The following is a 72,089-nucleotide window of genomic DNA, read 5'->3' as shown; positions in this document are numbered from 1 at the left end:
AGTAGCATGCTACAATAAAAAAAAGTCTCATACCAACTTCTATCAGACATTAAGTATTTATCATTAACCAGGAAATAAAGCAGTCATTCAACCTATTATGTAAGCTCAATAAAGCCCAGTTCTCTGTATATGCTGATATGACAGCACATTGCATAAGAGTTTCCCCAAGACAGCTGTAAAAATAAACTAATGACAGAATTTAACTATCCCCCCCCCCCCAAGGAGTCATAAGTGGTTAAAGCAGAATGAAGGAGACCTAAACCCTGAGTGTCATTTTGAGTGGTATGTGCTACCGGGCTCTGTATTTCATACCCTATTAAAGCAAGGCCAGGAACGCCTGCACAGTCTATCCAGCCAATCTGCCTACATTCAGCACCTCCCTTTCACCAATGAGAAGTAATTTCTGGCACATCCACGCTATTCGGCAACCAGTTAGTGTTTGGGGAAGATAAAGACAGCTATAGATTTGGAGTGTGGGCTTACAGTTTTTGTTGTTATTGTTTTGTTTGTGTTTGTTGCTTACCCCCCTCCCCAAATGCTAATCCAGCACTTAAAAAAAAAAAAAGAAAAAGAAAAAAAAGAAAGCTAACTAATCACTTGGAGTTTCAAAGAGCATACCTAAATTATTAATGAACAGTTATCTAGTGAAAACTGAAGTAAATATATGTACCATACTGTCTGTGTTGAGGTATTTTAAAGTAAATTAGATTGTATAATGATTATCTTGGGTCACAAACTCTCTGAGTGTTAATTTCTTTGCCTTTAAATCTAACATTTAAAAATATCCAATGTAAATAAAATAGAGACTATACAACTATCTTAATATGAACAAACACACTCTATTGTTCTTTTTACTAAGACTTTAAGGATGATAGTAGTCAGCTTACTCCCATGAAATACCTGACGTGTTTCCAAACACATAAAGTAGATTAGGCAGAAGTAATATTTTATCATTTATTAACATGCACATGACATATTATTGAATCGTACACTTGAAACTTATATAATCTTATTAACCAATGTCACCCCAATCTATTTAATTTAAAAAGTACCTACTCTATGCCATTTCTTCTAATTCATACCACAAACTTGAAACATGGGCATTCTTACACCCCTCCTCCCCACCCGGTGCATCAGGCCAGTCCTGATCCACGGCAAAGCATTTTCTCTATAAAGATCAACATTGTTCAGTACAGAGGGCAAGAACAGGCTTTGCAAGTTAAGTACACAAACAACTGCATGAGGCAAGGACTATATCATTCATTATTAGCCAAGAACAATATAATTAGGAGGTCAGCATTGTTGCTTTTTGCTGATGTTAATATAACCAAGCACAATTAAGGAATATTCTAGAGCACGTCAGGCTAGAATTCTCACCTCTGTTGAGATATAATAAATGACTTGTTAACTGTTCTGGGTTTTTTTGTTTGTTCGTTTTTTATCATTTGGGGAATGCTGAGCTGTGATGTTAGTGGCATTTAGAAAAAATTAAAAGGCTGAGATACTGCTCAATAACTATGTTTTCTTTAATAAGTGAGATGTAATTAAAAAAAAAAGTGAAAAGCAGCCAAGTGGCCTTTAAGAGTGACTCTAAGTCACTCTAAGGAGTGATTTAGAAAACAAAACTCAGCATGTACATATTGACTAATTATTTGCAATTCCTAATTAAAAATCAGACATTTTTTTATTTTCAGATAGCCCCTACGTTAGATTTTATTTTAAAAGATCTATCTATTCTGTTGGAGACTGTGCAGTTGTCTAAAATCGGAGGAAGACTAAGTAAATCAAAGGAGACTCTGAGGAAGCATATAAAACATTTCCGTGCCAAAAAGTATCTCACACTTTTTAAAACTGCTCCTTTTACATACAAGATAATTTCACGTCTTCTTATCATCTGGGCTACATAGGAGCAGAGACAAAAAAAAAAAAAAATCAAGGCTATACAACTGGATTTGGCTTCCACAGACACACCATCTGTGTCTGTCTGCTCTTTCCATTTCTGGCAGCGTTGCGAAGGCCAGCCTCCTGGAGCTGCGGTGCCAGAGCAGCTCGTGCACATGTGGGCTCCCTGCACCCACACGTCCTCGCCCTTCCCTGTTTCAGGAGGGGACCCACCAGAGGTTAGAGTTCGAGTGCTGCCCTCAGCATGTTTGAAAACACAGGGACTGCTGTATTCCTTCTACCATTTTCTCCCCTAATAACAATATAGGCTTATATGTTTACAATAAAATCAATGATCGAGGACTGCGATAACTGCTCATTCACTGGCTGACATGCCACACTGAGGAATTCCGATCACTCACAGGGAGTGTGAAAATACACTGAGAACTCCCCAGCAGCTTGTCATCCACTACAGACCCTGAGATGATGTCAGAGAAACAACAGCGGAAAGAGTGTGTCTATGCTCCAACTGGGAGGTCACCTTAGCTTAGAATGGAAGTCTGCTTTGAACTTAACATTTTATTGGGAGCATTTTTTTCTGATGATTCATTGGGATGTAAAGTACAGCTGAAATGTTAGGTGTAAAACAGGCAGCCTTTTTTTTTTTCTTGCTTCATCTGCCTCTTAGGAAAAATCACCATTTTCATAGCCCAGATCCTTCACGGTTTGTTTTTGCCACTGTTTTTATTGGGGTGGCCCCGGACCAGGCAGCAGGACTTGGGCTAGGAGTCAGGAAACTATAGTTCCTGCCCTAGCTCTGCCCTGGGCTCTTAGCAACTTACTCATATTTCACAGTATGACTTTCTTCTCCAGCAGATGAAAATGCCCCCACCTCCCAGAAAAGTTCTGAGAGTTCATGAGATCTTTGATGTATTCTTCAGAGAGTTCAGGTTTATACTAACAAGATAAAACGTATTCCATTTGGAGAGAATCAGGAGAAAGCAATAGACTTGAACTTGGAAAACATATTAAAAGGCACAGACAGCAATAGAAAAGCACGAGACCTCTACCGCTGGCAGACCGAATGGGGGAAAAGGCATACATTCTCCAATGAAACAAAGAATTGCTTGAAGTGCTTTAGTACAATGCCTCTAGGGTCTGTCTCATATTTCACTTGCATAATAAACTATAAAGCGTTTACATTAAAAGCAGTGCCAGGTTATTGTTGGGTTTTTTCCTTTCTCCCCCGTCCCTCCCAAAATAAAACATCGGCATTCCTTTATAGGCCTATATTTAATCACACTTCCAATATTTATTCGATCATTTTTTTGAAAAAATAGTATTAGCGTGCACTCTGAGATCACTTTCATATTTAAGAATCTAACTCTATTACAAAACAGAAACTTTTTCCTCTATGTCATTTTTGATCAAATGAGGCTCATTAGATTTTATTTATAAATCATTAGATTTTATTTACTGTGCTAGTTTACTTATTTCCTGGAATCTGAATTTATAATTCTTGTTCCTTCTGGACCTCATGAAAATGCAACTTTTGACCTTCCTTCCCTAAAGCTTTTTATAAGATGGGGAGCCAACCATGTGTGATGAACGGCTTCAGTGGCAGTGAATCTCAGACACTTACACACAGGGTGGCCAAGGTAAATCTGGAAATTCAATTCACTTCTAGGATTCAAATATGTTAGGTTATAGGTATGTGTGAGAGGGCACGAATGGATGATGCTGGGGGGGGAGGTTAAGCTAGCACTATTCCATCCTGCTATTTAAAAGGAACGTAGTAAAATATAAACTGTGTTTTTAACCCAGACCGTATTGCCCTAAAAAATTAAAATAAAATACTAAGCAAGTTTCCCATTAAATTCAACTCTTTAAGATGCACTGGCAAACAAAACAAACTTCAAAGCAAAATACCATAGCTTTCTCCCAACTTTGCCAACTCACTTTACAGGCAGCCGGCGACTTTGAACTTTCAATTTCATTTGTAAAGCTTAATTGGGAGCATCGAAACCATTCCTGATTTAACATCACCAGCCTATAAATTGCAGCTGAATCCAGTGATTGGATCACAACAATGATGAAGCATCAGTCTTTGAAGACTGGCTCTTAATGCATCTCAATCAATAATACTTCAAAGGGGCAAGTTGGGCCCCTTGATCACCTTTGTCTACCTGGCCAGGTTCTTGGCACAACTCCAGAAACAGGTAGACTGGTGGGCACTTGTGTTTTTCTGCTAAAGAGTTCACATCCATGTTTTAATAGTAAAACTTTGAAACAAGTCTGCTACCTTCAGATCACTCAAAGTGAACTACAAATTTATATTTTTAAAAACGAATGTGCTCCTTTGTCATCTGTGCCCATCAAATTAGCTTGCAAATATTATCTGTCCTGCTTCTAAAACAAACATTTTTATTTGACTTAAAATTTCATAAATTGTGATTTAAAAATCTTTAGACTAGTATTTCTACCCTCAGATGCCGCACCCTTACTTTTTTCTCACATGCCCATCCCCTCACTCCCACTGGAGTACACACACACTGACAAAAACTGGGACTCTGCTCCTCTGTTATTATTTGCCCTGTCAATCTTGAAGGTTCTACTTGCATTTAAAGTATCTGATTATCCAACAAGATAACTGATTTAGTATAATTTGGTGAATAATTCAAAGAATTAAGAGTGTTAAAAATTATTCATAGCAAGCATTAAATAGCCAGAGGTTCTCCATGTAAGGCCTACCATAAAATATGAATTTCATTTTTCAAAGATATATTAAAGAGAAACTTAAACCTGAGAATAAACTCACTGGCAGTTAGGATAACTATTCAAGCGCCTGATCTAGACACTTTATAAAATGGTCTGTCCAAGAGGGTTTAGGTGAACTCTTGTCTGGAGGTTGTGGAATAAACTGAAAAATCTCTTGAAGTACTGTGGAGTCCTATGATTCTACGTTAAGCAGGCCCTAGACCACACACAGGCATTTTTATGACATCGCTTCCTTGAATATTTGTTTTCTTTATGGAGCAGATGGTCAGACAGAAGAAGAATCTTATTTGCCGTAACAGAGTCTTACAAATGAAAATGATTTTACAATAGAGATAAAATTACCACAATAAAAGATAAAATATCCATGTTTATCAACTTGACATTGAATTCAATCCAAAGTTAAGAATAAAGAATAAGAAAATGTTAAAGTTTCTGCCTCATTTTCTCTTTGAATATTTATCTTCTCCTAAGCCACTACAGCAAAAGAGAACGTTTTTCTTTTTCTGCTCAGGGTAGTGGAAGGATGTTGCTCATGTTTAGTCTGTACCATTACAGATTTTATGGTCTGGTTTTGACTCACAAGGATAATTCCAAATAAGGAATCATAAGAATTTATAAGCTCAGTGCTGTGGAACAAACACGTGTTACACTGGAGCAAAGGAAACAAAGTAGGGAATTTCCTTAAAATGATGAATTCATGGCTGTGCTATTTCTGCGGTCCAAGAATGATTTGTAAATAGATCTAGGAATGAGCATAATGAGTTTCCTTTTGTTTCTTCGTAAGGACCAAGAAGCTCACGATGTCTCATTGAGAGCCTTCTTCACAAATTTGGGAGATTCTGAGAAAGATTTCATAAGCATACAGCTTCTCAGGAGAAATTAACCCATATATTCTAGGACAAAAATAAAGAGCATTTCCATTATGATAATAAAAAATGTGTTTTTTTATCCAAATAATATTTTTGTTAAATTTGTTACAAAGACTAAAATGAAGAGAGTAAGGTTACCTTGGGTAATGCCACACCCTCTTCAGAAAACTTTATTCAGAAATATTCATGCCACTTTTCTTCCTCCACAACAATCTGGCTGTACTTTAGTTGCCCAAGGTTACAATAAGTAACATTTCCTTTTTGTCCTTATATTTCTGTGCTATAAATGAGGCACTGGCCTCTCAGTACTTGAAGTCATCTGAGAGTGATTGGTTACACAAGATATAAACTACATTACCATTGGCTAATGAATATATAAAAATAATTATTAGTTATCGATAAAAATAACAAAGAATATAATTTATTGAACCTCTATTATGTGGCAGGCATTTTGCTGAGTACTTTATTATTATGCCACTTAACTCAAAATTCAAGCCTGCAAGATAGAAATTATTGTCTGTGTTTTACATACCCTTGCCAAACACTTTTTTTACAGATTCCTATTATGCTTTTTCCTTGTCTTTTCCTCTTCATAGTAAACTCTGTTAATGTAATTATTTTGCTTATTGCCTTTTTCTTTCTTCCCTCACTTTCATTCCTTAGCTCAGTTCAAATTGGTTTCTGTGAATACTCCACTGAAACTTCTCTGGCTAGTGATACCTATAACTTACTAGTTGATTGTGTAATGACTGCTTCTCATACTTCATCTGAGCTTATTTCTAGCATTTAGCACTGTTGACCACTTTCTGTTTATTCATCTTCTTCTTTGTTCATGAGCTCCTTCTTTAAGTTCCAAAACAGCACCCTTTTTGCCTCTGTCTAAAACTCAGTCTACTATTTTATCTTAATCTTGGATCATCTTTCTCTGGCTGTTCTACAAACTTTTCCTCAGTGATTTCATCTATTGGTTTTAACTACCAAACCGATGATATCTAAATCTTTATTTCTAATCCAGTCCTTCCTCTCCAGGTCTACATCCACATATGAAAATGTCTTCTTGATTCGGCCACTTATTTTTCCATAATCACCTCAAACTCGATATATTTAAAGATAATTCATCATTATTTCTCTTTTCCTAACCCATCCATCCTGAGTTCTCTATCTTAATGAATAAGTTCAAACATATTCTGGATGCCTAATCCAAAATCTGTTTCGCTGAGATAAACTTTCCACAAGAAAACAAAGACGTGATCGCAGCTATAGAAACCAAATCGTATGTCCCACATTTAGAGAATATTCAAGGATCAAGATTCTGTTTCTCAAGATACTTGGATTTGTGGGCAAAAAGAATAGCTCTACAAGAGAAAAATTAATTTTCAAGATAGCCAACATTGAAAAACACAATAAGGAGAAAGAATCTTTAGTTTGTTAGCGTTAAAGAGAATCATATATTAGAAAAACAGAAGCAAAACTGAGAGTAAGCTAGTGTAAAATATTTTGATTAAGCAAATACTTCAACACAAATTATTTTGATTAGGTAATGTATTTGTACGTAACTGGATGGTGAATTTACTTTGTTTTCCAATGAAGAGGTTGTTTTAGAAATGCTAACGTCAGATCAGCAGCCCTGAAGTAATACTCTTGTTATACTGCTAAGAATAACATAATTTTGTTCTCAGTTGTCATTGCCAACTCAGCTGGCTTTTCCTTCATAAAGCTTACTTTTTATCAACCACCTACTTGGACCTCATCTCTCAATAACAGTGTTGAGGTTATTTTGAGCTCTGGTTTTTCACCGAACCATCTTGGTACATATACAATACTATTTATGATCTACATAACTATATACAAATTACTTAACTTTTTCTGTCTTTTTCCAGGACATAGCAGTTTAAAATCAGTGTGACAATATTTCCAGTCACATTATATTTTGGGATCACTCATGCCAATTCCATTACTTTATATAATACAATAAAATTATTTGATTGGCAAAAATTCTTTTAGGGTTCTCTATTTGAAATGATAGCAGTAAAAATCAAAATAATAAGAGCAAAGCCCCTATAGAACTTACTATATGACAAAACCCTCTCAACACTTTACAAGCGTTAGCTCATTTAAAATTCATTCACTGACTCTGAAATCTACAGAGGTAGTTACTATTATCATCCGCAAATGAGGAAATTGAACTACAGAGAATTTACTCAGCTTTCCCAAAGCCACACAGTGACAAGGCTGGGATTCAAACACAAGCAGTCTGGCTTCCGAATGTATGTATTTAAATACTACACTCTACTGGCTCTCAAGCTTTAAGTGGAATGTCTATTCTGGAGTGTGAAAGCCACTTTTCATTTTTATGGACCCTATCCACATTCAAATAATGAAGAGAACAAGAATGGATTGAAAGTTTAAGATAAATGGTTGTTATTTCACTGTCAGTGAACCAAATTCCAATTCCAACACTAGAAGCCACTGGCCTGTTTCTAATAAAAACAGAATACAAAATAAAGCATAAATCACCAAAAACTCTTATAAAGCACTTCATTAAAATCAGCATCTAAAGGAATATAGCCTCTACACTTGCAAGAGACAATAAAAGAAGTAAAATATATACTCAGATTTCCTTGGCATACAATTCTAAAACCTGATAAAATGTCTATGGTGACAAGTAATCTTTGGGAAATTGAAAAACAATTATTACCTTATCTGTTGGCAGGCAGGAAAAATGGAAGTACTGTTAAATGGTGCAAAAAAGAGATTAGTGTGTTCATTGAGAATATTCTAAATTGAATAGAAAGGTGATATACTTTTTTTGCATTAACATGCAAACAGTTCTTTGAGGAAAATTGAAAAGCTGTAGTTTGTATAGCTGAAATGAACTTTGTAGTACTCATCAGTGCTCTTCACCTAAACACGTGGTAGGATCACACTGTTATTTTTGAACTTAGGAGAGATAATGTGATATGTGTCACTTCTGGGCATAAGAGCCCCTGGATTTTGGCCACATTTCCTTCTTCTGCTACACTAACTGCCTCAGATGACACATCAAGAGACTGTCTTTGCCAGGCTGAGACCCTCCGTGCATGATGGGAAGCAGACCATGGCCAACCAGCACCTCAGGGATGAGAAATATATTCTTGTTCGTTAATCTTCTAGAATTTAGGATTTTGCTGTTGGTGACATGACTTCATTATAATCTAAACATTCTAATATGTACAAATTTACTTCCACAAAATTAAGTTGAAGGAAAAAAAGTCATTTCTTCATTTTCTTTAACTGTACCAGAATCTAGAAATTGAGTTGTAGTCTTCACCTTATTATGTTGGCAGAAAATTTAATGTTATTTTATATTGAAGTTCACTTCCTATTTAAACTTTACTAATATTCTGATATACAGCAGTATAATTCAGGAAATCTCCTTTGGTATTCTTTTCCTGATGATTGCTCTTAGAAAAGTCCATCAAGGCCTATCTGAAATTTGAATAGCAAAGACCTGATGTCTTTTCTGAATTCAGTGTCTATACAACAATCTTATTGCATGCTGAACCTCTGCTCCTCCCCAGCACACCCTGCAGAGAGCTATCACCTGGCATTCTTGCCTTCTATTTAGAGCCGATCATTTTTCATGTTCTATGCCCATAACAGGTAAGAAACCAAGTGTTATGGGGATCTGAACTTAAAAAGTTTGAAAAGATCTCTTTGAGAAAAGGAAAAATTTACGTGTAATTTCTTTATCTTGATCTGGATTGTGATTATCAGGATACATGTATAGTACTAATTCACTTAGGATTTATGTATTTTATTATGTGAATGTCATATGGCAATAGAAAGTTTGGAAGGAAAAATGATTTAGAAATTAGGCTCAGGACTTTAGATGACTTTTCTGCCTTTGAAGGGCCCAGAGGGTAAATTTCATGAACTTCAAGGTAAAGCAGTACCTCAGACCTTGAAACCTCTCTCCTGACCTCTGAGGCCCTTCTATTTGGGTAAATCCTTTCTTATCCCAGGAAAATCCTTGCCAGGAGTAGGGAAATTCAATTAGAAAGTTAGAAAGGGTTTTGTCTTTAATTTCCCTTGAAGCGAGGGAGCATGTAGTCCATCTAATGGAAATGCAAGAAAAATGATTACATCAAGAACTGTCAGAATTATCTTAATACATTATCCTGCCAAATATAGCTGTAAAAAGAGAGCTACATACATCTCGTAGAATTACATTGCAATCGATCTTATGCATTATTCACTTTAAATATTATATTTTATTTCAAATAAAAGATTATAAGACTTATTTAGCATTTATGTCAGTACTGCCACATATCACCTTGAAAAGTTTATGAAAGGAATTGAGAAAAACACAGGGAAATTGCATACTTATTTCTTTTAGAGTGCTTAAAGATAAACAATCCAAATGAGGGTAGCCCAATAATTAAAGATATTTTTGTCTTAATTCTGTAATATCATAAAGAAAACTTCTTTAAACACAAATGAAAGTTAAAGGCCCAATAGAGAGTAAAATATTTGTACTGTTCAGTAAAAAACGATCATTATTGAGGGTTCTGAAGCCATTACAAATCCTCTGTCATTTACTGTTGAGTGTCTATACATGTCAAACCTACTTTTGTTTTACACCTTACTTTCCCAGAAGAACATAATAATGAATTATACTTTTTAGTGTAACATTGCTTAAAAGGGAGTGGAAGAGCAAGATTTCCAAAGTCTCCCGTCATTGGTACTCAATGTTAGTTCAATAAATTAAAAATTATTAAAATGACTTTGCCATAATGATCAGTGATTTTAGAGACTTAGGTCTATCATGTTGATTTCTTTATTTTTGTTCTGTTTGTTTAATATGCCTCTGGCAAACTTTCCTACCATGAAAGAATTCTGTATTTGGCTAATGAATTTGATTTTATTACAAACTCTGCCACATGCTTCCTATGTTATATTAAATAGCTTTAAACCTATAAAACATCTTTTACTTCTAACATATGTAATTGGTTTTATTTTATCCTAACGATAAGGATGTCATATAACACTGCATATCCTCCCATGTAAACAGGTTTTGTACATACAAATAATTATTAGTTTAATTACTAGTCAAAATTGTTTAAGATATTACATTTCACAGAAAACACTGAAATTTAAAATAGAAATTGATAATGCCTAAGTATGTTCTGATTGATTAATCATAGAAAACCATTTCTTAAAAAATCCACTTTTAAACTGCTCTAAATTCTAATAAAACACTTGAATGCAAAAAGTAATTTTTTCACATGATTTTTATAACCAGTGGTTTTAGGAAAATACATAAATTAACACTAAAATAACAAACGGACTTATTCCAGAATACTATTATTTAATGAGTAAGACATTTTCTAAACTATGATCATTAATATCACACTTCTTAGAAGCTTGTGTGTGTGTGTGTGTGTGTGTGTGTGTGTGTGCGTAGTTTTTGTGTATATATGTATAGACAGGCAGATAGATATAACTATAGTCTCAAGTGCACTAGCAAAAAGCATTGCTTCAGCTTCCAGTACCATATTATTTGAGAATGTGAAAGCTGCTTTGCGTGTTGTCTAAAAGTTATGACTGTCTTCAATTCTCTAATAAAACAGTAAAGGAACACTAAACAAAAACACCTGGTTGGCCTACATGACTTCACTAGTTCACTAGTAGAGTTCAAAGGTCTTTGTAAACATTTTGCTACCTTACTTGTAATTAAACTACGTAAACTACTTCCTGAGTATATTGCTCACCAATGAAAGCTAATTAACTATTTCAGTGCATTGGGGTATCATTAGGGCACCATTACTTTCTGCATAACAACCGTAACTTTAGAAGTTGTATAAGCTGAACTTTGAAAATAAACACAGACCCAGGGCCTCAGAACCTAAATGGCCGTGTTGTAATGGAGTAGGAATTTCTTTGTGTAAATAAAACAAAATTAAGCATCTATTCAGGCTACTAATAATATCTATATTTCAATATATAATATTAATGTAGAAGTTATGAAGAGTTTAGCAAGATGGCAAAGTTTTAAAGTTATTTTTATGATAATATAGAATTATTTTTCTCCACAAATATACTCTTTAAATAAAATATTAATATGTCTAAGAGATCTGAAAAGAAGTAAAGTTAGTAAAGATAACCAGAGAGAAATTATAAAATTAAACAATGAAAATGTAATGTAAAAATATTAAAATTTTATTTCTTTAATATAAGTAATTATAGAAATAATATATGTTTACCATTTAAAAATCTATTTTTAAGGTAATTTTGATTATAAAATGGCTAACTGTATGTTGTTTAAAAGAAAAACAATACTTAAATGCAAATATTAATGCTGTCTGTGTAATATTTAAAGAAAAAAACGTACCTATATACAGAGTTAAAAATATAATGCTCCATTCCTTCTCTCCCAATAAATTCCCTGAATAACCTTGTTAAGTGTTTTATGGGTATAATTTCAGATATATTCTTTATTAACTCAATATATGCTTTTAAGTTTATATTTTAAGCTTATGCTTTAACACAAGTTCATATGGTATATGATATTCTGACACTAGCATATTTTTACTTGCTAATATATTATAGATATTTTTCATATTACATTTTTAATATTTTACTTCATTTTTTATATGAACTGCTCAAGTGATCCATTGTTTGAATGTAACATATTTACTTAAACAATCTTCAGGGTTTTTTTTTCTCTCTCTCTCTTAACAGTGCTGGAATAGTTAATCAGTAATGTGGCTATAATCATCAAAAAATTTCTAGAAATGAAATCGATATGTCCAGTAATTTGAAAATTTTAAATATTGATGATGATTATTGAGCTGCCTCTCCATGAATTCTATATGATAGTTTTTATTTCTTCTAAAATTGCTACACTATTGATCTGCTCTACAAATTTGATAGCTGAATATTAGTACCTCATTACTGCATATATTTATATTTATTTGATTTTGATTGGTGCTAGTCATCCTTAACCACTTGTATTTCTTTTCTGTTCTCACCTTTCATACTTTTTAAAAAAAATTACAAAAGTTGATCCTTTTTTATTTTGATTCATAAGTACTTTTTAATATAAAGGATATTGGTTTGTGTCTTTTATATAAACATTGAATAAAGTTTGTGTTTTGAAATTTTTGTTTAAATTGTTTCAATTTCATATTTTAAGTTATGAAATTATTTTTCCTATTTGTGTCTTAAAAGAAATTTTATATAAATATTTCTAGATTTTTGTTTGTTTGTTTCTGAGTTTCATGTCCCACACTAAGATCACACAAAATAAGCAAACAACTAAAAAAGTACTTCTGTTCTTAAACTTTAATGATTCATTTTTTGCTTGAAGAGTTTGTATGCACCTATATTTTGTTTGAAGGATTGATGTGAGGCTATGACTTTATTTTCAAGCTGTTAGCCACTTGGCCTAGCACAATTTATTGAATAATCTTGAATTTGTCCCCTGATTCATTGTGCTTCCCTTCTCCCATCTTTCTGATCTTTCTACTAAGACCTGGGGACTCATTCATTACCCCTGAAGTAAAGCCATGTTGTTAAACTTATTATCAGTTATAAAATATCTTCGAACTTTTGGTAGGCTGGCAAACCATTACTACCATTTTATTCTTGAGTGGCCTTCCAGAAGAACTTTATGGTCATTTTATGAAGTTCCAAAAAAAAAAAGAAAAAAAATTTTGACTAATGTTATATTAAATTTAAAGATTAATTTAGGAAGCTAGGCATGTTTAAATATCACTTACAAGAATAATAAGACATAATTTTAATTAAATAAGGCAACCATCACAGGTTTTAGTGCTCTCAATTAGTATAACCTTCTCTGTTGGCACGTTCTTATAGCTCTTCTTAAGAGAGAAATCCAAAATTGTTTCATTACGAACCCTCTTTAATCCTTGAGTTCTGGCCTAATCATTCTAATCATCAGGCTATCAATAATCTTCTAAGGACCAAATTTCAGAATTCTTTCTTGGTAACCATCTTTTCCTTAACATTTGAAAGTCTTGGTCAGCTTCAATATTTCATCTCAAGTGTAGAATGGCTGAAGCATGTGATGGACTGTCCCACACAGGTGGAAAGGCCCTTTGCCTACATCTTGGCTACTCCACTTACAGAGTAACTCTGGGTGAGAAATTTCATCTATTTCAGCTGCTGTATTCTTGCTGGTAAAATGTAGCCACTAATACTACTGAGAAGGATCAATTTAAGGATCACTACACATGAACTAGGTGCTCAATAAATGCCACTTTTATTGTTTCCAAGTGAATTGTGTGTTAATGTATATTGCATTTATTTAACATATCCCAAAACTGATAATTCTTACCCCAAATTTTCCTATATCAAAGGCTAGAAATTTTCAAGCCAGTCATTTACATTATTTTTTCCTTATTTTACTTCTTACATCTCATATTAAATCTCTGTATGGATCACTTTTACGTAACTATTATTCACTGTATTCCGAACTCCACTATATCTTAGGCCAATGATGCTTTACAGACAGATTTCACAATAAAAGCCTTTTCAACCTTCCTGATTCTAAGGCTTCACAAGTACCAAAAAACATTTTGTAAATTGAAAAATTGTTAATAAAAACAGGAATAGTGTCAATTTTAGGCAATGCACTTACACTTTCATTATATTTAATGTCTATGACTTCATAAGATCTAATCATTTAAAAGTCTTCAGGGTTGTGTGTGGTTAAAGATACAAGAATAAGAAGTATCTTGAATAAAGATGGGCACTCAGTTCTAACTCTAAATTGATGTTCTTTTTTCAAGGCTCCATAAACTATACTATCATTTTTTTTTAAATTTGGCAGGATTTAAGTAATAAATAAAGAGGAATATCTACATATAAGTCATTATTGTACCACATTAATCTTACGAGATCACTTTTATTAAGCCATTTCCAGATTTCGTAAAATAAATATTTTCTTCTTTTCTGCCACATCATATCTAAATGTAGGAGCTCACACCACCTGGCTGAATCTCAGTAATCCAACCTAATGTTCTGTTTATCCCACCACGTACTTCATTAATTATCCTGGTAGCATCACTCTACCATTGATAAACTCTGCTCATAGAAAGATACATAATCCGTGATGACAATGAGACACTTTTCAGATTGAGAATGGAAGCTACTAAAAATTATAACAAATGGTCATATTCAGGTTTATGTGTTCAAATTCACCTTACTTCTGTTGCACAGTCTTGAGAAAATCTTAATATCAGCATTTTGTTTGTTTCAAGTCCATCTTGCAGTCTCAGGTCAGGATAAATATCCATTAAGGTGATGCAAACTCTTGAAAAATGATTGAAAGTAAAGTTCTGTTTCAAAGTTGAAACAAACTCTGCCTCTTCCTGCTTTCCCTGAGCCTTGAGAATCTTTTCCTTCTCTTTTACTCATACATATGACAAGTATCCTGTAAGACCTGGCCCAGATCTGCCTTTTCTAGACATCTTTTGTCACCCAGATTTACTTTTTCTCTAAACCCCGTTAGTATCCAAACTACTAGCACATGTTTCAAGTGTATTTGTGTTGCTTTGTGGCCAAGACTGTGAGTTTTAGTGGAACATAGGGGCTAGTCATTTTCTATAGTCTTCCAGAAACTTATCTGGGGCAGGGCATGTAATGGATATTCAGTGAACTCCTGTGGAATTAACTGAATAAGTCTTTCAACCTCTAAGCCCCCACCATTAGCCAGGGGGAAGGGATTAACTAATTAATTCATAATAATTTAAGTTTATTGAATTAAGGAATATTTTAGCTGATTCCATTTTAAAGTGCCTTTAAACAAGATGAAAGCAGAGCACAGAATACATAGATTTTAATAAAATTAAACTGAAGATCAGAATGTTAAGTGCAAGTCTGGGAGGACTGAGCTGATGTGAATGTCTTTGGCTGGCTCCAGGCAAAACATCTCACTTTATGACAAAATTTTTAAAAATGGCATAGGAAAAAAGGCCTAGAATGAGCTAAAGAAAAATTTTCCTTATTTCAGAGCTTTTTCTTAGGGCTAGCACTGTCTGAACTCTTTCTATCCAGTCACAGTAATTTGTTCTTAACTTACTGTCCAGAGGCTGTTCACTGCCCTCTCTCAGTCATTCACACCCAGGCTTGTAGTGTGCAAGGCTGGCCCGAGCATATTTTTAATGCCTTCAGATGTGCTCTAAACAAAAATGTCAGTGTTAATGATCCTTTATTGGTGCTACAGATTATGGTTCACTGAAGATGCAGGTCAAACTCCCAAGGATTCTGATGGTAAAACAGTAGCTGTCTGGCAATGCTGTGCCTCCGGAACTTGAGACCAGCTGTCACCAGACACATGCATCCACCTCTTGAGAATATCTTTTCCTCAACACATTTCAACTGCATGTGTATCATCCAAACTTATTTTCAAAACTAGTGTATCAAGGTTTGGTGGAAAGCTCTGTGTTACTGACAAAAGTTCTACAGCTGCAGCTGCATGTCCCAGGCTCAGATGAGCACAACTGCAGTCTTCCTCTTTCTTTTTCCAGTTTACAGAACTACACTTAATTTGAAAAATGGTGCATTTATCTCATTCTACTCATATTCTGTGAGCAGTTTCAGGATTATTTAACTTCGCTGAAGACAGGGAATGTAATGAAAGCATTCTATCAACTGCAATATTATTGACCAGGTGTAGCTGTGTAGAATAACAATGTAATTCTCTGAGTTAGCCATCTTATTGAATAGATGCAAAAGACTAACCTTCCTATTTGATAAAGGCAGATCTGTGTATGTGTATATACATATATCCATATATCTAAATCAAAATGTATCATGCCCTTTCCGATGACTGACTGAGATGAATAAGGCTTTAGCTTCTCACTTTTAGTTAAGTGGCCTTCGTTGAGCACTCAAATTAATATACAAAATCTCTAAACTATTGATTTTATAATAAATCAAAAGAAGACTACTAAATTGCTCTTATAATTTAGAGAAAAAAAATGAATTCCTCCCTGTACGGACATTGCAATATTTTAGAACCCCTAGCCCACTGTAGATAATATTTTTTTAAAAATAAGACATTTATGCTGTTTTTCATATGTCCATATTTTTATTTTAATTATGCTCTGTGTGAACAGAGAGATCGAATATTTTAATTTGTCATGAAATGCCTATCTTTCTTACGTTATGAGAGAGCAGCACTTGGAATTTCGTGTTGAAGCATCCTGTTAGCACATAAAATTACAAGGCATCAACATCCTGCTGCTCCTTATCTCCAAGGTAAAGACCTGACATTTCAGGACGGAAATGCTATCAGCATTTTTTGTCTATGGCTACATTCAGCGAGCTGTGTAAGTTGCTTCTCTGAGGGAAAGAAAAAGTGCATGAAATGCAAGGACTGATGCTTTAATTTGGGGGTCATCAACTCTTAATATGGCTTGTAGCATGAATAATTTAGTTCTAATCCTTTTTAAAAGCTATGTTGTAGCTATTCATCAGTGTGCTTCAGTCAGCACAGACCAATACGTTAGAAATGTCACACTATGATCCGACCTTGATGAAGGAGAAATTAAAGGCATAAAGTAATTAAAGAGTTCTCTCTCCAAAATGTGCCCTCATAAATTCAGTTTATTCTTTCTTCCTTTAAGTAAGAAATATTTATTGAATTTTTGAAAGAAAAATGTAAGTAATGTTGATTATAAAAATTCAAGTTAACAAAAAAAAAGAAAATTATCTAATATTTCTATGTGTTTCCATTGTGAATTTTTTTCTAGGTTCCTCTCTATTTATACATGTAATAATGTGAAACATACATGTGAGTGTACACATATATACATCTGAGTAATATATTTTTTTTGCAAAATCAAGATTACATTGGCTATGCTGTTTTATATACTACTCTTCTACTTGTCTAATTCTTATACATATATTTTCATCCAGTCACACTGAAACTACTTGTTAAGATATCTAGGGCACTGTGAAGTTTGTACTTTCATAGAATTTTCACAGAGTCTATATCATAGTATGAGCTCAGTCAATGTTAACTACTATTTTTATCAAAGGGACTATATGAAGAAAGTTACTAGCAGACAGATTTTTAACTCAATTTGTAGAAAGATATACGGACAAAGAGAATTGTCGAAGATTGAATTTAGTTGCCTGACAAAATAATAACCTGTTGAGAACAAACACAACTGGACTAACCATAAACATTAATTTATTCATTTATATATTTAATAAATATCATTAATTGCCTAATCAATACCAGATTCTCTTCTGTGTGGTGGTATTACCTCTGTGAAGAAAAAGACAAAAAGAAACAGACAAAATTTTGGCCCTCTGAGAGCTTATATTTTAATAGAGGACAGACATACTAATAAAATATAATACATTGTAAGTGATAAGTGCTATAAAGATGAATATAGAAGAGTGAGTGATAGATAATTCCAAGGGTGCCGTTAGGTAGAAGCGGTATCAGAGAAGCATTCTCCGGTGAGATGCGAACAGACACATCTGTGAATGGCATAGGGGAGTAAGTCATATACTCGACTGGGAAAAAAGCATTCCAGTCCAAAGACCTCAAGGAATGTGCTTAATGTGTTCAAAAACAAACAAACAAACAAACAAACAAACAAACAGCGAAATGAGCTGGGGAAGTAAAGTAGGAAAGTAAGTCAATGATATTTGCTGAGCCTAGACTCTGTAGTCCACAATGAGATGGTAGATTTTTCTTTCTGTAGCTGACTGATCTCTTCAGTGAGGAACTTCAGTGACAACTTCAGTGATACAGAGGGCATGAATTCATTAAATGGCTGGGTAACTAAATCACATGATCATGAAATTCTTTCTAATTCTGATAGTCTCTGTCTAAAGGCTTCTTTATGAAGTTCTAATATGCAATTCTGTTTGTTAAGTAGAGGATTTCCTTAAATCTGCAATTTCTTTCAATAGTCAGCATCACAGCATTCAGCACAAGGTCTATAGTTCAGGGCCTATAATTTCTGGTTTACAAATCAAGGAGGTTTAGACAGAATTTGGATTATTAAAACATGCAGTTTTAAATCTCGGTTTCTCCCTCTCTCCCGCCCTCTCCCACCACTCCTTTTGTTATGTATCTCTGCATTTCTCTTGCAGCCTGTCACTATGTCCTCTTGGCAACACCTTGGTCTGTGAAGCTCCAGATACAAATTACTGTAAACAAAAAAAGGGCAGGATAGTTCTTAAAGAGAATATTCTGCAGCTGCAAAAATACCTATAGGCTTTCCTCTGACAGGATGCCACCGTTGTGTGCCCATAGCTGTCTATAGGGTCACAGCATCCAAAAGTCCTCCAGGCAAAAGTCTGCCTACAGCTTTGTTGAGGTTGCCAGTAATTAGAAAAATTCTTCTCACGCAGAAAAATCATAGCTGGGATTCTTCCTACTGAAAATGCCAAGTGCTTAAAGCCAGGTAGACTAGCTATGATAGCTAAATGATGGTGGCTCAGGTCCAGGAACAAAAGTCGATGCCCATGAAATACAGTAAGGAAAGTTTAGACTCATGGTGTTTATGGATTGTCTGGCTGTTGTGGAACTGTTCATTATGTAAACTCATAAAAGTATTTAGGTTAAAAGTCCTGGAGGGTGGTCCAAATCTGTAGTCTGGAACCTGAGTATGCATCAGAATCACTTGGGAAAATTGTTCAGCACAGAGAGCTGGGCCTTATCCCCACAGTTCCTGATCAATAGGTAAAGGAAAGGCTGGATAATTTTTATTTCTCATAAATTCCCTGATGCTGCTGCTGTGGAATCAGGAATTTGAGAATTACTAATCTAGAGACAATTACGTGAGATTTTGCAACTTTGTCTTAATAAAATATATCTGCCCATTCAGCTATCTACATTTTATTTCATAGATACCGAGGGTCTGAATTCTATAGATTACTTGCCTTAGTTCTAAGGTTTCTCTATGAAAATTTGGACCCCAGTCAATATTTTTCTTAATATTATTATTGCAGTAGCTAACATTTATAGAAACTTGGGTTTGCCAGGAAATTTATAGATATATAATTATATCTATAAATCTAAAATTTTAAGAGGTATGCACTGCTATCCCATTTCTTGATTAAAAAACAGACTATAGGACGTTAGGTAGATTGCATAAGATTATAAAGCTACTAAGTGGCGAAAACAATATCAGAGTCTTGGTCCTAGTTGTCATTTCTTCTGCTGCAGAATCTTGCTGAATTTAATGTGCATTAAAATGATCTGGGGATCTTGTTAATATACAGACTATTATTATATAATGAATACGTAATGGCAAAAATTATCAATATTATTAAAATATCTTAAATAAATTTAAGTTATGATAATAACATCATTATTTACATAATTTAAAATAATGGGACATAAGATGTAAAAATATTATTTATTGCATTAAAATAAATTACCTCATGTGACTGGAGTCTTTAAAAAACCATAATCTTTTACTTGTACGAGGCACATAGGTCTTATAAACATAAAAACACAATATGCTTCTAATTTATCTTTTGTTTAATAGAAAATTATATTTTAATTTTAGTTACAACTAAAAAATATAACCTGTCTCAATATGTGATTGAAATAAAAATGGTATAAATTTCCTCTTGAGAACTGGAATCCTCCGACGGCCCATCTTACTCTAAGTACGTTATGCTTAAGTTTAAGTTACTTCCAAGCAGGAGGATTTAGTATTATTTTCCTCCATACATTTATTTGAGAGCTGTTTATAGCCAATTTTTTAAAAATATGCATCTCTAAAATACATTTTAATTAACTTTTCAAGAACATCTTAATTTTATTTTAAACCATATCTTTCCCAATTTTCTTCCACAATATATAAAGGGTTTTTTTTCAAATAATGCAAAAAAATATACAAAACTTGAAAATCAAGAGAGTCACACTAAAGCATCACTAAAATACAGGAGAATTTATATTTCACTTTGCTATTTATTATTTTATTTTGTACCAGATACTGTGATATCATATGTGAATGTATAGATTTCTAATCAATGGTTAAGTAACCCAAAGATTACACTTTTAGTGTCTAAGGATACTATCTCATTTTTTTTGTATTAAACTAGAGTTTTTTCCCTAATATTTCTTCTTTCAAAATACTTAGAAATAGCCAGTTCTTCAAAATTATTTAAATCTTCTTTTTACCATTTTTTCAGTAACCTCATTAATCGATGAATTGAATAAAATTTTTGATGTGTTTATTCAATACTTGTATGTAAGTCATGTTTTAAACTTTTTGAAAATTATACTTTGACAGTCTGAAGGATTATTCACAAGATGCCCAAGTGGACTCATCTGCCAGAGATAATTTAAATTGTGTTGCCAGAGAAGTGAAATTTATCGCTTTTCAGGCCCAAGCACATACTTTCTTAGCTCTTGGAAACCCAGGCGGCACTAGATACCTTCGATGACCCTCTGCTTTCTAGAACTTTGTATCTTATCCCTGATTTATTGGTATTTGTTTAAGTTCTTGGCCATACATGTTAGTCTGTCTGTGCATGGCTTGAATTCTCTCTCCACGACCAGAAGAAAGGATACTGGACCAGCAGTCTAGCCTCGGTGGCATTGGCATAACCTGGGGACATCCTGTGTAGATGAGAGTGAATTGGTTTGTGCATCAGTAATTCAGACTCTCCCCAGGGTGATAAGAATCTAGTTTATCAGGTGAGACATGAGAAAATCTGGTTTGTTAACTTTCCTTTGTTCATTTTACTATAAGTGAACTCAAATTAATTAAGGAAATATTTTTGAACACTGGGAAATAGAACAGACCTCTGAAATCTGTGTTTCTTTTTTATTCTTGACCTATAGCTGAGGTTGTAGAATTAAACCTGAAAGCTTTCTATGTGTTGCAATTGAGAAAGTCTTTACCTCTCATTGTGCAAATTTGAAATATTTTCCTACCTCAAGGGGATATTATTATACTAGATTATAAAAACTCTCAAATTAAAGAAGTTCTATCTTAATAGGTCTTTAGAGAAAATTAAGCATTTACATACATCTAATATTTTCAGAACAATAACTAAACCAAACTTTTAATACTTTAAATATGTTAGCCTTTCAAGGAAAAAAAAAAAATCCTCACAGAAACTGTTAGCTAGAAACATTTTTATATAAAAATTCAGGCTCACTAACTTGAAGCAAATCTTTGAACAAATAAGACTGGTTTAATAATTTTGGTTTAAAAAGTAAATAAAGAGCTATATATAATTTCCTGATTTTATCAGCATGTGGTATAAAACAGGCATACATTTTATTTTTTAATAGGATTTAGGTTTGCTATTTCATGAAGAAACTGCTTAATCTGGACATTTCTTACACTGGTATACTATGTAGAATGCATCATTTACTTTTACAGACTGTTTAAGATTGTGAAAATGGAAAACTAGTGTTCAAATCGAATCATAATTCTCCCAACATCTTTCTATCAACGATAATTATGTTCTATGGTGTGTCAATTTGATATAAAGTCTGAAGTCTTTAGTTAACTAAATTGAGTTAGTTATGTATAATCATTAAGTATATGGTTAATATTTAAATAAGAGACTGCTAAAGCCTTGTTCTGACTACTTGAAGTTGTAGGGGGGATGTAGGTGGCTGTAGCAGCTTGTACTATGGGTGCTTGGAAACTTTGTTGGTCCGCTAAAATGCTTGTGCATATCAGACGGTACTCGATCACCCATCTCCCAATGTTTTCTGTGAATAAGAAGCTAGTTAATTTACTTGACTTTTTTTAGACTATTCTAGAAATAATAATGGTAGAAATATATAATTTCATTACAAGTGTGTGTGAAAGCAAAGTGCTTGGTTATTTCAGAATTAAAAAAATGCAAAATATAAAACTTGAATAAGTAAATTGCAGAAGGTTTTCAAAAAGTTTATCTTAGGTTATAATAACTATAACTAATATGTCTATAAACTAGAAATAAAATGTTAAAATTTTGACAATGTTCTCCCAGTTGATAGGTTTATTAAGGTTCTTTGAAAAGGAGTTTTGTGAGTCTTTTACTGCCAAGTATGATACTAATACAAAACTAGTACATTTGGCTTTCTCACTGTTAAAATAAAATCGAAGTATTTAGTTTAGTAACAATATCATTCTTTATCTTCTTTGAAATCAGCTCAGACAGAAGAAATTTTATATCAGAATATTTTTTAGTTTTTCACATTGATTTTGTCATGTCTTTATTATTAAAAACAAAATCAAAATAATAAAGATTTCTTTTTTCTGTAAGACCTAAGTTTCTTTACAATTGTATAAACGTCTATATTTAAATATTATATCATCACTTTGATTCAATAGGTAGCCAAATATTGTTTCTGAGGTACACATAACTATCTTGTATTCAAATGACTTAATATCCTCTCTTAACTTCTGATTTAACCCTCCTATGATGTGAGCGTTAATTTAGAAAAAAAAAATTAGGATAGTTTTTCATATCCGCAACTCATTTTTTGATTTTCAGAAGTCTCTGGAAAAATTACAGACTTGCTTTTTTACGTTATAAAAAAGAGAGATGCTAGAAATAATTAGATTTGTTTGGGAAATCCGTATTTATTAATTAGCTCGGTACTATTGTAAAATTGTGGGAAAAGTAGTCAAATAAAAAGAGAAACTTGATTCTTCCTATGTTATTTTTTGTACATTTACTAATATAAATATTTTAGAGACAGTACTCTTCAAGAGAAGGTGCTAGAGTTTTGTCAGTGTGTTCACTTTCCAAGGCATGTTCTTATTCTCAGGAAAAACATTGATTAACTTCTCATGAAATGGTTATACATTGTGCCTCAGTGGGAATTTTACTTTCTTCCAGTCAGATATTGCTGGACACTGTAATAAGCCACATCCATTTAGTCTTAACAAGTGGTTTCTTCTTCTCTCAGATGCTTGCCTAAAGGACTACCATTTGTGCCTTTCACAAAAAGGACAGCCTCAGCCTCTCGTGGAAAGAACTGTATTTAGCTTCAGTTGAAGTACTGAGACTTAAAGAATACCAATTTTCTATGGTAGCCAGATTTACATGGAATAGTTATTTACGGAGGTTTAATGAGAATCTCTCTTATTGTGCAACCAAGGCCATACCTAGAGTATGTGATAATGATTATCATTTAATCAGGCATGAAAAGTGCACCATTGAAGGGCAAGGTTGGTACATGCGGAATCAGTGGGAATTCCTCCCAGGACAATTGGTCTTATACCTGTAATAGACAGATAGTCTCAAGTCACTTTTAGAAATCAGGAATCTTAACAGATTTGGAGAATTTGAAGAAGAAAACAAACTAATTGAAATCTAGAAGTACTGCAGGTGAAAATTGGTAGAGAACATTTTTTACTTCACTTCCTAGGTTTAGGATAGAAGAACAAATGAGAGAGGTTTTGAATAAGCCTAATCTTAATTTCCAAAATAAAATTTTCACACAAATGTTCATTTTCTGGCTTCAAATTTATTCAATACTCTTAGCTCAAGAAGTCTTATATGGTTAATTCATAACTTTTTCCTGCACGTGGGTAAAACATCAGGCCAAATGCAATGAAAACAGCCTCTTTGAAATTGAGAAAAATTTTTGGAGATTATAAAACCAGTGGAACCATTTCATAAGAAGTTAATCAAAGCTAGGAAAACTTATCCAAAACTTGGAAAATCAAATAGTGCGGTATGTCCTTTCCAGATTATACTGGAACATCATTTACCAGCCCACTCGAAGATTATTTAGAATGATTTACCTGTGTTTGTTGCTATTTTTTCTTATTAAAGCCTAGCATATGAAGTTGTATGTTAATTTGTATACTTCTGTCCAATAGACAACTTTAGTTAATGATTTTATTGCCTTATAGGACATTCATCTATTTTTAAATCTAAGCTAGAGATCATTCTAACATTTCTCTTTTTCGAGGTGACTATTCAATGGATTTTGAACCAGCTTTACCATCTTATTGGTTCCTTTATTTGTTCATGAGCTCCATAAAATATTTGACACATTTATTTTATATTTGTATGAAATTCATGTTTTAATGCTTGAAAATTTTACTTTGACAGTAGGTACTCCAGTACCTACCTATGCATTATAACCACCTTGCCAAGAGCTCATTAATTTACTTCTGTGTTCCTTTGCTCAAAAGTCATATTATGTTCAGTTGAGCTCAATAAGGATAGAAATATCATCATTCTAAATTCTACCTCTGTCAGCTTTGATGTCCAAAGAAATTTATACATATTTCTTTTAAGTGATGGGTCAAATGGCATGCCCTGACTTGACATGATATAACCAAAGACAGAAGCTAATGCAATAAGCCATAAAACTTTGTTAAAGTTGACATGTGAGTTTAAGAGCTTATATTTGTCACAGAATGACTTACTTCTCTTAATCCTTCTCTCCATTTTGGAGGATTACAATTTCTTAGATCTATAATTATTTTAGAATTTATAAGAATTTTAAAGAGGATTTTTTAATTTAAAAAATATGCACACATATTTGTGTTCATGTGTGTTGTGTGTGTATTGTATGTTCTTGGTTTGTGAAGAATACGAACCAACTTTTATAGTCATAGTTTCTGGAGAGGGAGTGAAATTTGTAAATATGAAATTTTAAGCATCTCGCTGTTGGTATTTTCTTCCAAGACTTTTTAATGTAAAAATCTCAAATGAATGACTTAGACTTGTTAGAAATATTCAAAATTTCAACAAAAGAAAAATCACTGTGCTCAGCATTTCCATGGATTTTTACCTTTTTCTCCTGACAATGTGTCGATGGAAGTAACTGAGATGGTGAAGGTCCTTTGCTCTCAACTCATCGCTGTCGAATTACTTCTTAAAACACAGTTTCCTTCCCACAGATCCCCATAGCAACAATATAGAAGCAACACTCTATAATTAATTGCTCTGTACTCAATTCAGTGTAAATCGCTGCCCAGGAATGAGAGTTGCCTTCTCTACTGAACTAACGGCTGGCATTGAGACCTTTCTGGGAAGCCGTTGCTGGATATCACAAGTTAGCAAAGAGCCCACGCAGTATTCTCTCAGGAGAGGAGAACGGAGCACAGCAGCAGCCGGAGAAAGTGTGCACCATGGGGGCGAGGCCCTGCTGTGCCTGTGTGCTCAGTGCCTCATGTTCCCTTTGTGCTTAGTTCGCTCAACTGCTTCTGTTGCTTTTCTCATTTTAAGCCACATATCCCAAAATAGCTCCTGGCATGCTGTCCTCAACACAGAAGCTAATAAAAACTCAACAAGAAGAGTATTGGCTTTATTATCCTTCTCTATATGACTAGAGCTTTAAAAAAAGGGAAAAAAATAAGAGCTTCATGTGGAAATTTGTGATGAGGCCTGGGGATGAAGATTTTTAAAACGAGGCCACATGCTTATTGTTAATCCTCGGTCACTCAATGAATAAGCATTCGGCTTACTTATCACCCAGCATTAGATGGCACTGATCTAGGGCGGGCTTTAGTGAGACAAAAAACAGGCCAAAACCTGGGAGTTCAGACATCTGGAATATTATCCCCAATGCTGTCATTAACTACTGTGTGATCTTACCCCGCAGTTAGTCTCTTTGAATATTCATTTAATCATCTGTTTAAAAAAGAAGGGGTAGGATTTGTCTGCAGAAAATCTGTGAAACCTTTAAAACAGTGCTTAGCAAACGATGGAGGTGTAATAAATGCTAATTATTATAATGAAATGCTTTGGAAGGCTTCTTCTTGATCTAAAGTTTACTTTCCATAATTTCTGAGAAAGTATAAACTTAAGGATCCAAGAAGAGTATACATGTGATGATTTAAAAATGAGACGAGACTACACATTTCTGCGCTAACTTGAGGATACACTCAGAAAAATCAATAAGTTAAGAGAAAGGAAGTTGCTTCCGCTTACCCTTCTCCTGCTTTAATATCTGTTTTCACTCTTTCTTCCTTTGCTCCTGCTGGAGACAAACAGAATCTTTTTCCTTCCCAAGAATATTCATTTCACCTGCACCTCAAATCCCATTTTCTTCTTCTTTCAGAATACTGTTCTAAAATAAACATGTTTTCTTCTTTGCTCATCAATAACTCTTTTTATCCTTGTTCCTTCACTCTGAAATAGCAACAATCTCAGGTCTCTCCTGAGTAACCATCTTGATTTAACTCCGCTACCACGAAGCCTGACACCGTTTCCTACAAAATCACTTGCTCGTTTATTTTTTGTGTTATTTTATTTGGGGGGGGGGGGCAAGGGGAGAAGAGGAGGAAGTATTTTCTTGCATAAAGTATGTTCCTTGAATTCAACTTCCTTATTTCCTTTTTAATATGTATAAAAATCCTTGAAAATATACTATTTTGTATATTATTTGTGTTCAAGATTCACACAGTTTAGAATTATTCATCTTATTATCATACCATTTTTTTTTTTTACTCAGTGTCTTTTTAATATCTATTTACCTACCCATGTAACACAACTTAGATAGGTATATAAATCAAGTCAGTTACTCTTCTGCATAGAATTCCTTTGTATGTGTATCATACATTATACATAAAGGGTGAATCCTTTGCTAAAATACACAAGCTGCAATGACCATCCTCTTAGAGCTCATCATGTGAATCTGAGCTGTGTTTTCTGGCAAGATTATCCCAGAGTGGGACTGCCCAATCATAGGAGAGATGAGAACAATATTACTGTTTTTCTGAATGGCTACATTTATAGATATTCCAGCATTGTTTTTCATATTCCATAATTGCCACATTTACTAATATCCAGCTTTCTAATTGTTAACAGTGGTAAATTAACTGGTATTGCCTTGTTTGAATTTACTTTTTTCTTTTCTTTTAATGTTTGATATCATAGTAATGCTACCTCAGAATGAATTAAGATGTATTTCCCTCTGTTTCTACCCTCTGGGAGAGATTCTAGAGAATTGGAATCATTTCTTCCTTAAATATTTGATAGAATTCACCAGTGAACCCATCTGGACTGTTTTATGTTTTGGAAGGTTATTAATTATTAATTCAATTTCTTTAGTAAACATAGTTCAGATTATATATTTCTCGTATGAGTTTTGGCTGTTTGTGTCTTTCAAGAGTTGGCAAATTTCATCTAGGATATCAAACGAGGGCAGAGAGTTGTTCATAATATTCTTTTATCATCCTTTTAAAGTCAATGGAATCTGAAGTGATGTCCCCTCTTTCATTTCTGTTATGATTTGTGTCTTCTTTTTTCTTACTTGGTTTAGCAAGAGGCTTATTGCTTTTATTGTTCTTTTAAAAGAACCAGGTTTTGCTTTTATTGATTTCGCTTTTAATTTTGTATCTTAATTGCATTGATTTCTTGCTGGAGCCAGCCGGCCTAGGTCGAACAGCACCTGAGAGGTGGAGTGAGGATTAAGAAAAAGACAGAGACAAGAGAAAGATTCAGGAGGGCTCACAGTCAATACTGCAGCCATGAGTTTATTTTGCACAGCCTATTTATACCCTACTGAGTGCGTAAGAAGCAAAACACCTGAAACTCTGTAGCTATTCAACAAAACACCTGAAACTCTGTAGAGACCATTCACTTTCTCTCCCCCACACCAGATGCACCTCCTCTTACTTGAGAAAGTTATATTGAACAGCACTGCTATAGGATATAGGAAAGAATATAAAAATACAAACTTAGAATAATTTGATTTGGAATAAGAAAGTTACCTTAGTTTTATTAGGGGTTAAAAGAGCATCTATTCTATTTTGTAAAATACTAGATAGCAGAATGTTCTTTTGAATGATAAGTTCATTGAATCACTGTGAGATTTCAAGTTCTGTGGAATCTATTATCAGATTCATTTTCCTTGAAAGTCAAGATTTCTTCAGACTTTGGTAGGTTTTTGGGAGATTTCTGGTTTGACAATGAACTATATAATACAAGTGCCATAGATATCATTATGAGTGATTCAGCAACCTTGAGGTAAGTAGCAGTGCAATATTTTAAACTTTAATTTCTAGAGTTTAATTTAAATTTTTTATGTGTATGTGACAATAATTCAACATGGTTAAAACTAGAATAATATCATTAGGGAAATATGTATTGAATTCCAGTTTGATTTTTAAAGATATTAACCTAGTAGCCAAAATAGAATAAAAGTATAATGAGCATAAGGGTAAGGTGTAAATTGTAAATCAGGCTATATCTGGACTCAATTTTTGAGCAAATATGTTTTATTTGTATCTCTTAGGAAAGGACCAGTATCAGGCAATTGAGAGACAACCAGAAGCTCTGTTCCTTTTTCTTTTAAGTTGCTCCATCCCTTTGCCATTCCCTTTAATTCATGGTCCACCCAGAACATATCACGAAGCTTTGGGATCAATGCATTGGAAAACCGTGTCTTGGCATTTAGCTGTTTTTCAAAAGCATTAAAATTATATGTATATGAGAGTTTAATGATGTCACATAGCACCTAAGAATTCTTGTTTTTAATAATATGCTATCTTCAATAAATGTCACTTTATTATGAGCAGAATGCTCAAAATTTTTCATAATTTGGCATGTTGTCACAATTATTGGACATATTAATTACTATACTTAATGACTGTCCTATCCATGCTATAGAAAGCATAATTTCTACTACAGTGTAACGGTAATTCCATATGTAGTACTTTATAGTTTACAAAATCTTTTATCTATTAAAAAAATGAGGAGGCGGTTGGGTATAAAACATAAGCAGTCTTCGTTTAAAAAGAGAATAGTCTTTGAAGTAAAAGCATCTAAAAATTACTAGATGAGACTTTCCCATCAGCTCAGATAGCCACAAAATATTGTGGCAAAGAAATATATTGTGTGGTATTTATACCTTTTGAGTAGAAATTACATTTTAGATTTAATAGTTCAAACTAAAAATAGTAATATAAAAATTCCTTAAAGACTTTTTTGTTCCAAGAATTACTATAATTTTGCTTTTTTTCTAATCTGATGAATTAAGCTTTATGTTGCTTACTTTTATTGTGCTGACATTTTTTTTTTTACCTCAGCTGCTAGTATTTACTGATAAGACTAGTTCTGTTAAGATCAAAAACAAACAAACAAAAAAACTATGATATTAGAGTTTACTATATCAAGGATCACGTTGATTTGGAAATCTACCATAATTGTTTAAAAGAGGCCTAATTAGGTCAACCAGGAACACACACAACTTTCTTTATAACCTATCACGTGTTTGGAAGTTCTGATAAAGGCAAATTTAGGTTTAGGCAGCTTTATGTGTGTGTTTGTATGATTTTTATGCAGCCTGCTGCACCAAAACATGATGCATAACAGATACCTTGGGAAAAGCCTGTGTCAGCTTGAGCAGACAATGGAAGGACAGACAGTGACTCCGGTGGGTCATCATATACTGTAACTTTAACATTAATCACTGTCATCTAGAATAAGATAAAAAAAAGAAGAGAAGAGATGGCAATCTGTCGTTTCTTATTAAAAACAGGAGAAACTTTTCCTCGGGATTATAACAAAATTCTAGAATAAGGCAAAAGTGCTGCAAACCATTTTCACTTCTGAAAACATAAGAGCTCCACCTTGAGGCAAACTTATTCTATTTTACTTCAAGAGGTTCAATTTGAAATAGAAGGCTATCTCTGTGATGACTAGCAACCAATAATCCCTTATGGAAAAAGGAACAAATAGAAGAACTCCAAAGTTATACAACAGATTTAGAAACTCACATTGTTACCACTTTGGGTAAACAACAACAACAATAAAAACAGGCATTAGTTATCAAAGGAAGACAAACTATTACAATCTTAATGGCCATTTTTATACCTGAATTTTATTTGGTCAAATCTACATTGATAAAATTATTTGAAGTTGTTCAAAAGGCAAACGAGTTTTAAGAATATATTTACTTTTCCAGACTGGTAAATAAATTTCTAATCCTTACTAGCCAAGAAAACACCCAAATGGAACTTTCTCTAGACGTTGCCATTTTTGTCTTACTGCTGGCAAAGGGCTGCTTGCATGAGAGAAATCGTAAAAGTTAGCAGATAAAATTTAATATTTCACTTACTTTCTGCAATTTAGATTAAACCTGGTCTTTTTTTAGTTTTTCTTTATAACTCACCTATCAAGGGTCAGGCTTGAAGCTGCAGAAAAAAAAAAAAGTGGGGAAATTAAAATCTATCCCAAGCAAATATGAGAATAATTACCATTATCTTATTCATATTCTTTTATTTATTGTAAATATGGCAGGAAGCATTCCCACTGTAATTTTAATAAAATCTTTTTTCTATATTTCTTCTGATTTTTTATAATTTCATATAATTTAATCAACTATTTCATTGACTTGGATTGTGTATAAGTGCATGAATGATACTGTAATCTAATTTTCTAGATTAACAGCCAATTGCCCCACACCGTTTATTTTTAAGTGATCATTATAGATATATGTGAAAGTTACTTATTATCTATGTTGATCTTGTATTATGAAACCCTCTTATTAATTGGAATAGTTGTACAGTAGATTCTAGATTTTTGAGATAGATATTCATATCATCTACAGATAGTGCTAGCTCTCTTGAATCAATGTTGGTAATTGCTTTTTCCTAGAAAATCACAAATTTATTATAGAATACATTTAATCACAATTTTTTTTTTTACCATTTTTATATCCTTCTTACATACTAATATTTAGAATTTACTTTTTTGTCAAGTCTTGGATTAGTTGCACAAAGAAATACAAGTGCCACCAACCTATTTCATAGGATTGGTGTCCACAAGTAGAACTGGGACTGCCACAGTCCTTGGGTAAACTGACTGAGGATCATTTATTACAGTTTCGTTGCTCACTAAGTGTGACATCTGGCCATAGATCAAGAGACTTGAAATAAATGAAAAGAAGAAAGATGGAGAGATGAATCTGAGTGAGTTTGTGCAGTAGGCTCACTTTCGTATTCTCTAAGTTCAGTCTGAGGAAAGCAGCTGGGTGTTGAGGTGGCATAGCTCATTAGAAAAACACTTCCTAATAAATGCAGCCGCTCTCCAGCTGTTAAATTCTATTATAATGCCCTTATTCTCACAGTCCATCCTCAACACCTTCTCCTGACAGCTGCAGATGCTCTTTCAAAACTTTGGTGGGTGAGGAATGCATTTTATAAAGGAAAAAAAAAATTAATTGATGAATATCCTCAAAATAGGGGAAGAAGAAATATTTTTTTAAAGGGAAGATGTGCAATAATAATAAATAGAACACATTTCTTTGGGATTGAAATCCATATTCTTACACTGTATTAAAATAACAGCACTCTGCAAGATACAAATGCATTTAAACATATAATACATTCAGTGTGACTAAATACAAACTTTAAAAAAGAATGAAAAGCCCTTTCCATTTTTAGAGTTCACCTTGTAATGATCTACTTGGAAATTAGGAATAAGAATCATAATTTGGAGTGGTAGAAGTGATGGACGCACCTATAATTTTTGGTTTCTTTTGACACAAAGAATGTAAAGTAGCCAGTAAATACTAGCTATTTTCAGAGATTAAAAATTAATGCAGCTCCAGGGAAGAAACCCATGTGTCTCAAGTTCTCTAGATGCAAAAAGAAGATAATAAGTATATCTGCCAGGTGACAACAACTGCGCAGTGACTAAAGGCCCCAGGTTGAAAGGTGCTGTTAAAGAAAGCATGTGTCAAGCCTCAGAACCTAACAAGGAGCCCATGAGTATTCTTGATGGAAATGTATATGCTTCATCTTTTTTGCTTGACACCAAATTAATATGTTTTATAAAACCTGAAAGAAATTTGCCTTCGAGCAAAAATTCCTGAAAGGGCTCTTTCACTATTTGTTAGCTCTAAAATATAAAGCTCTCTAAGTCCTTACCCTGAAATTAAGTAACTACTTGGGTGGTATTTTTATATAAAAGAAGAAAAAATACAAGTTTTGCTCTTTCTGTATGGAGCTATAGCCATGTAAAAAAAAAATGTATGGTACATTTTGGTCTTTAGTAGATAGTATCTGTCTCTTTAAGGGCACTAAGGCATGAGGGAGCAGAGTGGGAATGTATCAGAGTAAATCACAGTGTGAGAAAGCTAGGTTCTCCCACTCTCTGCCTTAGTCAATAGAAGTTGTGTTATCAGCTTGAGGAAGAGCAGACAGGGATCAAATGGGCCCCAGAAACAGACTTCATCAATCACAAAGGGAATATTGGGAGAGATTCTGGGGGGACCCTAGCAACTCTTTCTGACTCCCTGGCCAAACTCAGCATGTTGCTACCTTTATTTGAGGCTGCTCGTGGCTACTTCATTATGGGAACCCCCTTGAGAGGCAGAGAAGACCCTTGTGTTCTTGCCCTTGCTTCAGATTTTCTCACTTACCTTACATATAAATTATGTTATTTTATTTTATTATTGAAACTAGCCAATCCTAAATTCGTTTAGCCTGCCCTCCCTTGTTTCATCCACTTCTTCTTTCAAGAACCACAATAAAAGCTCTTGCCTATAACCACCCCATTCTACGGCACCAAAGACTTTCCAGACTTATCTACACTATTATTTTGCCTGTTGCTCACTATAGGGGATAATATCTAATGTGTATATTCTAGCTCCCAAACTACATTGGAAATTGTTGAGGTTAAAACACCATATCTTGTACTTTTTTTCATATGCCTAGAATTGAGCCCAGTGCTTGTACATGCTACAGGTGAACTAAAACAAAGACATTAAACACCAGAAACCAAGGTAGTCATCTCTATATCTGTCTCTCTGTCTCTCTGTCTCTCTGTCTCTGTCTCTCTCCCTCTCCCTCTCTCTTTGGCCTCCTGATCTTTTTTTTCTTTTTTATCTGTTTTCTTCTTCTTTCCTCTGATAACTTTTCCCTGTGTTCCATCAATGTACAGGGTTCTCAACCACCATCCTGGCCATGAAAGGTGCATTACCTTCCAGTGCTCAATGCACACACACACTACTTTTGTGTCTCCACATCGGATTCCAGGGGGAAGACAGGGACAGGCATGTACATGAGTCCCTCAGGTTGAAATCAGGGAAGAAACTGGGGTACCTAGAGGATTCCCTTCTAGACTAGGGGACAGGACTCACTTTCAAGACTCATAACTCTGGAGTCATCTTTGATTTCTTCTGGGTCCTTTGTACTTCTAACACAGATTGTTCTAAATATCAGTGTATTAATTTCATAAAAATATTATTAGATTCATTTTAATAAAAAGCAGTGATCTGTGAACCACAGCTTCTGAATAAAAATCAGATTTCAAATGAAGAATGCCCCTTTGAGGCTTTCTTTACACACCTACTTTGGATTCCTTATTATCCTAACTTGTTTTTTATTCCACAGCAGTATTGCTGATTGTATCACTTTTGACAAACTGCATGGGCTTTTCTCCTTTAGATCATTGCAAAATCCTTATAGAACAAATAGTGATCTCACTTAATTAAAAATATACTTGGACAATGTGCCCAATGTGGTCTTTACTAGATCTGGATTCTAACATGAGGCTCTAAAGCTCAAATTTGGCTCCATTCTCAAAAAAAAAGAAGAGATTTGACAAGTAATAAAACGGTGTTCATAATACATAAATATCTTGGAAAGTAATTGGTTGTCATTTTATAAGAATATCCCAATAGTATTAAAAAGAAATAAACTCTACTACACACCTAGTAAAGTAACCAGAATCTAAAACATTGGCGACACCAAATGCCAGTGAGGCTGTGGAGCAACAGGAAGTCTCCCCCATTGCCAGTGGAATGCAAAATGACACAGCCACTTTAGAAGATAGTTTGGCAATTTCTTACAAAGATAAACATACCGTTACCATATGATCCAGCAATTGCACTCCTTTGAACTTACCCACAGGCATTGAAAACTCCAGGCCACACAAAAAGCTGTGCATGGGTGGTTATGGCAGCTGTATTCATAACTGCCAACACTTGGAAGCTACCAAGATGTCCCTCAGTAGGTGAATGGATATATAAACTGTGTCACATCCAGAGAACAGAATATTATTCAGCACTGAAAGAAAATGAGTTTTTGAGCCATGAAAACACGTGGAAGAAACTTAAAAGCATTTATGCTTATTACTGAGTGAGAGAAGCCGATTTGAAAAGGCTGTATACTGCATGATTCTGCATGATTAGAACTATGGGACATTGTCGAAAAGGCAAAAATGTGCAGACAGTAAAAAGATCAGTAGTTGCCAGGGGTGATATTGGAGAAAACAGACAAATAGGCAGAGCGCAGAGTATTTTTAGGGCAATGAAATAACTCCATATGACATTATAATGAAGGATATATATCATTATACATTTATCCAAACCCATAGCATGTATACCACTATGAGTAAACCCTAAAGTAGGCTATAAACTTTGGGTGATTATGATATGTCAGTGTAGATTTGTCCTTAGTTGAGAGAGAGAGAAAAAGAGAGAGAGACAGAGAGACAGAGAGAAAGAAAGAAAGAAAGAAAGAAAGAAAGAAAGAAAGAAAGAAAGAAAGAAAGAAAGAAAGAAGAAGAAGGAAGGAAGGAAGGAAGGAAGGAAGGAAGATTCCCTTACGAAGGCACTTCCGTCGCTTCTTCCATCCGCACCTCCCTCCCTCCTCCCTCTCCCCACCTCCTTCCCCCCCACCTCACTCCCTCCCTCCCTCCCTCCCTCCAGCCCTCCCCTCCCTCCCTCCCTCCCTCCCTCCCTCCCTCCCTCCTCCCCTCCCTCCCTCCTCCCTCCCCTCCCTCCCTCCTCCTCCCTCCCTCCTCCCTCCCTCCCTCCCTCCCTCCCTCCCTCCTCCCCCCTCCCTCCTCCTCCCTCCCCCCTCCCCTCCCTCCCTCCCTCCCTCCCTCCTCCCTCCCTCCGCCCTCCCCTCCCGCCCTCCCTCCCTCCCGGCATTAATTAGGGGCAAAGGATACATGGACAATCTCTGTAGCTCTCTTGCAATGTTGTTGTAAAACTAAAACTCCTCTTAAATAATAGTCTTTAAAAAAAATAAGTAAACCATCATATTTGTGGTGAGTGCCTAAATTTAATTGTCAATTATATAAATTATTTCCTTAGTTCAGATCAGGAATAGAAAAAATCTGTCAGAAGGCTCCACTTCTATTAAAAAGAGTGGTTTTAAATGGATAATTTGTTTCAAGTTTTTCAACTTTCATTTATTTTAGTGTTATTGTACAATAGAGATGTCTCTTACCAAAAGATATGTTTAAGCAAAAAATAATAAAATGAGCTTTACCCTTAGTTTTGGAGTACATAATAGGAAAAGCCAAGTGATTACAGTGTGTTCACTTTCTCTTTATCTGTAACAAGTAGAGTACAGAGGACTAAGTCAGAAGTTAGAAATTTTCTTTTAACCAACACTTCTAAGGTACTCCCTCTTTTACTATGCACAAATCTGTTGATAAACCTAAAAAAGTATTCAGTTTGAAGGTAAAACTACAAAGATTATTTATAAGCTGTTCTTTAATTATTAAAAGACTGAAATAACACATTTAAATATAATTTTGAATTTTAAAAAGGCATTATGTTTATTTCAGTAAAAGACTATATATCTGTGTAACATGTGGTATAATCTATTGACAATTTATTAAAAGATATTAATAAAAACTTATTTTAATTCCATACAGCTAAATTATCTCATAAAATTATGAGTTTAACAGATGTTTTTGCTGGCGCATTTATATCATTTCTCTCAACGTTTTTCCCTGCCAATGAGTTGCTGTTTCTATAACAAAGAGTGCTTTAAACACAATTGTAGTACAGCTGTAGTCATAAATGGTTTTGATAATGTTTAAGCTCCACAATATTTCAAGCATCTTCTCAAGCTTCAATCAAGGTTTTAAGTGATTAAGTCAGTGCTTTGTAGATAATGATTTGTATCTTAGAGATAATTTTTAGTAGCCACCATGTTGTACCTTAGCAAGGTACCCTTGTGTAGTTTCGTATTACTATAAAAACAAGAAACGTGAGATTTCTCAAATTCAATATAAGCACCAAAGTACTATCTCAGATTAAATCAGAATATATTATAACTTTTAATTAAATCTAAATGTTTCAACTTTAGACCACCATATCTTAATTTTCTTAGTCTAAGGACATCTGCATATAGAGAGCTTAGGCACCCAGAACTATTCCCACGTTCACGCTTTAACTTATTCCTTATCTTATTTTTTTATTAAAGACTTTACTTTTTAATTTTTTTTCTGAAAGGATAAACAAAAAATAATTCGCTCAAGGATTCTTTAAGATTTACTTTTTCAGAGTACCAGAATTGATGAACCCATATTGACACATAAAATATAAATATCTAAATCAATGAAATGAAACTAAAACAGTACTTCCATTGAAAAGTTCAAAGTTTTGTGCATTTATATCCATAAACAAGAGTGACCACAATTATTTAAACTCATTCACCAACTTAGTATAAGGCAAACAAAATAAAGGAAAACAAAAGAGAAGAGATTAATAAAATTATAACTACAAGTAAGCCATAAGATTAGAAAACACATAAGACAGAAATAGGCTGTGTTAATAAATAAACAATAATAAATCAATAACAGGAAGACTACTAGATCATTATATCATGAAAAATGGAGTCTTTGCAAATAAATGAAATAAAGAACGGCAAGTGAAATATATAAATAAAATCTAAAAAAATTAAAAAGTAATACAAGGTATAATCTCTTCACACAAATAGTGCAAATAGAAATGAATCGCCAGCTTTAAATGAAGCATGTGTGAATTATTGACGCAAAGGATATCTTAATCCTTGCAATAATTACTGGAGTAAAATTAGTCCTTCAAAGTCCTGAAAACGTGTCTTTTTTATGGTTTTATATAGACAGATTTTCATATGTGATTCTCTCCATACTGAAATTCCTAAACACTTCATAACTATAAGAGAATCTCATTTACTCTTCTGGCACAAAATTGTTGTCAACTATATAGAAAATAATTTGGAAGAAATGAATGGATACATTTTTAAAGTAATATTTTTATTTCATTTACACAAAACAGACATTGCTTTGAAATTAAGTTCATCGTTAAAATATTTGTTAAAGAAAAATAGGACTTATTTAAATGTATTATGAATGACTTTATTCTTTATCTACTAATATACATAATTTTGCATATTAAAATAATGAGAAAACATTGTAATCAATTTTGTATATAAACTGAGAACTCAGATAAGCATTCATTCAAAGCCAGATTCCTTACAGTAGCCCAGCCTCCTTCTCTCACCCCACCACCTATCTCGCTGATATTACTTCTTATTACAATAGTCCTCCCTTACCCCTGGGCTACTTTCCAAGACCTCCAGTGGTTGCCTGAAACCTGTATAACATATGCTGTGTTATTTTCTATGCATAGATACCTTTTCACTTAAAGGAAAAATTTTAGGGCTTCTTTTTGGCATATCAGAATTGCCAGCATTACTACAGTTTAGCTTTGGGGCCATTACTAAGTAAAACAGGGTTACTTGAACACAAACCTTGTGATACCAAGACAGTTGACTTGATAACCAAGATGATTATTAAGTGACTAAAATGCATGGAGAGTTTACAGAGTGAACACGCCAGAACAAGGGATGAGTCAGGTGCCAGGTGGGAATGCATAGTATGGTGTGAGATTTCATACTTGGAATGGTACTTAATTTAAAACTTATGGATTGTTTATTTTTGGAATTTTTTTATTTAATATTTTCGGACCATACTTGATCACGGTTAACTGAAACTGCAGAAAGCAAAACTGCGGATAAGGGGTACTAGTGTAGTCTCTTGTACATCCCTCTGCTCTAGGCTGACTAGCCTCCTCATCTTTCCTGGAACATGGCAGACACTCTTCTACCCCAGGGCCTTGTGCTTGCTGCTTTTGCTGCCTAGTATACTCTTCCCAGTATCTTTATGGCTCCAATTTCACCACCTTCAAGTTTTAGTTGAAATGGCTTATTTTTTTTTTCATGAGAACTTACTGATATCTCCATTAAAAATTGTGACCACACTCCTTATCCTCCATACCCACCCAAGCACTTCCTATTCAACTTTCTTGCTCTTCTCCCAAGAAAACATCATCAACTGATACACTTTTATAGTAATTCATATATTTGTTTAATCCCTTATGAGTGCTCGGATTTTATTTTTTCCATGTCCTGCTTTATTCCCAGAACTTTTAATAGTGCCTGGCATGTAGTGGGCATTTAATGAAGATTTGTTGAATAAATAAATTAAACGGTAGACCAACTAATGTTCCTACCACACCATCTTCATAAAAGTTCTATTTTTTGATTGCTATATTCTCAACGATATACCCTAAATGATTTTGAAAATATATTTATATTTTACAGGAAATTGTCTACATTCATATCTTTGTATTTCTTTTTCATTTATTAATTTCATGACATTTCCGCTAAATTATAAAAAACAATCATTAAAATAATCACCCAGTGTTTAATAAGTACCTTTTCTGTAGTAGGCCCTTCCCAGGCCTCTGGGGAAAAAAGTCATACGTTCCAGAGCGCAGAGAGCTTGTAGCCTGGCTAAGAGACTGTGTCCTTCAATATGTGCTTTCTGAGAGCTGGCCTTTTCAAAAATGAAACACCTCTTTAATCTGCATACCTTCATTTGAGGAATTTATATTAAGAAAGGGATATATGTACTCTATTTAAGGAATCTCTATTAAAAAATATATCTTTCTAGTGACCTAAATATGTTAAGTGAAACTCTGGGAAATATGACTCATGTTTATACATGGTAAATGGAAACATTTAATATAAATCTAAATCTGTATATTCCTATAGCAATTGCAATGGCCTTTAATCATCAGGAAAATCTCCTCTACTGATAGAAAACCTACATAATGTATTTGTTCAAACTATAATTGATCCCTTGTGTGTTACATTCATAATAAAAATTTTAATCCCCAAAGCATATCTTACAAATTCCAAGGAAACAGAACCCACTTGTTCTATGGCTAAATATGACACATTCCCCCATATTTCAGATGCCTTTATATAACAAAAATATCAAATACTTGCTTGAAATTTACTATATTTGGGAGAAAATTTTCAAGCTATAGGAACCATCAGTTTACAAAATACAGTGAATCCTCTTTTCTCCCTTCCAAAAAGAAACCAAGTATTCATGCAAATAGAATCTCCAAAACACGTTTATGTTTTTAACATTTATTTACTTTTCCATCCAAACTTTTATAATAATTTCTAATCAAGGAAATATAGCAAGAACATACAATAAATATCTATATTATTCACCAAAATTCATTATGTTTTAACATTTGCTACATTCTTTCTCTCCCCTCTTCCTCTCCCTTCCCCCTTCCTGCCCATTTAGCTATAAGTAGAAGATTTTGAGTCATTTGTAGACAAACCAACACATGAAACTTTACCCCTAAATATATATTTAACTGGACATTTTCCTTAATAAAATAAAATATAATTATTACATTCAAGAAATTTAACCTAAATATGACAATAATACCTATTCAAATTTCTCTAATTGTCCAAATAATGACATTTATTGCTGCTTTTTCTTTCAATCAAGGATCTAATCAAAGGTTATCTATTGATTTCCTTTAGATACCATGTCTCTTTAATCTCCTTTAATCTAAGAATGTGTCCAGGTTTTTTTCTTTCATGATATTGATATTTTGAAGAGTATCAGGCATCAGTTTTGCAGAATTTCTCACAATTTGGACACATCTGATTGTTTACTTAATTATAGATTCAGGTAAAACACATTGTCAGGGTTACTATATGGGTGATGCAAGTCATGTTAAGTAAACACAGTTGACAACAGAGGTTGCCTGCATACAGACTTTGTAAAAATTGAGTGCTGTGAGAATTCTGTGTGATTCTGATAGAATCTCTCCTGGCTTCAGTGAACTCACAGCCTCTTGGGAGCCTTATAGCAAGTGAAAAGCTATGTAACCAAAAAACCAAAACAGCAGCAGTGATAAATGTGACTATATCTTCCCACTTGAAGGAAAATTATCTTCCAAAACATGGTCATCCCCATAAACCCAGCGGTCTAATAATCATGGACTTGCACCTGCTGTTGCTATCACATTTTAAAAGGATTTTCCTTTGTTACCACTAATGGCATATTTGGTAGCTATGTCCAAGATGAGGAAACTGAAAGTTTGCTGTGTATTCCTACTCACCTTCTCTCTAGTTCACGTACTTACGTTCACGTATTCTACCTGTCCTATAAATATCACAGAATGTCGATTTATCCCATGAGTTCAAGATTTGCTTCAGGTTTGACCTTACTTTCCAAGCTCTCTGCTCTATCCAGACAAGTGAAGAGCAAGGATTCCATTACAACAAAAATAACATGATTTTCAAAGAGAGTACATTCCATCCCTTGACAATATTTATCAAGCACGTATTATAAGCCAGATCTTCTTCTGGTAAATAGAATACAAAAGTGAACAATAATTTCCTACTTCCTTGGAGTTTGTATTATGAAAAGTGAAAATGAGGAAATCAGTAAACAAATAAATAAATTAGGAAATATTGGAATTGACATGAGCAAGACGGCAGAAGAGAAAGTCTCAGCTATCAATCAACTGCTCTCCCCCTCTCCCCCGCAATGAGAACTCTGATGAAACAACAGTATTTGGGTTAAAATATTTTATGAATTCCAGTTTACAACACTTCAGAGGAGCACAAAACCATGAAATCTGTTAAAAATTGGTAAGGGGAGCAGTGTTATTTTATTCAGACCCTTCCCCAAGCTGCCTCGACACAAGGGTGAGAAAGATCCATTTAGCCTGAAATTTCTCTGTGACAATTGCATAGTTAGTAAGCCTAGGGACAACTAAGAACAAAGTGAAGGGACAGGGGCTCTCGGCAGCTTGCGTGGTGGTGCAAGATTGAAAGAAGGCACACGACACTTAGACTAGTCCTTCAAGAATAAGGGAGAAGAGTGGAGCTTGGGGAAGATATCAAAGTGTCTTAATTCATCCCTAGTTTGGCACATATGGAGAATTACAGACAGACAGTCCTGTTGTAGCTGAATGAAGTATTAAATAACATCCTGAGAACAGACTGAAAATTACAGACAGTTTAAAATCAAAAAAGAAATCAGACAGTGAAAGAGCTGCACAGTTAAAAAATCCTGGAGCACATCTGCAGCCCTTCCTGAGCCACCTGCTGCCTTCTCAGCTACTTCCACAAGGGCTAGGAGAATGCGGATGCAGCTTGAATGAGAGGCTGGTGGAGTAGAACTGCACAAATTAAAATTTGATACTGCTGTCTCAGAAGATGGAGATAAAAACAGAGGTGATATAAACTCTGCATGCCTCTTTTATGCTTTCCCTCTATTGGGGTGAGAAGGAACAGGGTGTGCTGGAACTGGGCTCGATTTAGGGAACGGACCGTATGTCCTGCCTTGTCGTCATTTTAAGGCAACGCCTTCTTCCCTGGGCTTTCAATCCAGGAGTCTGTTAAGAGCCAGAGATGAAACACCCCTTTTGCAGGATCTGAGGCAGTAAGGTTTAGCTAAATTTTCTCAAGATGGTGTTACTAGAATTTCTCCTGGTTTAAAAATCACCCCCCAGATTTTTCTCTGGGACTGACTTGGCAAAAATGGTTCTGAGTAATTTTTATTGCTTTAAATAATTTAGAATTATAAGTCTTCTCTTGGGGTTCACGATGATTTACATTAATAGTATAAAGTAGTTCAATAGAAAATTTAAAGTTAATAGAAAGCCTATTATATTAGGGTAAATTTCATTTTACGTACATATCATCTTGTTTAGGGAAGAGGAAATAGACATCAGTTCTAAGTTGTGAATGCAATATATGATGTAGCAACTGGCTAACCTAATGCTATTGTCTATGGCGGGGGGAGAGTTAAAATCCAAGGCCCCAAAATCAGAGCTGAGCTGTGTTTTATTCTTAGTTATATTGCACTAAAAAAGGAAAGCTTCACCTTTCAGTGAAAAGCTCCTTCTGTTGGCAAAACATATTGCAAGATGTCAGACAACATAAATACCTGAGGGAGATGTGCTCTTGATCCATTCTATTCTTAACAAGTGACAAAAGTGTCTTTCAGCAGAATAATTATAAGGTTATGGTCCGCAGACAGTCATTTGTGAATAATGTGCAACTGCTGACTGGAATCTGGAATTTTAAAAGTTCATTCACTCTGTGAAAACCAAAACCTTCTTCTTCAAAATGAAAATAGAGATAAAGGTACACTTTAACATTTGTTTTAAATTAGTCAAGTTTGCTATTAATAACCTAATTAGAGAAAAAGCAGTGTGACTATTCTGCAGCGAAAGCTATGAATTTGAATATCTCTAAAGAAAACTCAAAAATGGAAAGAAAAAAATAGCTGAATAATAAGAATTCAATTAGCTGTTATAGCAAAGTTTAAGTTATTTGAAAAGCCAGAGGTTATCATTTTATGATCCTATAGAAAAAACACAGCACACATTAATATCACGGTCTTTCTTATTTGTATTCAGATCACAGATGTGACTATATTTAGATTTTTACATGAAATGTTTTCATCAACCGTCTCTGAAAGGGTAACTACAAAGATAATTCACATCAAATGCTGATATTCAAACTTCAATCAGCATATATTAAAGAGAGGAATCTTTCTAAGTAGGATAATTTTCTTTGTGTAGCTGTGTTACACGGTTTCATTGTCTCATAGGAAAGGATTCATATGAAAAGACTGTGATTATGCTGAAATAAATCCTATCATTCAACACAGTCTGTGAGGCCATAGTTGCCATGGTGACTGCTTTCTTACACGACCCATTATACATAGTAATTTCCTAGCTTTTTCCATTCCAATAAATTCAGTACGCATGTATCCTTTTTGAATGATTTGGTTACACCCTTGGTGTTCCCCAAAATGCATAGATCACTATTTGCAAGTAACTTTGCAAGTCCTTAATTTTCCATTATTTTGTAACTTCATTGATGTGTTATTTTTAATTTACCTTAACCATGAGACTAATTAAGAAGAGGTGATCACTTAAAAGTGAATTTCTTTTTATCAAGCAATATAAAGCACCACAGCGAAGCTTTATCATTTTCTGCTGTAGATTACATGTACAATATTTTTTGATTAGTGATTTCTTAAATGTCATCTCATTCTAAGAAATGACCCTAGGACAAAAGGTGGAGAAAAATATAAAACTCGTGTCAACAGCTTGTGAATAAAAAGTCTAAATTTATGATGGCTGCTATTTTATACAGTAGAATTTAAAGGTAAATTACAGAGTAAAATGTTAAATTCATTGTTGGCACTAATTTTTTGATCCACATTCAAAGACTCCTGATCGTGTGTCGGGCACTGTCCTAGACACTGGGATAGGGTGTCAGGCAAAACCCAACACTGTAGTCATAGGATTTACATGCCAAGTGGGACATGAGTAGTAGGACTGAGTCCTCCACTTTTCCTACAAGTTGTGGGAAAGTAGAGACTTTGGAACTAAGCAAGACCTATGACTACTCTGTTTACTTCTTAGTGTGATTTTTGAAATAAGCTATTTTATCTCTCTGATTTTCCACTCTTCTATTTGCAAAGCAGATTATGCATTCACATAAGTTTCTTCAGCGGATAATGTATGACAAGATGTGTAAAGAGCATAGAACGTGATAGTTATTTCCCAACAACTGTTTCTGGAATCTGCTCCTTTCTATAAAAAGCAAGACTCTGCTGTAAAAATTGTCTCACTTATAGCCGAGAATTCAGAAAATCAGACAAATAGAAAAAAAGAACAATTTCTGGGTAAAACATCACTTCAAGTTACACTGGAAAGTAAATTAGAGAAGATATTATCGGTAGCAACATCACATGGTCCTCTGAAGTAGCCAGGTATACACAGAATATGGTAGCAGTTGGAGAAGCAAAGTAAAAGTATGCATTTATGCATAAAAGATTTAACATAAGACTGACAAATGAACATTCAAGGATGCTTATTATATATATTATAAATTATAAATAAATATATATAAATTTATTATATTTATTATATTATGTTATATTACAAGCAATGTGCTAAACGTTCTACATACATTATCTCATTTAATATATACTATAATCATGTGATTCATAGTTTATAAAGGAAAATTCTAAGTCCAGAAAGATTAAACGAAGTCTTCAAGATTACACTAATAAGTGGAAAAGGTGAAATGCAAGTCAAGAATAAACAATGAATATGATAGACAGTGGGAAGACAGTCTCAAGGAATAAAATATTAAAATTTCAAAAAAATACCCTTTCTGGTACAAAATATTTTCTAATATGGTACAGAGTGGGGCGCAGCTAAGGACCAAAACTGACACAGAGATGTATGTTTTCTCCAAAGAGAGCTATGTCTAAGGCAATTTCCTCAGCCACAGGTAAGACTTACCAGTAAGATGAGATTGGAAGTTAACAGCGTTGTCCATTATTTGTAATTTGACCACATGGATAATCACTCCTAAATCCATTTCATTCATTCTCAGTGCTATTTAATACCATTACACAATACTACGTTTTTTAAATAACTCCTCGAAATGAATATTAGGATGAGATTCATGAACCTGATGGACCCCAAGTGACAATAGCAATCGGAGTTGTCAAATCAGAGTTTTGCTACCTCCTCATGGGCAGACTGGACCAGTAACCCTTGTTAGTTAGAGAATGGCACTTCAACCAAGCTTATTTCTTATTCATTTGTATATTACACTGCTTTTGTTTGTCTTATAAATACATGTAAGTTTTCAAGTTCATTTAAAATGTATTACATCTCCTCAAACTTTTTCAGCTTAGGTATAAAAGTTGCCTAATACAGGAATCAAACAGCATGAGTCTATTATCCATGTAAATTTGTTTTAGACAACCAATATAATAATTCAAAATCACTGCAAAAATCAGTAGATACATTTTTTATCTTAATTACAATTAGTATTAAGAATCTGTCAGATACCCTGGTTAAGTTTTTTTATCAACAGTGAAATTTTATAGATTCAAAATTCAATAAAATTAACAATTTTATGGTGAAAAATCAGTTTAATTGCAAATAAGCTTCAACAAGCTTAATAGCTGACTTCTACATGGAAATAACTAGGTGAGAAGGTAGTAGGATAACATATTTAAGGTGAAATAAAAGAATGTCATACAAGAATCCAATGTCCAGCAAAACTATCCTTAAAAAATGAAGGAGAAAATGGTAAATTTCCAGGTAAGCAAAAACTGAGAATTCCTTACTAACTAACCTGGCCCACAAGAACAACTGTTTGGCAATTCCTCAAAATGTTAAAAATAAGGTTCCCATATGGCATCACAATTCCAATCCTAGATATATATTCAAGAGAAATAGAAACATATGTTCACATGAAATGTGTACGTGAATGCTCATAGCAGCTTTATTTTTAATAGCCAAAAAGTGGAAACACCCCAAATATGTATCAACTGGTGAATGGGTAAACAAATGTATTTGGCAATAGAAAGGATGAAGTACTGGAGCATAGATGACCCTTGAAAACACTAAATAAAAGAAGCCAGTCACAAAATACCACATATTGCATGATTCCATTTATATAAAATGTCCAGAAAAGACAAATCCATAGAGACAGAAAGTAGGTTAGTGGTGGCCAGGGGTTGAGGGAAGGGAGGAATGGGGAGTGACTGGTAATGAGGTGATGGAAATGTTACAAAATTAGATAGTGGTGATGGTCGCACAACTCTGTGAATATGTTTTAAAGATTACTAAGCTGTGCACTTTAAATCAGCTAATTTGATGGTATACGAATTATATCTCAATAAAGCTTTTATTTAAAAAATATAAAAGGTTAAAAGAAGAGCCTCTGACCCAGAACAAACCTATGATAATCATTTAACCCTCATCTCTTTTGTCCACAGATAAGGAAACTGTAGCCAAAATAAGATAGAAATATTGCTTTAGTTGAGTGCGATGTCAGTATGTGTTCCACTACATCATGTAGGTAGAGCGTTTGGATAAGTTATGTGAGAGCGAGCACTTGAAATTGCTCAGATATGTGTTTAATATCCAAACAATATGTCCTCTTTTTTCTTTCAGAGATCTTGGGAAGATTACTCCATTGGATAAACATTCACATCTATAAACAAGGATCTGTTGAAATGTAATTAAAGTTTGCATTGTCGAAATTTAAAAGCAGTTTAAGAGGTTTAGCATACAGATTGTTGGACTCAAACAGACCTGACTCCAAGTTCTCACTCAACAGTGTGCCTTCAGATTGGGTTGCTTAACCAAGCTAAGCCTCACTTTCTCCAAATGCAAATTAGCCAATGTGAAAAAATATATTTAGATAGTGTTGTTTTAGAATTGAGAAAATGTATATGATATATTTATCCTAGTGCCTAATACATGCAAAAAAAATTAGTAAGTTATTTTAACAATGAGAATGATGACAGTGAGGTGATATTGTTCTCAATAACAGAGTACAGAGGTTATATAAGCAGGTCCTCTTCTTTTTTCTGGGGTTCCTGGTATCATCATGGTAATTTATATAATAATGCATCATTGGAGTCAGAGATGACATCTTCTCTTCTCACTTGTCCACATGGGAAAATCTGAGAATACTGAGAGAAGCAAGAAACCAAAACAGAAAGCAATAAAGTTAATAAAAAGGGCTTCCTTTCATACCTTTTGCTTTGCCCCTCTATCTGTAATGCTGATTTCCTCTTTGTTGCCATTGATTCAGCAGCCACTGATGATAAGGAAATTAAGTGAATAGGATGTTCAAGCATAAGGAGATGTATACCTAAATGATCAATATATTTCAAAGACATTGCATGTGTGTAAAAAAGTAAAAATATGTTATACAAATAGAAAGAAATCTTGGGGGAAAAAAACTCAAAATCTATTGTGCATGACCCTTGTATATTGACATAGTTTTTTTGTCCATTTGTCATTTCTTATTGTTAGGAGGGTATAAAAAATAATAGACCATGACATTTTCTAGAGATTGCATTTGTTCATATCTCTCTATGACACATATAATATTTCATAGATATATACTTATTAGAAGTAACCAAGACACAGAGAAAAGGACAAGAAAGTATCATTTACTATGGGCCAGTAGGTTATTTCATTCAGTCCTCTACAGTCATATATGGTAGACATTAGTATTTTAGTTCTGTAAATGAAAAATCTATGACTTATAGGGACATAAGGACACACAGCTAATAGGCAGCACATGGTCATAGGTTCTCCCACTAACATGATTTTTTAAATAACAGCTTTATTGAGATATAATTTATATATCACACAATTTACTTCATAAGAGAAAAACAAATTTGTCAAAATTGAAAAGCTGATACTTTTCCTACTATCTAAAAGTGATAAAAAATGTATTTTATTATGCCAATGACAAGTTAAAAAAAATAAAGTTCACATCTTAGATGTTAAAGCTCATATCAAAGATTATAAGAAAGTCATGCAGGTATGCCCTAGATTATTTAAATTTAAAGAAATTTAATTTCTTTAAAAAGGAAACACTGGAGGGTTAAGTCATTCTGGCTAGGAATAATCTAGATTCCAACCCAAACCTTGGAAGCCATACCCCATGTTACCTCCAGCGCAAGTTTAGTTCAAATTCCAGATCTCTCTCTCATGGACCATATGACTATGGACTTGACATTTCAAAGATTCCATTTCCTCAGAAGATTGATGCAAGTTTTTAATAAAATGTTTATAAAGTATCTTTTTCAGTGTCAGGCATGTATTATAGGCAATTTCTTTTTCTTTGTCCTCTAAAATACAAATATTTCTGAGAAACATAAAGCATTAAATAAATTTTCATTAGATATTGAATTATCACATATATTACCTCTCAACAATCAGGGGTACTGTCTTACTTTTTAAAACGGAGTGGTAGGAGTGAGACAAAGATGAGAGAGAGGGAGAGAGGAGAATGAGCGTTATTAAAGAGAGGATAAGCCAGCATAAGAAAACCTCAATTAACAATACACTGTATCTGGGGATATCTTCTTTTTAGGCCAATTTTAAACTGAAACTCATGCTCTCAAGGCCTCATGAAATCTTCGTTTCCTATTTTGTATAAACAGGGGCTAATGATTGCTCTGGAAAATTAAAGATTAGAATATATATCCTACTTAAAATGTTCACATTTGATATAAATAGATAACAAAAACTATGCTATTCAAAAGAAATAGTTTTGTGCCTGGATTAAACGTGCTTTCCAGCTCTTAGATATGTCATATATCTTACGTACGAGACATACACCTACAGCTCTATGTTGCATTATCAAGCTGCTCACTCATTCATTTCTTGTTAACTAACCAAGCCTTGAGCTAGGCTGAGGGCAGGTGGCAACAGCAGAAGGGTAAAAAGACATAAAATGCTATTCTTGCCCTTAAGGAGTTAACATTCCAATAGATACAAAATGTCTTATCACAACCTTTTTATGACAATCACTAAGTTCAGTAGGATGAAGCTGGCTAATTTTAGACTGAGAATTGTAAGGACGAAATGTAGACCATATTTGTGTGATTCTTCATAGTCGTGCCTAAATTCTGTGACCAGGCTTTTGGAAGCTGCTATTTCTATGTGGTATTGAGCCCTCTGCCTCTTCTATATTTAGCAAAATATTTTCTTAGTTAATAAAGACAAACAAGACTCCAAATATGATTTTAAGATCTTGACACAGAATTTATATGACTCAGCAGAAGAGATAAAAACCTTCGTTATAGCTAACAAGAGACCTCCCCATAGAATTAATAGGTAGCAATGTCATGAGAGATAATATGAAAATGATAAGGCTCAAATTTAACTAATTTCCCTCAATTCCTGCTGAGGAGCTATCCCTTAGCATTTACAGCCTTGACCACATGACTCCTTGAAGGTTTATTTGCAAACTTGTCCCACCGTTCCACATTAGCTTCTGCGTTCAGTTTCAGGATTGGGACAGAGATTGCTTGTCCTGGGCCAGGAGCATTATAGATTCTTGGTTATCAAGGCAATTGCACTGATGAGACAAAAGCATTATATGAATTCATTGGGAGCCAATAGGCATTATTTTAGCACTCTCCCTTCTCTCCCCTACCCTTTAACAAGGGACCCTGGAGGAAGTAAAATCACCCTGCACTCCCTAACACAGGACAGATGACAGTTCCTTTCATTGTTGGGTCAGTTTTATAATTTTATGAACAGGACAGAGGCTTCCAGACTTGCCTCCCCCATTTTTTCTTCTTTGCCACTGCTTGAGAGGGCTTACTTTCTGCTTCTCAAAAACCATTTCCACTAAAGTCGTTCAGCAGATTCAGCTTCAGTCTTGCATCTTTCCTCTAAACTTTGACTCAGTAAGAGTCAATCTTTTATTTAATTTCCTTTCAATTGTATAAAGGGTCTTAACTTTATAACTTCCGACTTTTAATAAAATTGATTGCCGTGCACTAGTTAATTACATTTGCACAATCTCCAATTGCTCATCAAAAAAAAAAAAAAATGAAGTTCTATATTTTGCTTCATTACGAATTAAGAAAATACAATTCTAACATCAGTAGTAAGAATTATCTTTCCCTATTTCATAATATAAATAAATGTTAAGAGATTTTCTCTTTAACGTATGCCTGCCACCGAAAAGACCCCTTCTCGAACCCATCTTCAGATGCAGGATTTCTAAACTATGACAGCTATAACCTTGAATATTCAACATTCAAAAATATGTCTGTCCATCTTCACCCAGTGCCATGTACTTCAACCCCGTGCAAAGGTGGGTTTATCCAGGAACTAGGAAATATTTTGTTCATGGCCTAAAGTCTGCCATAAGAATTACCGCATAGGGCATTGGTCGACTTTCCTCAAAAACTGTGTTTTATTTTTGCGCTTCATAATTTGCAGTACTATTTTTAATTAATTAACTAAAAAAGCTCTGTAAAAATATACAGGTTACATTGAACAGTTCTAAAGAGATCTTTCCGAATTGATGGTATCCAGAGTTATCAAAATTTATTATCTGTACCCTTGTCATACAACTGCTTAATCCATTAATCACACTTATTTCTGTGTACATTTTAGAAGTTATTTAATTTATTAGATGTTCAGACTATCACATGTAAAACGTATATAATAATATGTACTTTTTATATTTGTTCTGAGGATTCATTTTTAATTGTCTTTAAAGTAACTATGGTGAGTAATTACTTTTTATTCTTTAGTTTGGTTATTCTTTTGATCCCCTGCATCCCCCCTTCTTCAATCTGTAAGGATTGAGATTTGGGGAACAAAAAGCCTCCTGCCCTCAAAATTTCAGATACTTTTCCTGAATGATAAGAATAAGGCATGGACACTTGATATAATCCTAACCAATCAGATGGTGTTTTTCTAGATGGATGACCCTATCTGGAAAAAAAAATTCTGAAATGGTTTAGAAGCAATATCAATTTTCGCATGGTGGCGCCCACAATCCATGTGTGCTGCCAGCAGCCTTTCCCTGGACCATCCATTGATCAGTAGCAGTGTCAGCGCCAAAGCCAATGTTCCTGTGGTATCGCCTTGGTGGTGACTGCCCATTTAGTTGACCTTGCCCTTCCCTATTTCTAAATCTTCACAATAAATTAATGTTTATTTTCTAAATAAATTTGAATAAGTTTTATGTTTAAATAAATCAGAATAAGTGTCTGCTGCTTACAAAAAGAACCCTCAATGCAAAGATCAGTACGTCATGGATTCTCAATAAATTTTAATATTGTCCTCCTTGATCCTACAAAACCTGTCAGTTAAACCTATTTCGTAAAGCCCTTTTTAACCACCCCCTCTTTAAAAATGTGCACTTAGAACCAATGAATGCCTACAATATTCAGTTGTGAAATATTGTTCTATCAATATAGAGGAGAAGTCTTTATGGAAAATCCAGTATTAATCAAGACCTTGAAAGACAGGTAAGATTTTGACAGATTTTGAAGCCCTTACCCAGGCTGAGATGGGTGCTGGAAGTTAGTACTAGGAAAGGAGGTTTTTTCGTGTGTGTTTCTTTATTCTTAAAATAACTAGAGCAACAAGATAAATAATAAGTAAACTAAAATCCTATAAAAAGAAAATACCAAAAGCCAAATTTGTGGTACTGTGGTGTTATTTGTATGGCATGAGAGTGGGAGAAAAGAAAAACAAAAGAAGCTATAAACAAGGCAAAACTCAAATAAAATGAAAACTAAGATCATGTGTATATACATATATATTTTATTTTCTGCATATGTATTTTTATCATACATTAGATTCACATGGGAAAATATAGTATATTCCCTCATAACACAATAAACATGGTTCAAAATTACAACCAAGCAAAAGGCAAGGCTGTATTAGTGTGAAGTTAATGCAATCACTGCAGTGAACATCTTTCTAAATGGAGAATCCTGGGGACTCAGATTCTGACTGCCTCCCACTTTCCCCAGCCCTTCCCAGATGACAAGAACTTCAGCCTGCCTACATTTGACAACAGAGAAGTAAAGGGAGCCAACTGCCAATTGCATTGTGTCCAAATCTGCATTATTTCTGAGCGTGTAATGGCAAAATTTTACTCCTCCAAATAAATACAACACTGGCATACGTTTATTTAAAAACAGGAAAATATTATTTTTGTCTTTCCTATTCAAAGTTGTTTAAATCTTGAACTGAATTCATATATCCCTTCACATTCTTCCTTTTTTTTAAGTGGAAAGATACCAACACAAATGAAGTTTTTCTTAAATCAGTCATTTGAAAGCCATGATGGTCCAATCACTTCTGAAGAAAATGTTTTAGCAATTACTTTTGTCAATATGCATGGCCCTGATCCGAGACTTTATTTTATTCAAAATAAGCCATAGTGAATAGAGTATTACACATGATCAACATTCGGGAACTATTCGCTGAATTATTTAAAAGTTAGTGCAATGCTGCTGTTAAATAAAGCCACACTATTTCTAAGTAATTCTTATAGCTTCATTGCAATGATTATAAATGTACATGTAATCCTTGTGGAATATAGTTGTTTAATCAATTGCAGTTACTATCAGAGGATTTCGTGCTTGAAAAGTAATAGATGGTGTTTAGATGCTCTAGACTCTAGAATATTTCTGAGCTTCAATCTTATCCTCTTAGCCTTAACTTCTATACATACATATATCTACATATATCTAGATATATTTCTTCCTTGATCTTGCATTAAATTATATAAATTAATAATACTTATAAATCTCTAAAGGTTCCATGGAATTTGATCTAAATTATAAATATTCTAATGCACAACCCACTTGCAATTCCTAATTTCTGTGGTCTATCTGCTGGTAATTGCCTAATCTGAATAATCAAATTGCCCAAAGGAGCTTTTTGCTTTATAAATCTTAAAGGATGCCTTGGACAGCATGAGACATCCACACAGTTTATTACATTTTACTCCATAAGAATTCTTCCCGTGTCTTCATGTGTTCCATATGCTTCACATAGAGCCATAATAATAGCTATTATCTATTAGGTGATGACTATTTGCCAAATTATCCATAACACTTTAAAGTGGATATGTTTTACCCATTATTCTCAAAGGTACTAAGACTAAAAATATATATATTAAATAACTTTTCCAAAGTCAAACTATTTGTAGATAAAAGAGAGAGTTTAAAGCCTTCGCTCTTTGACCCTGACAACCACTTTCTCTCATGTTACATTTTCTTATTGATTTTATGAGATTTTAGTAAATCTCTGCTATGTCTTTGGCTGTTTTATGTTGTTTTCCTAAAATTTTCAGCTTCGCACCCAGTGTTTTACTTTCTTGACCTGGTTGCTTCCCCTCTCCTGACTTGGCTTTTGTTAAGTGGCTATCTCAATGGTAAGAAAAGAAAAGAAACTAATCTTTTTACTGTAGAAGCAGAGTAAAGTATGAGAAATGTCTTTTCTAAATAGGGAAATATCAAATAAATGGAGAGAAGTACAAGTAATGGAAGAATGTTGCTTCACATTTAGCTAAGAAGAAACTTTGTAAAAACATGCAATATTCTTTCTTTTCCAAGCTCATTCCTACTACATGTAAAATAACCATGAAATTCTTTCTTTTTTCTCCTTGCTTTCTTTTTTCTTCATAGATAATTAATTTTTACCATAGAACATATTTAGAAGGAACCATTTTTCCATGAAAATATATACCAGTTAGTCAATGTCTCAGAATTAATAAACTCTGAATTAACATGAAAATAAAGAAAAATAGAGTAAATTGTCTAGATTTGAAAGAGCAATGTTTTACTGAAATGAGAATTAAACGATATAAGGCAATCTCTAAGGAAATTAAAAAGTGGGCTTTCTTTTTTATCTGCCACTTTTCTGATTAAAAAAGTTATTAAAATAATGTTTGATAAAATCATGTGTTTTCATTAGACTTTATCTAATGGAAGTTTTCTGTAACTGTCACAGTTATATTTCTAATAGAAGAGTATGAATGAACTTCTAATGAAAGTTTGTCATGTCTACAGAAGCGCCGTCCCACAGAACTTTCAGCGATTATGGAAATGTTCTGTACTGTCCAATCCAGGAGCCACCAGCCACGTGTGGATATTGAACACTTTAAAACATAGCTAGTGTAACCGAAGAACTGCATGTTTAAGCTTATTTCACTTTATTTTTATTTTAAATTTAGCCACATGCAGCTAGTGCCTACACTGCTGGGCAATAAAGCTTGAGAGAATTATATAAAAAGGAAAAATGTCCAAAAAAACCACTATGTATTATAGATGAATTATTCAGAGATTGATTTAGTTTTTCTCTAGACAATGTCGGCCTTAAAACTGAGATTTAGAACTTTCATTCATTTTTGTGACATTTATATGTTGAACATTTTTAAAAAATGTTGTGAGAAAGACAAGTAGAAATTAATACAGCTAAAACTAATTTTAAAAACCCAAAATGTTAAATAGACTTAAGATACTGATTTTTCTGAAGCATAAGTCTGGCTTACCCAGTCCGAAAAATAAAAAAATTAAAGTGTCAAGCAAGGACCATTGTAAAGTCACATAAATTCTGGTGAGGAAATAGTGGATCAGATTTCTCGAAGATCAGAGATAACTATGACGGAGAAAGTTAATTCAAATTAAAGCAAAATTATTAAGATTAGAAACAATTATTACCATTATTATCGTTACTCTTTGACCGCCTATTTTGTTAGTCTATTGAAGCAATCTTTACGGACAAAAAGAACTATGAGATACAGTCCTTGACCTAAAATATGCTTCAATAAGCAAGGCCTTATTACTCATCCGAGCATGGTTTTGTAACAGGTAATGCTGCATAAGGTGAGGGGGTAAAATAAAGAACAACAGATCTAGTATAATTCTTTTTTCTCTTGCTCACTCATGCATGCCAATAGCTTGAAAGCCCAGGTTCTAATACTTTCTTTGTATAGGTATCAATAGGAAAGTTGCTAAAAAAGTTAATGTTTTAGCCCCACCTAGAGAAATTCTTATTCAAATCTGGTATTAGAGGGGATGTTGAACAGTAATTTTTTTCAATAAGGAACAAGAAACTAATAAATACCGGTTTGGAGATTTGAAGGCAAAATTTTATTTTCTCTATCATAGATTTTATTATCTACAAGTGTTTATTAAGGATCCATGCTTATGATTCTATCTTTAGTTTTGCACAAAAGTTTCGCGTTTGAGATGTCAGATATGGCCTACGTGCTTCCACTGCCTCAGCCATCTCCGTATTTTCATGTTCTCATTTACGTACTACCTATTTTTCAAGACTCAACCTGATTTATCCCATCAAATGTTTGCCACTTTAATAAAATTCTCCACATTCTATTACAATAATCATCCTTTTAATACTATCCCTCACTAATTTGAGGGTCCTCAAAGGTGAGGTCTCAATAATATTCATGTTTGTAACCCCAATATTTAGTTTAGTAGGTTCTTAGCACTTATTAAATGAATAAATTGGAGTTGGAAGAAAAGAGTGATACCATTTAAACACCACAATTTATCCTCCACTCATGCATTTATTCATTCACTCAACAAATATTTACAAAGCAACTATATGTGCCAGACACTATTCTAACCACTGGTGGTCTAACAATAAGTGAACCAAACAAAAACACCTACTTCCCTGGAATTCACTTTCAAGTAGAAAGAGACAAGCAATACACAAATAAGCAAAACATATAATATGTCAGATGGTAATTAGTTCCATGAAGGCCTAAAGCAGAGAAGCGTGATGCAAAGTTTAAAGCTAATATGATCAGAGATGGCCTCACAAACAAGGGTTATATTTGAGTAGAAAAATGAAGGAAATGAGCAAGGAGTCTAAATGGGCAGGGGGGAGTTCTAGGCATTTGGAACAAGGACAAAAGCTGTAAATCAAGAGTGATAGTAACTTCCTGTGAGGGTCAGTTAGGGTGCTAAAATGAATCAGAGTAAGCAAGAAGGGAGGTTGCTTGGGATGACCTCAGAGGTAATATATAGAACTTTAAGTTTGGTTATGAATGAGATGAAAGGCCTTGAATGGGTTTTGAGGTTTTGAGCAGCAGAGTAATAGAAGCTGATTGACTTTTTTTTTTTTTTTTTTTTAACCAAGGTTGCTATGTCTTCTGTATTGAGAAACGATCAAAGGGAGAAGAGTCACAGAGCAAAACAGGCAAGAAGAAAGCATTATAAAAATCCAAGAAAAAAGAGATGATGTCTGAGATAAGAATAATAACTATGGTAGAATCAGATTCTGTAAATATTCTGATTTGATTCTAAACTTGTTATGGTAGTGAGAGAAACAATGAAAGATGTATTTCAATTTTTTACCCAAGCAACTGAGAAAATGGTGTTGGCTTTTACTAATCTAAAGAAAGCCCAGGGGAAACCAGTTTCAGAGGGACTTTAGTTTGGATTATGTTGAAATTGAATACCTAATGAATATTCCCCAGTCTTGGCTGTCAATATACATTTGAGAATTGTTGCAAATAAATATTACTTAAAAACACAGAATTAAGACTTAGAAAATGAGTTTAAATAGAAAAGATAAGAAGCCTAAAAACTGAGCCCTGTGACCAAACCAACATTAAAAGTACTAGTAGATGAGAAGCAGCAAATGTGACTGGGGAGGTAGGAAATAACTAGGGAAGTATAATGTCCTAGTCCAAAAAGAGAGGGGATCAACGATGTTCAGTGATGCTGTTAGATTACATATAAGGAGGTCTGAGAGTCAGTGTAAGCAGTGGGCGGTCACTAAAGATGCAAACAAGGGCAGTTGTCATGGAGAAGCAAAGATGAAAATGTGAATAAAGAAGATTCCAAAGAAAATGGGAGGAAAGAAATTAGAGACAGCGAGTAGATAGATATTACTTCTGGGAAGAGTTTTCTTGTAAATGAAAGGAATGAAATAGGATGGTAGTTAGAATAGATAATGAATGCATAAACAGTTTCATTTTTGTTTGTTCTGTTTCTTTTCATAAGGGAGAGAACTAGTGTGCATGTACGATGAGAAACGTGAAATATAGAAAGAAAAATTGTGATGCATCGGAGAGAAAGAAGAGCTTCTGCTGCCATATCTTTAAATAGGCAAATAAGATAGAATTGATACACACAGAGGGGTTGCCCTGTGCTAGAAGTGCAGAAAGTACATTCATTGCAAAAGATGAAAGAGTAAACATGCCCAGATGCAGCAAAGGGGTAGATGTCATAGAATGAGCTTGTGTGTAATCTCTGATTGCATCTTATTTCTCAGTGAAAAGAAAATTAAGCTTGTCAGTTGAGAGTTAGGGTGATGAAAGGATCGTCGAAGATTTCAGAAGAGAAGGGAAACGATATAATAGCTAATTAGAAGAGTTGAAGAGTGAATATAGAGAAATGTAGGATGGCAATTGGACAGCTTGAGTGTTTCACCAGAGATTAGTTATCATAAATGTAAAGTGAGGTCTGTTGGCATGGATGATGTGCGTTTCCTCCAACTGTGGTCACCTGCATAGATGGAAGTACAGAATAATAGATGATGATTGAAATTTAACAGCAGTAAAGTGAGTACAATAAAGTAAAAGAGGGGCAAAGGAGTCATGTGTGTGGCAAGTAAGTTCATTCATACTCCCAAGAACTCGATGTGCAGGCTGGAACCTGCAAAGCTTGTTGAAAAACGCGGACTTGGAAATCGTGTTCACCTTTTACATCTTCATTTAAAATATACTCTACATAAGCTATAATTTATTTTTTCCTTTGCCTAGTCCAAAGGCATTTATTTACACATACCCTTTTATCCAGAAACCAGTGCTACTAAAAGAAAATTATCCTTTATTGTTTTATAAGAACGGAAATATATAAAGGAAAATAGTTAATGTTAAAATAACCAAATTTCAAAAGAAAATTGAGAATATAAAGGTCAGTGAGGAGTACAATGCATAAAATAGACCCCAAAACAGATTCTTGTGATCACATAAAGAATATATAGGATTGACACTTAATGCTTATTTAATATTGAAAAAGGTATCTGCAAGAAAAGATATCATAAAGGATTAAACTTCAATTGCCTTGCTATAATCAGCAGCCTGTTATAATTATCATCTACTTAAAATTCACAGGAGAATTCACCTTTTAAATATTGTCATTTCTCAGGATAAAAAAAGTAATTTAAAAATGACATAAAAAATGAACTCATGGCATCCAGAAAGAAATTATTCTATTAAATAAAGGTAATCTTTCTTCATCACCATCATCATCAAAATGTGTCCAAATATTTTCATTTCTCTTGAGTAAAATACCTAGGGTGAAACTGCTGAGTGTAAGTATATGTTTAACTATTTAAGAAACTGCCAAATTGTTTCCTATCGAGGCTGTTCCATTATATTCTCCCACTAGCATGTGTGAGCATTCTAGTTTCTCCACATCTTTGGTAACCCTTGTTATTGCCTTTTTGATTATAGTCACTCGAACGAAGTGAGGTGGTTTCTCATGCTGATTTTAACGTGCATTACTATAATAGCTAATATAGTGAACATCTTTTTTTTCTGTGCTTATTAGCCACCTGTACATCTTAGTGAAACATCTATTGAAATCTTTAGCCTACTTTTTAATTTTTGGTCTTCATATGATTGAGTTCTAAGAATTTATTATCTATTCTGGATACAAGTCTTTTTTCAGATATATAATCTACAAATATTTTATTCCAATCTGTGACTTGTCTTTTCATTTTCTTATTAGTGTCTTTGAAAAGCAAACTTTTAAAAAAATTTAATGGTGTCCAATTTACTATATTGTCTTTTCAGGATTGTGTTGGGAGTCATATTTAATAAATCATTGCCTAAGCCAAGTTCATAAAGACTTTTCTATTGTTTTCTTCTACAACTGGTACTATTGCAGCTTTTAAGTTTACATCTATGATCCATTTATATCAAATGTGCACATATGGTGTGAGGTAAATTCAATGTGTGTGTGTGTGCGTGTGAATATCCTATTGTCTTTGCACTAATTATTGAAAGTCTATCATTCTCCCCACTGAATTCCACTGACATTTTTAATGAAAATAAACCAACCACAAATGTATGTGCTTATTTTCGGAGTTTCTAATTTTTATGTCTATGGATAATAGATTAAAAAATAATCCTTTGATACAATCTATATCATTGCCAAAGATACTTGCACAATTTTTTAAAGTGCTTACATGAATAATAACTATATCTCTAATTGATGAAAATGATTATTCTATAATAGTACTAAAACAAGTTCTAAACTATAGTCACCTTAAAATATTGACCCGATATGTTTCTGCAAACATGTATAGTAACACATTGATTATGAAATTATAAAACTGATAATATGCTTTAATAATTTTCTATAGTTCAAATACAATTAACATGTTAAGAATTAAAATTAGTACTTGAGTAATTAACAGTTGTCTTTGAAATGTCATTAAACAATTATGATGGGTAAACTGTATTTTTTGGATTCTGCTTTCAGACCTGGGACTTTATTGGATCTAACAGAAAAGTTATGATATTTTCGCCAAGGATAAGAGACCCATATTTATTTGTTCACATTCTTCTTTTCTTAAGTGAAATAAATAACAGCACAACTTGTCACTTTACCACAAGACTCTTCTGAAATGAAACATATGAGCTATTCTTTGGAAATGTATAAAGAAAAATGAAAGTAAAAGCAAAGAACATTTCTAAATGTTCTTGCGGGGTTCCTGTTGCTACAGAAACAATTTCATAATATGTATGAAGTTTATATTTCTCCCAGGGATATCTGTGTTGAAAACAGAATAAGAAAAATTGCATCAGTGAAAAGCAGCAAAATAAAAACTGGTTGGAAACCTCAGGAGAAATAGCAAAAGCTTTAAATTCTACCAAAATTAAAGTTTAAGGGTTTTGAGTTTTTTCTAAGATTTTAGAATTTATACCACAAGACCGAAATAGCAGAGGGTAAACTGCTGGTAACTTAACTATCTTTCATAAGTGTTAAGAAAAAAGAAAAGGAAGAAGTCCTTCTTTACTTTAGATATTTCTGAATTCTAGAGGGATACATGGTAAGTACAGAAACAAATTAAACCATTTACTTTTGAAGTCTCCACAACATTTTCATAAAATTATGTCAGAATGGAGATACTATACATTGAAAATTTAGTAATACTGACTATTTCACTCTACTTTTGGTTATCCTAAATTGGTGTGTGTATTTTTTTGAGAATTATAGTAGCAAAAGAAAATATACATAGAAAAAGATTCTGCCATGTGCTAGGTACACTCAAAGAGAGGCTGTGCCTCACTCAGAGGCACCCATCACCTAGACCTGGTATGTTAACTGTTCTCCAGTCCCCCTTCTTTGAGACATTGTCCTTGGCCAACAAGAGCCCCTTCCCACAGAAGGTTGTTTTCCCATTTTTCCTTCTGAGAAAAACCCACAGCAAACTCTGACAAGATATTACAAAAGACTGGCCCCCAATGTTGCAAGGGAGGACACCCTGTGGGGCAATCGATGTGGACCAGGCCGAGTCCAGACTTCATCTGAGACCACATTCCTGTTTGGCTCTCTCCTGCTCCCTACTGTGTTTCCCTTGCTCCCTTATAGGGAAAACAAGAATGAAAACAAAAACTCTACTTAAATAAGTTTGCATCAGGCTTTGTTTGGAGAGAATCTGAACTAAGAGAATCCTTACCAGAAGTAATTCTAGGAACCACATTCTCCATGAACTTTCCCCTCTCCAGCCTTATGTCCTGCACCCACCCTCCCACACGTCTAACACCCTCAGAATCCACTGCTGCACATGTGCCCCAGATTTTAACTAATATATATTAGTCAGATTCTGAAGTTCCTTGTAGGTGATTTCTTCCCAGACTTGAGTTTGTAATTATCCATCTGGACAGTCCTGAGATTTGACTCTGTCAGATTGGAAAAAAGCTTACATGGTGAGAAGGGACTGCTTCTGATGAAAAGGAAACCTTGGGATAATTTGGGGGCTCAAGATTCTCTGGCTTGCCTTCCTAAATGTGTTCATCCAAGATTCGGAGGTCCTACTCTCTTCTTATTATGTCCCTGATTTGACACAGGATAGCTGCTGAGTTTACACATTTTAGTCTTTGCAGATCTGTCTCCCTTATAATTAGATTCTTGGCCAGATTTTCAGCAAAGTCTGCCAAAGTTGCCAGAAATAAGAGGTTCTTTACAGCTACCAGAAATCCTCCAGTTATCAGAGACTGTCTTAAGATTGAAATTGACTGTCTCAAGTCTATCATTCTCTTTTTGCAATTTCTTCATTAGTACCAATATTTACCTTATCCCCATGTTAAGTACTACAATCATTGGGTCTGCCTGTATGTGTCCTCTATTTGTACTTTCTCTCAATTAAACAGAGGTAAAAATTTAAGGAATTGTAGTTTAACAGCACCCAAGAGTTATTATCATCCCCATTACCAGCCACAATGGATTATTTTAGATAGGTGAGCTATCCAACTCCTAAATCATATCATGAGGATTTGTTTTCTTCATATTAATTTTAACTATTTTACATACTTACTGTAATAACACATGTTTTCTGAGTTAGAAGCAGAACTTAAAGTAGGGATTTAAATACTGACACTTTACTTATGAGATGCAAACCAGAATAAAAAAAAATAAGGAAAAACAAAGTGAATAAAAACAAGAGTGAGACGAAGTGATGCAGTGCATCAATGCACTGGCTGCCCCTTAACATCAACCATGGAAGAGATTTGCAAAGATGAGTCCACCTGACACCCGAGACCTCTCTGGAAGGATTTCCAGGAAGAACCAAGTGAAATACTCTCGAACTGTAACTCACCAGAGAGAAAACAGAGGGGGGATTTACCAGCTCAGCTCCCTGCCGTCTTCTGTTCCCCATTGTCCAAGTCCTCATCCTCCTAACCCCATCATTTAAGGATGCAAACTCCTCTACACTTCCTAGGTGCATCATCTGGCCTCTTTCATGGCAACTTAAGGAGCTGAATACCATCATTCAGGGATATCAACAGGAAGAGAGAGAGATTAGTTGGGTCATTTGTCCTAGGACTTCTATTCACAAAAATGCTGAAATGTTAGCTTTTGATATTATCTTCCAATAGTTATAATAAATAAATGTTTATTACTTCTTTATAAAATGTGCATATTGAAAGGGATAACTTATTAAATGCAAAATTTAAATATACTGTGATAGGGCCTGAATCATGTTCCCCACGAAAATCATTGTTGTAGCCCTATACCACAATATGACTGTATTTGGAGATAAGACTTCTAAAGAGATAATTAAGGTTAATTGAGGTAATAAAGATGTGGCCTTAATCCAATATGGTAAATGTCCTCATAAGAAAAGGAAGAGACACTAGGAATATGCATGCGTGTGAACAATCATGTGAGGATGTAGTGAAAAAGTTAGCCGTCAGTAAGCCAAGGGGAGAGGCCCCAAGAGAAATCAAACTAGCTGATGCTTTGATTTCAGATGTTCAGCTTCCACCGCTGTGGGGAAATAAATTTGCATTGTTTAAGCCACTTGGCCTGGGCATTTGCTATTGCAGCCCCAGCAAACCAATATACTGTATAACATGTATTGTCTTCTTTTTTGTTTTTTTCTTCATTTTCTACTAATATTTAGGGAATTTTCAGAAACAGAAGTCACTAAGCCCTCTGAAAAGCTCTACATTTATTTTATCGTCCCTAAATGTTCCCCCATGGCATTTAGGAACCAAAAGATCAATAGATTCATTCTTTTAATTGACAAATTTATTAGTTTGTTTATGTTTAGTATCTTCGTATTTTGTTTCTCTGACTGGCACTCTGTGGACTTTTGAGACCACTAAAATGAAATAGAAATGCTTCCTGAACATCAAGTAAAATATTTTCTAATGCTAAATCTCACAACATAGAGATAAAATAGAAATAACTTTTACAGAATGCTGAAGCATTAAAGGCAAATGACAGACCTAGGAATTTTATACCTAAATATCTCATGCCTGAATATTATGCTTAAATTAAGAATAAAACTCAGTAGAAATATTTAAAGATTTAAAATAATTACACATAACCGCATAAAAAACTACTTTTATTTTACATTTTATCACTCACACCTAGTATGAATATGTATTATTATTTATTACCATTTAATGATTACTATTTTGTATTCATTTTTTTTCATTTTGTATCATAAAGGTTTTCATTATATCTGAGTATTACATTAATCATATTTACTGACTTCATATTGTTTCTTGATGTTGATCTGCCATAATTTAATTTGTATTTCTTATTGTTACTAAAGTTAATGTGTGTTTACCATAAGTATTCTTCTTTTGGGAAATGCACTTTGTCTACTTCTCTCTTGGGAACTTAGATTTCTTATAAATGTCATGGGATCATTTAAATAACCTAAGATTAAATATTTACTTAAACATTTATTATAATATTGCCCTGGGGCTATTATTCTTTCAAATAGCATCCTGAATTATTCTTATAAATACTGGAGTTTTTTAGTATCACTTAAATTTTGGGGGGAAAATACTGATTTATATAAAATTTAAATCTGTCAATCTTTTCTTTATGACTGAGCTATAGCTTCAATATAGCTGTGATTAATACACTAACCCTGGATTAATAAACATATATTTTTTCTTTATTTCTATAATCATTTTTCCTTTAAAATTGGGATTCAACTTATTTTTAAAAATTGTTTTCAATTCAAACATAAAATGAAATTCATAAAGACTGACAATATAAATTATGATAAATATATACAAAAAACATAATACGACCACTGAAAAGAATAAAATAAATCTAACTATGCTGATATAAAAGGATTTCCATGATATTAAGTGACAAAGCAAGTTATATTAGTACAAATAACATAATATAATCGGCTTACAAAGAGATCAAACAACTTTTATGTTCTTGCATATAAATTTTCTGAATTGTACACAGGAAATGCCTAATATTATTTGTTTGCAGAAAGTATAACCATAAAGAGAGATGGTTGGCAGACATTAATTTTCCATTTTATAATCTTCTTGATTAAAAAAGTGACTGATTAGCATTTTATTAAATCAATAAAATTAGCTAAGGATAAGGATAATAGAGATCTTTAGTATAACTAGTAGTCCAATATAGGATTGGTGAGTTCTAGTGTTTATTTTTTCTACTCTCCGTATGACTCTTTACAATTTTGCGATGTTCTTTATTTAACCTACAGACACAAATTTTATAGTGAAAAGTATAAAATCTGATTTCTATAATACCCCAAAATCAAAAGACTTGGATCATCCAACTCTTTAAACTTGAGTAGCCGTCAAAGTGCTACAAGTTAATTAGGAGGGTCTTACATATACTCAGAAAGAATTCCCTTTTTCCTCGATAACTTCAACTCCATGCTGCCCTTTTTTTTGCTTCTAGAGTGAGCCTTACCTGAGGACAACTAAGTTCATTCAGAGTGTTTCCACAAGAATCCCCCAAAGCTACCATTTCTATAGGGACAAGAGTAGTATTAGGTGTCTTACTGCAGTGGGAAAACGGATTTTCCCCCATTACCATACAAACTGTCACCTAAGATTAAAAGCAACACTATTCATAAAAATTGCACAAATTCTTTGCAGAAAAAATAGAGGCACTTTTGTTTCTACCTCATTTCTGACATCTTGTCAGCAACAGCTCTCACCAAACCACCCGTATCACTGAACCAACAAGTAACGTTTTATAGCGACAGGACAGTCTCAGTCCACAACTGCTCAAAAGCATTGTCACTAACTTGGCTCTTATTTTTATTTTACCTTCTGGGGCAGTTTTTTTTTCCACTAGAAACTTTGCTTATTGTTGGACTAATTAAAGGCGTGTTTTGAATGCTTTTCCCAGAACAAGACCACTATTAACATTGTGTCTTTAAGTATCACATATAAGGAGGCAGGTTTATCTTTAAAATGACAGGTTTTCAGGCTGAGATTTTTATTTATTTTTCCAGCCCAGATTTAGCTAGAATCAGGTCCAGGAACTTAGAATGTGCCCACTCAACCATCAGCTTCTGCAGGGGGAAAAAAAGCAACTTCCCAGCCTTTGGCATAGGGATGGAAGTTTGGCACTGTAATTATGTTTGTCCACAGTCAGTTGACACTTTCTACATCTCGCCAAAGGGAACATGGTGTCGTCCTTTCTTTGTTAAACTTACAAAGGTTTCAAGCATTTATTGCTAAGTAATTAATAGCTCTTGCATTTAAAGTAAACATGACCTTTTTCTCACTTTATTTTCTTGTTGGTCTATAAAAATAAATGTACTTGATTTGGGGTAGCTTTAAAAAGTCTAGTTAGCTGTGGAATCCTTGTTAATAGTATTAGTTTTTGATATATTCCTTTGGGTTTCAGTCATAGCACATAAACTAAAAAAAAAAAAAAAAGTCACAACACATCGTTAGAGTCCACAGCCTCCTCTTAACCAACATCACCAGAACACCAGCCCTAGAGATATTTTTCTCTTACCTGCTCTCCTGAGGCTCTTATGCTTATGAAGATTACAAGTGAAATTCAAAATTGAAGGAAAAAATGGTTCTTCATAATTAAAATTTGACAGAGTGACTTTTTTTCTGGGGTGAAGGAAATAAAGAACTGGACACAATCCAAGACAGAGAAAGAAGTTTATAGAAACAGAGTCTTGGAAGAAGTCACAAAAGATCATGGAGCAAGTGAGTAGTGAAGACTTTTAGGTCATTTATGCCTCTTGTGATTTTTGAGAAAATTCAAGGGAATGTAAATTCTTAAATTTCCATTTTACACAAACAGTAGCACACTAATATACCATTCTGTTCTTTGCTCTTTTAAACTTAACTCTACTTTTGTCATAATAGTATTGAATTCTATTATTTAATATATTTTATTTAATTGATTCTGTATTAAAGGATTTTTTAAACTAATTTTTAATATTACAAATAGTGTATAAAATTAAACACAACTTGCATTTTTCATATTTACAGATAAATATGTAGAAGTAACATTGTTGGTCCTGGTTTATCTTGAGAGAAAATATGAATTATTTTCTATATGAGTTGTAACAACTTATATCACCATTAATGATATATAAGAAAGTCTGTGACCCTTGCCTCCCAATTTCATCTATACAGAATATTTAAATTTGATAAATATGTCACTATGATAGTTTTAAAATGGTGAAGTCCGAATTTTCATCTTTTAAAATAGTATTTTAATAAAAGCTGAATTTTTATCTCTCTTATAATTGAGGATTAATATGAAATTATATCAATGATTCATTTTTGTTTCCTTTTGTGTAAACTGCTCATATCCTTTGATAATTTTTAATGAGGTTGTTAGTATTCTTATAATTTTGAGTATTTCTTAGAATTTACCTTAAAGGATCAAGAAACTAATTTCTGGGGGGAAAAAAATCAACATCTCTTATGTATATAGATGCAAAAATTCTCATCAAAATACAAGCAAAACAAATTCAACAACATATTAAAGAGTTATACAACATGGCCCAGTAGCATTTATCCCAGTATTGCAAAGCTAGTTCAATGTAAGAACACCAGTCAATGCAATACACCACATGAATAACGAAGGAAAAAATTCACAGGTTCATTTCTGTTAACAAAAAAAAAAAAAAAGGATGCCCTCCTACACTATTTCTATGCAACATTGTCTAGAAGTTCTAGCCAGAGAAATTAAGCAGGAAAAATAAATGAAAGGTATCTAAATTGGAAAAGATTTAAAGCAATTTCTACTCACAGATGACATGATTTCATATATACCAAAAAAAAAAAAAAATCAGCACAAAAATCAGTTGTGCTTTTATATACCAAAAATGAACAATCCAAAAAGAAATTAATAAAAATGACTCTTTACAAAAGAATAAAATGCCTAGGAATCAGCTTAACCAAGGAACTAAAAGACTTGTACATTCAAAATATGTTTAAAGGAAATTAAACAGTATCTAAACAAAGGGAAAGGCATGCAGTGTTCATGTAATGAAGAGCTAATATTTTTTAGATGGCAGTACTCCCAAAGCAATCTATGCATTCAATGTGATCCCTATCAAAATCCTAACTGCCTTTTTGCAGAAATGAAAAAGTTAATCCTCAAATTTATATGGACTTTGCAAGGAGCCATGAATAGCCAAAATAGTATTGAAAAGGAATAACAAAATTGAAAGACACTTCTCCATTTCAAAAGGTACTACAAAGCTACAGTAATCAATAAAATGTAATACCAGCATGGGAATAGACATACAGGCCAATGGAAAGTCCAAAAATAACCCCATTCATCTGCATCCAATTGATTTTTGACAAGAGACTTTCCAATGGAACTTAAAAGACTCATGCTCAAAGATCTCTCATAATTATAGTAAGCAAAATCTTTTTTGGACCAAGCTAACTCTAAAAAGTGCTATTTTCCTCACACAATTTATTTCTCTACATTTATGAAATTTTAATACAATTTCATTTTTAAGGGCTCATTCTATTTTGCTGAGATTAGAAATAACAATAATGTATGCAAAAAGAAAGGGAGAGATGAAGAGAAAAAATGGAAGGCTAGTAGGAAAGGAGGAAGGAGGAAGGAAGGAAGAAAAGAAGGATGGAAGGAAGGGAATGAGGGATGTAGGGAGGGAGAAAGGAAGGGAGAAAAAGACCAAAAAAAAAAAAAAAAGAGAGAGAGAGAGAGAGAAAGAAAGATAAGAAAGAAAAACCAGTTCTCCTGTTTGAGCTTTCAGGTTAGCCTATGGTAGCTAGGGAATATCTTTCTTATGGTATTAGTGTTTCTCAGGCCAATAGGTCTTAGTTCAAACTGCTAAAAGGGAGAAAAACTATTAAGTAATTGCCTTTATTCAAAGATCTTTACACAAACATCTTTTAGTAATAATTTAAAAATGATGAAAACAACCAACTAAAACCATAAATGCTTTGTTTCTTCTGCCAATTTGGTAAAGTAAAAATGAATAAAAACATACCTTCTTCCATCAGAGCATGTAGCTTTCTGCTTCATAATGAGCAAATCATGATAACCATCAAAAATAATCAACTTTAAACCTGCTGGTCAACAGTTGCAATTATTTCTGTTTTTTTTTTTTTTTTTTTTTTTTTTTTTGGCAGACCCAGAAATCTCTCAAAGAATAAGGATAAAGAATAGTTTGCACTTGGCAGTTTTATTATTCTTTTTACTGAGGGATCTCAAATGTACTTGACCTGCATTAATTCAACTTCACAAAACCAATTTTGATGTTCTGTCAAGGGTAACGTTTTTCTCAGCAGGGGAAGAATTCTTGACATGTTTATGAATTTTCTTCCTGTTTAATTGTAAGAAGTTGGTTTAACTAAGTGGTTTTGTCCTTCTAACAAATCAGTTTTGGGCAGATTAATAAGTAACCCAGAGAACTAGATATCCTAAAACCACTTGCTATCCAACTTCCTCTGTTTTGAAAACATATTTTGACAATTATAATTACTTCATATCAGACATTCCTCCTTTATTCCACTTTGGAATTAATTTTAGTTTCTGTTTGCCTCTCTCCAATCTCTTTTTTCATTCCTCCCTGTTATCTAATATGAACTTTCTTTTTTCACTGGTAGAAACCATATTTCTTTGAAGCAGAAATCAGATCCTTCCTAAAATAGTCTCATTTCTTTTACCTCTTTCTTTTATGTTATGGAGCCTTCTTATTGTTCTTTTTTTAATTGTTGATTTTATTTATTTGCCTTAGACTCAAAATGAGTGGATTTTCTCAGAAACTCTTGCTATCCACTTAAATGATTTTAGAGAACTTATTTAAGAATGCAAACTGGAGAAATGGTTACATGACTGAACAAAGTAAACTGAGAGGCCAGAGGATGGAGCCAGAATAATGGGGAAGAAAAGATAGAATAGAAACTAGAGCTTGCTCTGTAGTTGTGAAACTGGACGTCTTGTGTAAAAATGGCTGTGCTGCTTCAGTTTATCTTTAAACAGATTAATCCAAGAGCAGAGTCCACTATGACGGACACCTGCAGGGCCACCAACTGACCCAAGGATCCGCTCTCTGCCCAATTTAAGTTAACTATTACCTCCCATGTCAAAGACAACTCCGTAAACTTGTAGAAAGAAAACATTTCCAGAATTGCCACATGGCAGTTGAAGGTTGTTGCTTATCCCAAGACTGCCCTGTCACTCCATGGGTCTGCATCAGTTAAGAGAATCAGAAGGTTTTGCTGCCAGTTTCTTGCTCTAGCTTTTATACCAGCAGTATATTTGTCACATCATGCAAGCCTCTGTGACAGTCGATGGCGTTAAAAACTGGAACAGTATAGAGGACAATTGGCAATATCGGTTACATTTTTAAATGGAATTTGTCTTGATTCACCAATTTCACTTCTAAGAATATGCTCAGACGGTTGCTTATACGTACACAAGTGTATTTTTTACTCATGCTATTATGTTGGTATTCGCAAAGCCTCAGAGACTGCCTAAGTGTTTACCACTGGGATACAGATCGATCGCTAGGACACATCTGCAGAAAAGAGTTTTGAACAGCTGTTAAAAAGTGCAAGGTAAAATACAAGAAAATATAACTACTATATAAATAGTTGAGCATTTCTGAGAGAGTTATAAAACAGAATATAATAAAATAATACGGGTATAAACATCTGAGACATATACTCATAAAAGCAGTGAAAATATTCAAAAGACAAACTGAAAACTGTCTGCAAACTGGAAATGAGTCATGGATGGTAAAGTTTGGGAGTATTTGCTCTTAATACCATATAATTCCAATTTTTATGACTTTATTTTTATAAACTTACTCCCAAAAATAAGAAGAATATCTAGATGTTAGCATTAATTATTCTTTATATTATTTTCTTATAATCTCTTATTGTCAGTTATTCTCATGCCCAGTTCCTTGAATTCACTTTGTGTCTTTTTTTTCCTTGCTTAGCTGTCCTGCCTCTACCTAAATTCTACTGAAACCCTTTTTTTATAATTCAGCTCAAATCTCACCTCTCCCATACAATTTTCTCTAATGAATAACTGCCTTTCATGAACTGTTTAATCTAAACCTTTACTCCACTTAGGATCCATACCATGGACCTTATCCTTAGACTACGATACCTTATATTGCTCACTACTGCCCCTAGCTTGTCACTGGATAGTAATTTTCTTCAGAAGGATGCCTGCATCGATGATTCCTCAGTTGCCCCACAATCTGAGTACAGTGGGTGGCCAGTCAATGTTTATTAATTCCTAGTTTAATTAACAAAATTGCTTTGACTTCCAGAGATTTTTGTATTTAAAAGTTTTGTTCTGTTTGCCAGAGTTTTTCTCAGACAAAAAGTTGATAAGCCATCACTTCTTAACATTATTTTCTCTGTTCAAAATGGATGCTAAACTAGTAATTACCTTCAAGAATTTAAGTAGATATAATGATAATGTTCATAACATAGTAATTCTTCTTTTTCCTGGGTATTTCCTCCATCTTTATACATTAAATTTATTATTACTAGAACTCATAATTTGTCTTTTCATGTTTTAAATGGCTTTTATGCCAGCTTGAGAATTGAAGTGTTTTCCTCTCATAGGATAAAAGCCTTTTTTTCTTTTTTCTGGGCCTGTCATCTTTTTCTTTAAAGCCAGTATGATGGCCTCCCATAGTGCTGCTGTGTTTACTTCAAGTCATACCAGAACAATCAACAAGATAAAAGAAAGCACATCGTATGAAATTTTGTTTTGAGCTTAAAGAGCATGCCTGGGCACTCACAAAAAGAAATGCCTTTCCCAATGGAAAAATACATTTATTATCTTCTTTCTAAGGCTTTGCTTCTACTGTAAGGTAGAGTTTGAACAATAGCAGTTCATTTCTGCTACAATCTTCACTCATCAAGTTTCCCAAAATCCTAATGCATAACTAGGCCTATAAAATTCTAAAAAGTGTATTGTTGTGAGCCTAATATTCTCATATTTTTTTTTCTTTGCGTATTCAGTTTTCATCAAAGGTAAGTCAATCCAATGAGAATACACACATTCGAAGTATGAAGACCAAGGTTGATTCTCCACCCATTGTAACAGAGCTATTTAAAACCATTTAAACCCAATGTCTATTAATTCAGCATAACTCCCTTTTGCACAATTATTTCCTTGGGTTAGTACATGAAATGTAGATAAGTTTAATAAAATTCATCCATTATATAGATCAAATTAAAACTTTTACTCTTACCTACTATTATTTCCACATCAATACTTATTAAGTATATACTCTCAGAGTAAAATATAAATGTTTCTGTTGAATAAATTTAACCGGGAAAAATACTTTTATTTTGTTCTGTTTTGCACTGTCACTGGTGAACTCTTCACACTGATCATGTTGGTTATTGGACCAACATTTGACTCCTTGGATCTAGATCAACTCTTTTGGAAGTAAGGTAATAAATCCAGCACTTTTGAAGAACTTGCTCCTAAAAGGTCATTAGATTTGTTAATGGACTGATGTCAAATTAAACTTGGGTTTCTTTTGTCAGAGACAAAGGCCTTGGTATGCAATCTGTGCCCTTCTAATGATAAAACTCAATGTTGGCCAAATAAATTTCCAAAGGTTGATTTGATTTCCAGAAACCTGTGATGAAGGCTAGTCTTGCAACTAAAGATTTTGCCTGGTCAATGGTAACAATTCTGTTGGTTTTTGGAATTACAAAAGTCAGTTACCCTCTCTATATTATGTGCACCAATAAGAAGTAATTATAAATATCTGAAAAGGAAATTCTTTTGTAATCTATCTAGATATCCCTGTGAAAAATTCTTGTATTTTAAAATCAAAAGAATGGGTCATGACTAAAGTGACTATATACTTATCATAAACCAGGCCACTTTGAGAATGAAAGAGATGGTACTAATAATTATGCCAGGACAACAGGGCAAAGCAGAGTGGGCCCACACAAACTGGGGTTTCTTTGCTTCTTAGTGGCATGTTCCATGCAGTTTTCACAATGAAATCCACATTTGAGAAACTAAAAGAAACTGTATTTTTCTGTGTCATTAGGGTTGGTAAGAAGGTGAGTTTATTAATAAATCATCTGACAGTGTATACAACAAAGGTTATTATGGCTGTTACAGTGTTAGAAAATAAAACATAACAAATAATCTTTTCAAAATTATTTTCCTTACCTATATTGGTTGTTGGCTCAT

The 72,089-nt window shown here is 33.7% G+C and overlaps 1 long non-coding RNA gene across 3 annotated transcripts; it reads right to left on the bottom strand.

The window, feature by feature from the left end:
- Positions 1–27,977: 27,977 nt before the first annotated feature.
- Positions 27,978–68,012, bottom strand: LOC107507552. Of its 3 annotated transcripts, none has more exons than XR_001596178.2 (3): positions 67,891–68,012; positions 31,233–34,504; positions 27,978–30,625 (listed from the first exon to the last, which is right to left on the bottom strand). It is a non-coding gene; the product is annotated as an uncharacterized LOC107507552 (long non-coding RNA). The 3 variants fall into 3 exon arrangements; XR_001596179.2 differs by having other exon boundaries at positions 34,343–34,504; XR_001596180.2 differs by lacking the exon at positions 67,891–68,012 and adding an exon at positions 35,717–36,936.
- Between the last annotated feature and the right edge of the window lie 4,077 nt (positions 68,013–72,089).

The sequence above is a fragment of the Rousettus aegyptiacus genome, unplaced genomic scaffold, assembly GCF_014176215.1.
Source record: "Rousettus aegyptiacus isolate mRouAeg1 unplaced genomic scaffold, mRouAeg1.p scaffold_m13_p_16, whole genome shotgun sequence".
Taxonomy (NCBI): domain Eukaryota; kingdom Metazoa; phylum Chordata; class Mammalia; order Chiroptera; family Pteropodidae; genus Rousettus; species Rousettus aegyptiacus.
This window is presented reverse-complemented; position numbering and strand designations above follow the sequence as displayed.